Here is a 72089-nt window from a genome sequence, read left to right on the forward strand (position 1 = left end):
TCTGTTGGTGTCTGCTACCCTCAGCCTGCTGCCCCAGCACACAACAGCAAACATGATAGCACTGGCCACCACAGAATCGTAGAACATCCTCAGCATTGTCTGGCAGATGTTAAAGGACCTCAGTCTCCTCAGGAAATAGAGACGACTCTGACCCTTCTTGTAGACAGCCTCAGTGTTCTTTGACCAGTCCAGTTTATTGTCAATTCGTATCCCTAGATATTTGTAATCCTCCACCATGTCCACATTGACCCCCCTGAATGGAGACAGGGGTCACCGGTGCCTTAGCTCTCCTCAGGTCTACCATCAGCTCCTTAGTCTTTTTCACATTAAGCTGCAGATAATTCTGCTCTCACCATGTGACAAAGTTTCCTACCATAGCCCTGTACTCAGCCTCATCTCCCTTGCTGATGCATCCAACTATGGCAGAGTCATCAGAAAACTTCTGAAGATGACAAGACTCTGTGCAGTAGTTGAAGTCCGAGGTGTAAATGGTGAAGAGAAAGGAAGACAAGACAGTCCCCTGTGGAGCCCCAGTGCTGCTGATCACTCTGTCGGACACACAGTGTTGCAAGCACACATACTGTGGTCTGCCAGTCAGGTAATCAAGAATCCATGACACCAGGGAAGCACCCACCTGCATCGCTGTCAGCTTCTCCCCCAGCAGAGCAGGGCGGATGGTGTTGAACGCACTGGAGAAGTCAAAACACATGACCCTCACAGTGCTCGCTGGCTTGTCCAGGTGGGCGTAGACACGGTTCAGCAGGTAGACAATGACATCCTCAACTCCTAGTCGGGGCTGGTAGGCGAGCTGGAGGGGATCTAAGTGTGGCCTAACTATAGGCTGAAGCAGCTCCAGAGCAAGTCTCTCCAGGGTCTTCATGATGTGGGAGGTCAATGCCACTGGTCTGTAGTCATTGAGGCCACCGGGGCGCAGCGTCGTCAGCACAGGGATGAGGCAGGACACCTTCCACAGCACAGGAACCCTCTGGAGACTCAGGCTCGGGTTGAAGACATGGCGAAGTACTCCATATAACTGAGGGGCACAGGCTTTGAGCACCCTGGTACTGTCACCATCCGGTCCTGCAGCCTTGCTTGGATTAGAAACCATAGAAGAACTACAGCACAGAAACAGACCTTTTGGCCCTTCTTGGCTGTGCCGAACCATTTTCTGTCTAGTCCCACTGACCTGCACATGGGCCATATCCCTCCATACAACTTCCATCCATGTATCTGTCCAATTTATTCTTAATTGTTAAAAAAGAACCCGCATTTACCATCTTGTCTGGTAGCTTATTCCATACTCCCACCACTCTCTGTGTGAAGAAGCCCCCCTAATGTTCCCTTTAAACTTTTCCCCCTCACCCTTAACCCATGTCCTCTGGTTTTCTTCTCCCCTTGCCTCAGCGGGAAAAGCCTGCTTGCATTCACTCTATCTATACCCATCATAATTTTATATACCTCTATCAAATCTCCCCTCATTCTTCTATGCTCCAGGGAATAAAGTCCTAACCTATTCAACCTTTCTCTGTAACTGAGTTTCTCAAGTCCCGGCAACATCCTTGTAAACCTTCTCTGCACTCTTTCAACCTTATTAATATCCTTTCTGTAATTTGGTGACCAAAACTGAAAACAATACTCCAGATTCGGCCTCACCAATGCCTTATACAACCTCATCATAACATTCCAGTCCATATACTCAATACCTTGATTAATAAAGGCCAATGTACCAAAAGCTCTCTTTACAACCCTATCTACCTGTGACACCACTTCGAGGGAATTTTGTATCTGTATTCCCAGATCCCTCTGTTCTACTGCACTCCTCAGTGCCTTACCATTTACCCTGTATGTTCTACCTTGGTTTGTCCTTCCAAAGTGCAATACCTCACACTTGTCTGTATTAAACTCCACCTGCCATTTTTCAGCCCATTTTTCCAGCTGGTCCAAGTCCCTCTGCAGGCTCTGAAAACCTTCCTCACTGTCTACTACACCTCCAATCTTTGCATCATCAGCAAATTTGCTGAACCAATTTACCACATTATCATCCAGATCATTGATATAGATGACAAATAACAATGGACCCAGCACTGATCCCTATGGCATACCACTAGTCACAGGCCTCCACTCAGAGAAGCAATTCTCTGCTACCACTCTTTGGCTTCTTTCATTGAGCCAATGTCTAATCCAATTTACCACCTCTCCATATATACCTAGTGACTGAATTTTCCTAATTAACCTCCCATGCGGGACCTTGTCAAAGGCCTTACTGAAGTCCATGTAGACAATATCCACTGCCTTCCCTTCATTCACTTTCCTGGTAACCTCCTCGAAAAACTTCAATAGATTGGTCAAACATGACCTACCACGCATAAAGCCATGTTGACTTTCCCTAATAAGTCCCTGTCTCTCCAAATGCTTGTAGATACTGTCTCTTAGTACTTCCTCCAATAACTTACCCACTACCGACGTCAAATTTACCGGCCTATAATTTCCTGGATTACCTTTTGATCCTTTTTTAAACAATGGAAAAACATGAGCCACTCTCCAATCCTCCGGCACCTCACCTGTAGACAGTGACATTTTAAATATTTCTGCCAGGGCCCTTGCAATTTCAACACTAGTCTTCTTCAAGGTCCGAGGGAACACCTTGTCTGGTCCTGGGGATTTATCCACTTTAATTTTCCTCAAGATAGCAAGCACCTCCTCCTTTTCAATCTGTAGGGTTTCCATGATCTCAGTACTTGTTTCCCTTAATTCCATAGACTTCATGCCTGTTTCCTTAGTAACTACAGATGCAAAAAACCCATTTAAGATCTCCCCCATTTCTTTTGGTTCCGCGCATAGCTGACCACTCTGATCTTCAATAGGACCAATTTTATCTCTTACAATCCTTTTACTCTTAATATACCTGTAAGAGCTCTTTGGATTATCCTTCACTTTGACTGCCAATGCAACCTCATGTCTTCTTTTAGCCCTCCTGATTTCCTCTTAAGTAATTTGTTGCACTTTTTATACTCCTCAAGCACCTTATTTACTCCCTTTTTCCTATACATGTCATACAACTCTCTCTTCTTCTTTATCAGAGTTGCAATATCCCTTGAGAACCAAGGTTCCTTATTCCTATTCACTTTGCCTTTAATCCTGACAGGAACATACAAGCTCTGCACTCTCAAAATTTCTCCTTTGAAGGCTTCCCACTTACTGATCACATCCTTGCCAGAGAGCAACCTGTCCCAATCCATGCTTTTTAGATCCTTTCTCATTTCTTCAAATTTGGCCTTCTTCCAGTTCAGAACCTTAACCCTAGGACCAGATCTATCCTTGTCCATAATCAAGTTGAAACTAACGGTGTTATGATCACTGGAACCAAAGTGTTCCCCTACACAGACTTCCGTCTCTTGTCCTAACTCGTTTCCCAACAGGAGATCCAATATTGCATCCCCTCTAGTTGGTCCCCCTATATATTGATTTAGAAAACTTTCTCGAACACATTTTACAAACTCTAAACCATCTCGACCCCTAACAGTATGGGATTCCCAATCAATATATGGAAAATTAAAATCCCCTACCACCACAACTTTATGTTTCCTGCAGTTGCCTGCTATCTCTCTGCAGATTTGCTCTTCCAATTCTTGCTGACTATTGGGTGGTCTATAATACAACCCCACTAATGTGGCCATACCTTTCCTGTTTCTCAGCTCCACCCATAAGGACTCAGTAGACAAGCCCTCTAATCTGTCCTGCCTGAGCACTGCTGTAACATTTTCCCTGACGAGCAATGCTAACCCCCCACCCCCCGACCTTTCATTCCTCTGCCTCGATCACATCTGAAACATCGGAACCCTGGAATATTTAGCTGCCAGTCCTGCCCCTCCTGTAGCCAAGTTTCACTAATTGCTATAACGTCATAATTCCACATGTTAATCCACGCCCTGACTAGTCCGCCTTCCCCGCAATACTCCTAGCATTGAAATATATACACCTCAGTAGATTTTTACCACCACTCACAACCTTTCTATTTGCTGTTTTGCTTGAACTTTTAACATAATTTATTTTCACTCCAGCCACACTGTCAGCTATGGCACTCTGGTTCCCATCCACCTGCAAATCTAGTTTAAAGCCTCCCCAACAGCACTAACAAACCTCCCTGAAAGGATATTGGTTCCCCTGTAGTTCAAGTGTAACCCGTCTCTCTTGTACAGGTCCCACCTGCTCCAGAAGAGATGTTTCAGCTGTTTTCTCACCTGTTCAGCTGTGAAGCCCACCATGGTGGTTTCGTGTGGGGAAGGGGTATTAGTCATGAGAGCAAGGTGGGGGACTGTGAGGAGGGGTAGGAGGGGAGACCTTAAGAAGAGAGAAATTCATAAAAGAACGAACCATTGAACAACCCTGATTAATAATAGTTAGATTTTAAAATTAAACATATTCATGTCCAGAAATGACTTGAGAAAACTGAATTCAAAGTAAAGAAAACAATGCTGCCTTAATCGGCGAAGCTACATGGAATATCGAGGTACCCATTGTCAACTTCCATAACCTGGCAGGTCAGACTACCTAGCCAATTTTCATCTCAGAAACCCATGTGATATGTTATTGAAGTACCTAATAAATATGGCAGTTTGGTTATCAGCATTTTTAAACGGTAACGATCTTCATCGCATTAAATTCAGCGTCTGACTCCGATATATCAACCATAATTCTTTCGCCTTTCAAACCAATGACGCACACTTGATAGATCTTTCATATTTTGGTCTCAGCAACTTCAATTGCTGCTGCATTACTCGTGAAGGTCTGTGAAAATGAACTGAATTTAGTTTCACTTCCTTTACGTAACTCCAGCTGAAGGGCTGGGCTGTTTGATGTTTTGTGAACCGACTAGGGGAACGAGGTTAGCAAGTCAATGTCAGAAGGGGGCATAACGTTGGGATATCTCTGGGAGAGAAGGGCATAAAACAGGGCAAACTTTCCTGGGGGCCGTATTTTTAACAGAACAACAAGAAGTCTCCGCATAAAATGATAAACACGAGGAAAAGTGATAATTCGGAGACAAATTGCACCCGGAAAGAAGTTAACAGAATAAACCGCGTCCTTTTCGAGGAAGTGGGCGGAGGGTTTACATTTCACTGCACTTGTTTGGCGTAACCTACAATCGTAATTTCTGATCGACAGAAACTCCCCTGTTGTGCAGGTGCATCGGATAGGAACAACTGCGGAGGAATGAGCCGCGATTACGTTTACAACGGATTGAAATTTGTTAAGCGACCGGACAGGATCACAGGTAAATATACATCGCACCATGAGTAAAATAAGGACTGACCCCCAACGCCGAGTTTGGGTGGGCAAACTCACTCTAGTGCTTGTGCACAAATTGTAGCCGTCACAGATTTACGGTGCCGCTGGGGCTGAAAGCGTACGGGCGATTCTACGTGGGTCTTCGGCTGGTCGAGGTCCCAGAATGGAAATAGATCTCCAGGTTAGGCCGGACCTGGTTAGGTAGGCATGGATAATACTCCGAAGTGTTTGAGAGACATTTGAACAAATTTTTTGTTTGCCACGCAAAAAAAATTACTACAATTCCCCATTCCCATCTACAGACGGTAATCTTTCCACCATTTGTTTGTTAAGAACCTATTGAAATTTGCCTTAAAATATTCAAAAGATTTTGATGCCACTACGCTTCTGTGAAGAGAATTCCAACGACTATGAGGGGAAAAAAGTACATTTTTTTTCTGTCTTTAGCGGGGAGCACTTATTTTTCAGCGGTACACCCCACCCTACGCCCACACCCGTTCTCGAATCTCCCACAACAGAATACTTTTTACATCCTGTCAAGATCTTTCAGGATTTTTTATGTTTAAATAAAGTCCCTCTCACATGCTCCTCTAAACTCAGTTCATACCAGCCATAGTCTGTTCAACGTGTCTTCAAAAGACTATCTGCTAGTTCCGGGTATTAGTTCAGTATACATTCCTTGAGCTACTTCCAATGCATATTGTCCTCTGAGTTTTGTTCCCCCTTTTAAATCAGAATCAGTTTATGATCATTGTCTTATGTGAAGTGAAAAATGATGCTTTCGCCAATCATGTTGTCCATGATCTTTAAAACACCATTGTAACTTAGCGCTTATCGCGAGTTATTACATCTTGGGGCGTTGAGGTTCCGAGTTCATTTTGGGCGCCGCCTGTCAAGAGGTTGTACATTCTCCCCGTGACCGCGTGGGTAGCCTATTGGTTAGTAGCCTAACTGTCATTGTAATTTTCATGGAAAGGAATATAAATGGTTTTTGCAAACGTTTCATGGTATGTGGCTGAAGATTGCTTGGTTTTATTTTAGTTTTCATCTATGTAATTAAAATCATTCCATTGAAAAAAAAGACCTTGGGAGCTGGACGTCCAAGGATATCCGGTATACTGTATCGGAAAGATAGGTTAGTGGGCAGAGGGGGGGTGGTGTGGCCCTGTGTATAAGAAATAATATTAAATCATTGGATAGGGATGACATAGGATCGGAAGGTGTAGAGTCTCTGTGGGTTGAATTAAGAAAGGGCAAGGGTAAAAGGACCCAAATGGCAGTTGCTTACTGGCCTCCAAACAGCAGCTGGAATGTGGATTACAAATTACAAAGGGACACTGACAGGAAGAAGAGCAGAGCTACAATGGCTGGAGTTTCTGCGAAATATGAGGGAAGTGCAAAACAGATATATTCAAAATAAGGAGAAATTTTCAAAGGGAAGAAGGACACTACCCTGGCTGACAAGTGAAGCCAGAGTCAAAGTAAAAGCAAAAGAGAGGGTATACAAGGAAGCCAGAGCTAGTGGGAAGATACTACTACTACTACTACGTTGACTCAGGCCTAGGGGACCGGCGTTGGGCACGATGATGGACTCTCCACTTCTCCCTCTCCCTCATCAGTGTGTTCAGTTCATCTACATTAGCTGCGCCACTGTCTTCTAGGAGCGTGTTGACCATAGTCTTGGGAGGGCGCCCAGGGTTCATCCTCCCATGTTTGGGCTCCTATATGATGACTAGGCTGGCAGATAGCTCGGGGTGGCGTAGACAGTGCCCCGCTAGTTACAGTCTTCTCACCTCGATTTTAGTAGTGAGCATCAGTAGGTCGTCATAGAGCTCGACATTCATCATGTGCTGTTGCCAATTCACATCGAGACCCATCCGGAGCATTTGTGTATAGCAATCATCCAGAGACTTTCGCATAGTCTTGGTGAGTGTCCACGTCACGCATCCGTACGTGATGACGATCCTATAAAGATCCTCTTTTTAAGCCCTCTGGTCAGGTTCGATTTCCAGATTTCCTTCATGTCATTCATAGCCCTCCACACCAGTGCCTTCCGTATCTTTATGTCCTTTTCCAAACTCACCATTCTTGACCCGAGGTACCTGAGGTCAAAGACTTTCTTAATGGTATCATTCTTTACGGTCTTGAGAGAAACTTCATTGCAGTTAAACGCCATGTACTCTGTCTTTTTAGCGTTTAGGTGAAGTCCAACTTTATTGCACACAATTTTCACTTTTGTCAGTAGCTGCTGTGCTTCCTCCATCTGGTCAGAGAGCAGGACTATGTCATCTGCAAAATCGAGATCTGTGAGTGTAACTAGTCTGACCCTTTTGGTTCATCCTAGTTTTATGGTAAAAACAAGCTTGTCATGATTTTTGGTAGCTTGACGTAGAGCGTAATCAAGGACGATTATAAAGGTGTAGAGTGCCAGAGTCTCTCCTTGCAGCACATCAGCAAGGAGCTCGAACACTGCTGTTTCTCCGTCTGGTGAAACAACTTTCGCCATAGTTTTGGTATAGCTGGACTCCATTGCTCTCAGTAGATGGTCTGGCACTCCGTAAGCTTTCAGGATCTTCAGCATTTTACCTCGGTGAATGGAGTCAAAAGCGTTGCAAAAATCGATGAAAGTAAGCATGGCTGGTAGGTTGTTCTTGACTTCCTTGATTGGGAACTTGCAGTAGGAAACTAAGAAGTTCATTCAGAAGGAAAAGATGGATTATGAAAGGAAGGTAGAGACTAATATCAAAGAAGATACTAAAAGATTTTTAAGTATATGAAGGGTAAAAGAGAATTGAGGGTAGATATAGGACCAATAGAAAATGACGCTGGAGATATTGTAATAAGAGATGCAGAGATGGCAGAGGAACTGAATGCGTCCTTTGCATCAGTCTTTACAGTGGAAGATACCTGCAGTATACTGGACATTCAAGAGTGTCAAGGAAATGAAGTACATGCAGTGAAAATTATGACTGAGAAGGTGCTCAGGAAGCTTCGTGGTCAAAGGATAAATGGTCATGGTCCAGGATAAATCTCCTGGACCTGATGAAATGCAACCTCAGGTTCTGAAGGAAGTAGCTGGAGAGATTGCCAAGGCATTAACAATGATATTTCAAGAATCTATAGATTCTGGCATTCTACTGGATGACTGGAAAATTGCAAATGTTACTCCTCTATTTAAGAATATTTTGGGAGGAAGCAGAAAGGAAACTATAGATCTGTTAGCCTGACATCAGTGGTTGGGAAGTTGTTGGAATTGATTGATAGGGATGAGATTATGGAGTACCTGGTGGCACATGGCAAAATAGGCCAAAGCCAGCATGGTTTCCTGAAGGGAAAATCCTGTCTGACTAACCTACTGCAATTTTTTGAGGAAATTACAAGCAGGGTAGACAAAAGAGATGTGGTGTGTTTGGATTTTCAGAAGGCCTTTGACAAGGTGCTGCACATGAGGCTGCTTAGCAAGATAAGATTCCCATGTAATTACAGGGAAGTTACTTGCGTAGGTGGAGCATTAGCTGGTTGGCAGAAAACAGAGAGTGGAAATAAAGGGATCCTATTCTGGTTAGTTGCCAGTTACCAGTGGAGTTCCACAGAGGCTGGTGTTGGGACCGCTGCTTTTTATGATGTATATCAATGATTTGGATTGCAGTATTAATGGATTTGTGGCAAAATTTGCTGATGATACAAAGATATTTGGAGGAGCGTGTAGTGTTGAGGAAACAGAGAGCCTGCAGAGAGACTTAGATAGTTTATGGGAATGGACAAAGAAGTGGCAAATGAAATAAAATGTTGGACAGTGTATGTCGTGCACTTTGGTGGAAGAAATAAACAGGCAGACTATCATTTAGATGGAGAGAGATTCAAAATGCGGAGATGCAAAGGGACTTGGGAGTCCTTGTGCAGGATACCCTAAAGGTTAACCTCCAGGTTGAGTCAGTGGTGAAGAAGGCAAATGCAATGTTGTCACTCATTTCTGGAGATATAGAATATAAGAGCAGGGATGTGATCTTGAGTCTCTTAAGGCATTTGTGAGACCAAATTTGGAGTATTGTGTGCTGTTTTGAGCTCGTCAGTTTAGAAAGGATATACTGACTTTGGAGAGGGTTCAGAGAAGATTCACGAGAATGATTCCAGGAATGAAAGGGTTACCATATGAGGAATGTCTGGCAGCTCTTGGGCTGTATTCCCTGGAGTTCAGGAGAATGAGGGGGGATCTCTTAGAAACATTTCGTATGTAAAATGGCCGGAACAGATTAGATATGGCAAGGTTATTTCCGATGGTAGGGGATTCTAGGACAAGAGGACCCGACTTCAGGATTGAAGGACGTCCTTTTAGAGCAGTGATGCAGAGAAATTACTTTAGTCAGAAGATGGTAAATCTGTGGAATTTGTTGCTACAAGCAACTGTGTAGGCTGAGTCATTGGGTGCATTTAAGGCAGACGTAGATAGGTTCTTGATTAACCAAGGCATCAAAGGGTATGGGGAGAAGGCAGGGGAATTGGGATGACTGGAAGAATTGGATCAGCTATGATCAAATGGTGGAGCACACTTGATGGGCCGAATGGCCTACTTTCTGCTCCTATAGCATATGGTCTTACATTCTTTCATTCAAACAAAATTACTTTTCACTTTAAACCCATAAATGGTTTATGTACTCGATCAAGTATTAGGCTAACTATTCTTTACTGTTATAATCATTTATAATTTATCTTTTTGTTACTTGTGCTTGTCATTCTGTGGATTAGCAATCAAACATTGTTGATTTATGCCGAGTTACTCTTCCCTCTTGTGTCTGTGGTATCCTGATGTGCTACATCTTGAGTTCTTTTTCTCTGACTGTAAAATTGAAAGCCTGTTGGGCTTGAGCTGTCAGTTATAGTTTGCAACAAAGTTCAAAAGTCTGTCCCTTTGAGTAGGGTGTGGCTTCCTAGCTATATGCCTCAGGAAAAGCCCAGTCCCGTATCCTACATCACGGACCTACAACACAGGATTTCCCAGGAAAGTCTGCCATATTTGATGGGGATTGTGGGGAATGGGGAATGTCTCCCATCCACTACATAATGTACTGGGTGGGCACAGGAATACTTTCAGCCAGAGATTCATTCCTCCAATATGCAGCACAGAGCGTCATAAGAAGTCATTCCTGCCTGTGGCCATCAAACTTTACAACTCCTCCCTTGGAGGGTCAGACACCCTGAGCCAATAGGCTGGTCCTGGACTTATTTCATAATTTACTGGCATAATTTACATATTACTATTTAACTATTTATGGTTCTATTACTATTTATAGTGCATACTATTTATGGTGCAACTGTAACAAAAACTAATTTCCCCCGGGATCAATAAAGTATGACTATGACTATGACTATGGATTCAGCTATGTTGCCAAAATTTCAGTGTTCTACAAATATTAATTTCAGGTAGGAGTACATCATATAACAGCTCTGACATTGCAAACTCATGCCCCAGCCAACAATAGGGAATGGCCATTTTCAGTGATGCAGACACGACCTGCAGGGTTTTGGTGCACTGAATGGGAAGAGGACACAAACCAAGTGAGACCCTGGAAGGAAAGAGGGTCTCTAGGTTATTATCAGGGGAGTTGTGTTCGGGTGAGGAGTGGGATGTTGAGATCTAGTCAGCAGATATAAACAAAGATATTGTGTTTCCTTTCCCTAATTTTGGAAGAAATAATTTTACATGCCAGCCACTATTAATAATTTGAAAGAATTTTCAAATCATAATAACCTTAATCAAATGGTTCTTGCTTCTAATGTTTTCAGAAATATAAACACTATATTTAAGGTCTTTCTCTTTGTTTAAAACCCTTGGCTACTTTAGCGAGAACACAGAAATTAGCAGATGTTTGGAGTGTGCTGCTGTGGAGGTGATAGAAAGAGATATGCAGCAGCATTGAAGAAGAATTTAAACAGACACATGAACTGAAAGAGTTTGACAGAACACAGACCCTATGTAAGCAGATGGGATTAGTTTAATTTGGCTTCATGGTTGGTGCAGACATAATGTACTAATGAGCCTTTTCCTGTTCTGTACTTTTCTATGTTCTATAACAGAAAACAACCCAGAGCTCCTTCAAATCACACCAGGATACACTCCAGTTAAAATGAAAATATGTGTTTTGTATCCATTGGAAAATCTGTTCCTTTGTTCAGTCACATTTCCAGTAGTCTCTTTACCAATCAGATCAAATTTATTGAACCATTTTATTTTGTTTTATCTAAGCAAACACTTTTAATGAAAGCACTGTTCAAGAATTTGTTGTTGCTGTATACTTAACACCTTAAACAAATTCTGTAGTAATTCCAACAAAATGTTCTATTGCAGGAGATGATGACCCAAACGTTTACAGAGTGGAAATGTCCTGTGGACATGCTGTAGATCCCATTTCACTCACGGAATGGTGTCGGACCCGTACAAGTCAGGTGGATATCACAAACAATCCTTTCTGTTATATCTCATGCTCAATCCACTTTTTAAATGGGAACGTTTTACAATATTTTTCAATGTCTTTTCCAGGGTTATTTCAAATTCCACTGCCCTGCAATAATAGGTAAGAGAAATGAAGGATGTGGAAAGGAATGGTCCTACATGGAGGTGTGCAGACACGCATTGCTCTCTGTTGAGGAACGGCAGATTTTTGAAGAGAGGCTTGTCACTCTCGCTGCTTCAAGTTACTGTGAATACAAACAGGTAAAGCAGGACTGGCATCTAACTAACTGCTAATAAATAGGGGTCATTACTGGATTTGAGAAAGCTGTGAAGCTTGTGATGGTGTGAGAGTCTGAAGAATGAGGTAATATTCAGGGAGGTTGACAGGCAATGTTTTAAAAAGGACCACAACACAACAGAAGTTTCAACATAATAAGCCAGGGTTCTCATAAGGGTTTCCCAAAACTATAACAATGAATAGGTTAACTGACCATTTTTCTGCAAAAGAGAACTGAGAGATTACCTGATCAAAGTGTTTAAAATTATAAGAAGATTTGAAATGATCAATGTAGAGAAGAATTTTTCACTTGTGAAAGAATACGATTTTAGATACCTTAATACAGAGCTTTCAAGAAGAAATTCCATCGGGATTTTGGGAGAAACTAGAGAACTAGTAACTGAGATCAATTGCAAAGCAGGTGAGGAAGGTGGATGAGTACATGAAGAAATGAAGATACACTGAGGGGCTGACATGAAATAAACTGACAAGCTTTATATGTGGAAGTGAAAAAAATAGTCCGTGTTTCAGGCTGAGGCCCTTCTGTAGGATTGGAAAGGAAGGGTGAAGACACCAGAATAAGAACATGTGGGGGGCGGGGAGGTGTGGAAAGAGGACTTGCTAGAAGATGAGAGATGAACTCAGATGGGTGGTAAAGGTATAGAGTTGGAGAAGAAGGACTTTCCCATCAGACCCACAGACAGATGGTTTTTGGACTGTTGAGTAGCAGATGCCTTTGCTGAAACACGCCTTTGGAACATCTATTGATGGTGTCTACCTCCACACCAGATCGGATGGGAGGCTGTTCAGTCTGTCCCAGCTGAGGGCAAAAACCAAGGTTCGTGAAGTACTTGTCAGGGACGTGTTGTTTGCAGATGATGCGGCACTGGCAACACACTCTGAAGAGCAACTGCAACGCCTCATGGACAGCTTCTAAAGAGCCTGCCAGGACTTCAGCTTGACCATCAGCCTGAAGAAAACCAACGTGTTGGCTTTGAGGCGTTGAGCACCCCCCTGCCATTACCATCAACAACAACGAGCTGGAGGTAGTTCTCGAGTTTACATACCTTGGCTCCACCATCACGGATAGTCTCTCCCTAAACCCTGAGATCAACAGACGGATCGGACGAGCAGCCTCAACATTTGCCAGGCTGATGCAGAGAGTCTGGGAGAACAGAAAGCTGACGACGCACACCAAGCTTGCAGTCTATAGGGCTTGTGTCCTCAGCACACTGCCTTACGGCAGCGAGACCTGGAGCCTCTACCACAGACAAGAGCGGCGTCTCAACGCCTTCCACCTTTGCAGCCTGAGGTGCATCCTGGACATCAAGTGGATTGACCGAGTCACCAACAATGAGGTCCTGGCTCCTGTCCTGATACCCAGCCTCTTCACCATGCTCCAAAAACACTGTGTCCGCTGGCTGGGCCACGTACACTGCATGTCAGATGGGAGGATCCTGAAAGACCTGCTGTACAGGGAACTGGTCTCTGGCAAGAGAGCACAAGGGTGGCCCCATCTTCACTTCAAAGATGTCTGCAAGAGAGATATGAAGTCACTGAACATGAACGTCGAGAGGTGGGAGGATATTGCAAGCGATCGCTCTCGCTGGAGGCTGGAACTACGCAGAGGTCTAAAAAGAGAAGAAGAGAAGCTGAGGCTTGCTGCTGAAGAAAAGTGCACTCGCCGAGAAAACAGCACCAAGACAACACCGGAGGACAGCGCCTTCAAGTACAGTCGCTGCAGCCAAGACTGTCACTCCCGTGTGGGCCTCTACAGCAACAACAGACGCTGCTCTACCAACACAGACTGAAGCAAGACTTTCCAGGCACAGATCCATGGTCTCACAAGACTAATGGATGCCACCACCACAAGTGTAGTGGATTGACCTCTACCTTGCAGAGGCCAGGAGGCACAACCCCACTTCAGTCCATCAAAGAATTGTATCCAACCCCATCACTAACCTCATCAACTCTGGAAAACTCCAACTTCCCTGACCCTGCACTGCTCATCTCATTTCTAGCTCCCACCCAAAATCCACAAATCCGAGTGTCTGAATAATCCTATTGTCTCTACCTGCTTCAGCCCTACAGAACTCATGTCTGCATACCTCGACTCCATTCTATCCCACTTGGTTCAGTCCCATCCCAGCTACGTCCACAACACCTCACATGCTCTTACCCTCTTCAACAACTTAAGTTCCCTGACCCCAACCACCTTATTTTCATCATGGACGTCTATACACTCTACCACTCCCCCCATCAAGAAGGCCTTAAATCTTTCTGCAAAAGACCCAACCATTTGCCTCCACCACCGCCCTCACCCTAAACAATTTCTTCTTTGGCTCCCCTCAATCTCCCCAAACTCAAGGAGTAGCTATGGGCAACTGCATGGGTCCCAGCTATGCCTGCCTTTTCAATGGCTATGTGGAATAGTCCATGTTCCCAGAATTCCCTTGTAATGCTCCCCAACTCTTCCTGTGATACTTTGGTGACTGCATTGGTGCTGCTTCTGACACCCTTGCTGAATTGGTCAATCTCATCAACTTTGCCTCCAGCTTCCAGCCTGCCCTTAAACTCACTTGGTCCATTGCTGACAACTTTCTCCTTTCTCGATCTCCTTTTCTCCATCCCTGGATACATGCTATCTACCAACAACTTTTATAAACCTACCAATTCCCACAGCTCTCTTGACTATCTCTCTTCTCACCCTGTCTCCTGTAAAAATGCTGTTCTCTTTTCTCAATTCCTTTATTTCCACTGTATTTGTTCCAGGATGAGGCTTTCCTTTCCAGGACATCAGAGATGTCCTCCTTCTTCAAAGAATGGGATTTCCCTTCCTCTACCATTGATGCTGGCCTCACCTGCATCTCTTCCTCTTCCAGACACCCACTTCTGAACAGGGGTAGGATTCCTCTTGGCCTCACCTATTATTCTCCACAATTTCCACCATCTTCAATACTACCCCAGCACATCTTTACCTCTAACCCCACTCTCTGCTTTCCACAGGGATCACTCCCTCTTTGATTCCCATGGCCATTCTAACCTCACCCCGACCTCACTCCTGGCACATATCCTGGCACACGACAAAAGTGTGACGCATCCTCCTCCTCATTCACGTCTCTTACCTCCATTCAGGGCCCCAAGCAGTCTGACTAGGTGTGGAAACTTCACCTGTGTCTATTGTCCTCAGTGATCCCATGTGGCCTTCTCTATATTGGTGAGACCCAATAAAAATAGGGGGACCACTTTGTTGTGCACCTCTTCTCCACAGTCAAAAGCAGAATTTCCCCTTGGCCAAACACTTTAATTCCTATCCCTATTCCTGTTCTGACATGTGGTCCATGGCCTCCTCTTTTGTCATGATGAGGCTATAGTCAGGGAGGAGGAGCAACATCTGATGTTCCGTCAGGGTAGCCTCCAACCTGATGAACATCGGTTTCTCCTTCCGGTAATTTTTTCCCTCACACTTGCCTCTCAGACCAAGGGCCATAAGATATAGGAGCAGAATTAGGCCCTTCAGCCCATTGAGTCTGCTCTGCCATTCCATCATGTCTGAACCCGGATCCTACTCAACCCCATCCACCTGCCTCCTCGCCATATCCTTTGATCCCCTGACAGATCAGAAGATGATCAACTTCTACCTTAAATATACGCACAGACTTGGCTTCCACCAGTCTGTGGCAGAGCATTCCACATACAGCTGAAGTCAGAAGTTGACATACACCTTAGCCAAATACATTTAAACTCAGTTTTTCACAGTTCCTGGCATTTCATCCTGGAAAACATTCCCTGTCTTAAGTCAGTTAGGATCACTACTTTATTTTCAGAATGTGAGGTGTCAGAATAATAATAGAGAGAATGATTTATTTCTGCTTTTATTTCTGTCATCACTTTCCCAGGGGGTCAGAAGTTTACATATACTTTGTTAGTATTTGGTAGCATTGCCTTTACATTGTTTAAAGTCGGTCAAACATATTGGATAGCCTTCCACAAGCTTCTCACAATAAGTTGCTGGAATTTTGTTGCATTCCTCCAGACAGAACTGGTGTAACTGAGTCAGATTTGTAGGCCTCCTTGCTCACACACACTTTTTCAGTTCTGCCCACAAATTTTCTATCGGATTGAGGTCAGGGCTTTGTGATGGCCACTCCAATACCTTGACCTTGTTGTCCTTAAGCAATTTTGCCACAACTTTGGAGGTATGCTTGGGGTCATTGTCCATTTGGAGGACCCATTTGCAACTGAGCTTTAACTTCCTGGCTGATGTCTTGAGATGTTGCTTCAATATATCCACATAATTTTCCTTCCTCATGATGCCATCTATTTTCTGAAGTGCACCAGTCCCTCCTGCAGCAAAGCACCCCCACAACACGATGCTGCCACCCCCATGCTTCATGGTTGGGATGGTGTTCTTCAACTTGCAAACCTCACCCTTTTTCCTCCAAACATAACAATGGTCATTATGGCCAAACAGTTCAATTTTTGTTTCATCACATCAGAGAACATTTCTCCAAAAAGTAAGATCTTTGTCCCCATGTGCATTTGCAAACTGCAGTCTGGCTTTTTTATGGTGGTTTTGGAGCAGTGGCTTCTTCCTTGCTGAGCAGCCTTTCAGGTTATGTCGATATAGGACTCGTTTTACTGTGGATATAGATACTTGTCTACCTGTTTCCTCCAGCATCTTCACAAGGTCCTTTGCTGTTGTTCTGGGATTGATTTGCACTTTTCGCACCAAAGTACATTCATCTCTAGGAGACAGAATGTGTCTCCTTCCTGAGCAGTATGACAGCTGCGTGGTCCCATGGTCTTTATACTTGTGTACTATTGTTTATACAGATGAACGTGGTACCTTCAGGCGTTTGGAAATTGCTCCCAAGGTTGAACCAAACTTGACATCATTTTCTGACCTCAATCCGATAGAAAATTTGTGAGCAGAACTGAACAAGCGCATGCAAGCAAGAAGGCCTCCAAACCTGACTCAGTTACACCAGTTCTGTCTGGAGGAATGGAACACAATTCCAGCAACTTACTGTGAGAAGTTTGTGGAAGGCTACCCAAAATGTTTGACCCAAGTTAAAGAATTTAAAGGCAATGCTACCAAATACTAACAAAGTGTATGTAAACTTCTGACCCACTGGGAAAGTGATGAAAGAAATAAAAGCTGAAATAAATCATTCTAATCATTCTCTCTACTAATACTCTGACATTTCACATTCTTAAAATGAAGTAGTGATCCTAACTGACCTAAGACAGGGAATGTTTTCTGGATGTCAGGAATTGTGAAAAACTGAGTTTAAATGTATTTGGCTAAGGTGTATGTAAACTTCTGACTACTACTGTATTTACTATTCTCTGGCTTAAGAAATTCCTCCTTAACTCTATCCCAAAGGGTTGCTCCTCGATTTTGAGGCCCCCTAGTTCTGGATACCTCCACCCTAAGAAACATCCTCTCTACATCCTCCCTATCTAGTCCTTTCAATACTTGGTAGGTTTCAATGAGATTCCCCCACATTCTTCTAAATTCCAGTGAGTACAGGCCCAAAGATGCCAAACGCTCCTCTTCTTTTATTCCCCACTCTGACCTCTTCTCGCCTGCCTATCACTTCCTCCTGGTGCCCACTTCTACTTCCCTTTCTCCTGGCCCACTCTCCTCTGCTATTAGATCCCTTTTTCTCCAGCCCTTTACCTTTGCCACCCACCTGACTTCACCTGTCACCTTCTAGCTAGTCCTCCTTCCCTTTCCCTCACCTTTTTATTCTGGCGTCTTTCCCTTTCTTTCCAGTCTTGAAGAAGAGTCTCAACCGGAAATGTTGATTATTTTCTCATTTCCATAGCTACCTGACCTGCTAAGTTCCTCCAGCATTTTGTGTGTGTTGATCTGGAATTCCAGCATCTGCAGAATCTCTTGTGTTTAAGCTTCATATGTGGATTATACACATCCAGGTATTGTATCACTTCTAGACTGTTAATTCTGTAGCATGATTCTCGCCAATAGCTCTACACAGATTTGTCAACATTTTTTTTGTTGGTGCTTGTGAATGTGAAAGTCCCAGAATTATTGATTGTCAATCCCTCAGTCATGTTCCAACAATGGATTCTGAATGAATTCTGTCAGAAGGAGCTAATATGAAGGTTAGAAAAATAGTTCTCTGACCCTGCATCAGATTATACAAGATACAGGATCCATGAACTTTTCAGTGCCAACTAGTGGAGTGGTGTCGCAGCAACAACCTTGCACCCAATGCCAATAAGACGAAAGAGCTGATTGTGGCCTTCAGGAAGGGTAAGACAAGGGAACATGAACCAATCATCATAGAGAGATCAGAAGTGAAGAGAGTGAGAATTTTCAAGTTCCTGGGTGTCAGGATCTCTGAGAACCTAACCTGGTCCCAACATATTGATGCAGCTATAAACAAGGCAAGATAACAACTATACTTGATCAGGAGTTTGAAGAGATTTGGTATGTCAACAGAAACACTCAAAAACTTCTGTAGATGTACCGTGGAGAGCATTCTGATAGGCTGCATTACTGTCTGGTAATGGGGGGGCGTGGCAGTTACTGCACAGGAGCAAAAAAAAACTACAGAGGCTCTCAAATTTAGTCAGCTCCATCTTGGGTACTAGACTACAGAGTACCTAGGACACCTTAAAGAAGTGGCGTCTCAGAAAGGCAGCGTCCATTATTAAGGGCCTCCAGCACCCAGGGCATGTCCTTTTCTCTGTTACCATCAAGTAAGAGGTACACACTCAGTAATTCAGGAACAGTGTCTTCGCCTCTGTCATCCGATTCCTAAATGGACATTGAAACCATGAACACTACCTCACTTTTTTAGTATATATTATTTCTGTTTATGCATGATTTTTGTTCTATTCAACATAAGTATACTGTGATTGATTTCCTTATTTATTATAATTTTTGCTGCTTCTATATATGTATTGCATTGAACTGCTGCTGCTAAGTTAACAAATTTCATGACACATGCTGGAGATAATGAACCTGATTCTGATTCTGAAATTGTTGGTAGAATAAAAATATTACTTACCTTCCATTATTTGAATTTTACCCTCACTGGCCTGTGGCACAGACAGTAATCCACAGATTACTATCCTGGAGGTCCTGCTTTTCATCTTTCTACCTAGCTCCCTAAATTCTCTCTTCAGGACCTCCTCCCTTTTCTTATCAATGTTATTGGTTGCCAATATGGATCAAGACTGCTTCCCCTCCCCCTTTAGAATGCCATGGACCCGATCTGAAATGGCCTGACCCTGGCACCCGGGATGCATTATACCATCTAGGTGTCTCTATGGTGTCCACAGGATCTCCTGTCTAATGGAATCCCCAGTCAATACTGCATTCCTCTTCTCCTCCATTCTCTTCTGAGCCACAGCACCAGACTCTCCTTTCATAGGTTGTTGGAAATAAGATATATACCATTCCTTACTTTATATTGTGGAGATCAGCAAACACGATGAACCAGGAACAGGAAGGATTTAAGAGACATATGTATCAAACACAAGCAAATGAGCTTCTCCGTCTGGTATGGTGGGGTGCTACTGCACAGGACCAAAAGAAACTACAAGAAGTTGTGAACTTAGTCAGCTCCATTGTGAGCACTAGCCTCTGTGGCATCCAGGACATCTTAAAGGAGAAATGCCTCAAAAAGGCAGCATCCATCATTCAGGATCTCCATCACCCAGAACATACCCCATCTCATTGCTACCATCATGCAGGTACATGAGCCAGAAGGCACACACTCAATGGTTCAGGAACAGCTTCCCCTCTGACATCCAGTTTCTGAATGGACATTGAATCCATGATCTCTACCTCACTACTTCTTATTTTAATTTTTTCCCAACTTATTTAATTTAACTATTTTATATATATATATGTTTGTTGTTCGTCCATCATTGACGTCGATGAGGACCTCGACACCATAATGATGGTGTCGAGACTAGCACGTAATTTGAGGGTTTGAGACCCATCGGCTACCCTCACCTGGTTTAGCCGGCTTGTCGAAGCCGTTGCCCGGGGTGTGGCCGCTGTTGCATGCAAACAGCTACAGGGAGCCACAGGTGAGAGCTGAGTGCCAGGTGGGGACCAAAGGTGGACTAACCGCCCTGAAAAGGATGCGACATGTTCCCCCACCAGAGGTGCTACCCCTCCCTGACACCCCATATATATATGCAGTATTTACCATAATTCATGGATTTTGCTGTTATTTATTGCATGATACTGCTGCTGCAGAGACTACAAATTTCATGACACATGCCAGTGATATTAAACGCGATTCAGATTCTGAAATGCGATCAGTTCAGACGGATGGATTGGTTTGCACGGAGCAGTTGGACAAAAGGGCCAGTTTATGTGCTGTATCAATCCATAACTCTGTGACTCAAAGATGTGATTTCGCTGTAAATCAATGTCAGGGGAAACACAGTCTCATTCCATGACTGTGGTTTAAACCCATTTGACCAAGGAATTAATCATTTAGTACTTCGCCAGCTGATTAGGTATAACACTTCCGGGGGGGGGGGGGGGGTGGCGGGTGGGTACTGCAATAACGATTTCATGTCTAAGTTACAACAAACTTTTAATTTGTGTGGAACATCAAAAAATATCAATGCAGGACATGCCATAACATTTAAAAGCTAAGATTACATTATTATATACAGTGGATTATCAGAAGTGTATGTCCTTAATTACTAATTTCATCATCTGTCTTTGCTTAGTGTCCGAAATGTGGGAGTTATGTGGAACGGAAAGATGAGACGAACATATCAGTGACTTGTTCAATCTGCATGGCCAACGATGGAATTCCTTTTGAATTTTGCTGGCAATGTATGAAGGAGTGGAAAGGCCCAGCTCCACGCTCTGATAAATGTGATAATGAAGGATGCATTAATATCCAGCTGGAAGCCTTGAAGAACTGTGACACAAAAACTTTACCTGACAGCAATATTCAAAATTGTCCAAGAATCCGTGCTTGTCCCACTTGTGGGTTGCTGATAGGACATAAAGTTAAGTGCAAATATGTCGTGTGCATCAGATGCCATGTGGAATTTTGCTTTGCCTGCCTTAACACAAAGGCAATTTGCAGTGAATCATCTGAGTATTCTCTTCATTGTGCTGTACCTGTAGCCCCAAGGCAAACAAGTTTTCCAGTGTGGAATCGTACTCAAGATCAGACCTGCAATCCCACTTCAGATTCCGATTCATTCGGTGGTCCAAGACTCGCTCCAAGTCCCGCTCAAAGTCCCTCTCCAAGTTACGCTCCAATTTACATTCCATACATTCCAAGTCCCCCTCGAAATCCCGCTCCAAGTCCCCCTCCAATGTACACTCCAGTTTACACTCCAAGTTACATTCCATACATTCCAAGCCCTGCTCCACCACCCGCTCCAATTCCCGCTCCAAAACCGCAGCCCGCTCCAATACCACGTCCCGCTCCAAGTCCTGCTCCAAATTGTATTCCGATTGCTAAACAAATTCCCACTCAAAAACCTGTTCAGAATCCTATAAATTCTAAATTTAATTGTACAATTCTATAAGTAAACAATCTAGATCAGAGATTGCAGAAGGTACAAAAACGCAGAATAGTCATTTAAACATTGTAATATGCCTGACCCTTTGTTCTCTTGTGCCGGATTGTTTCATTCATTGTTCCAATGGTGATGTGATCTGAGAATCCATAAGTAGAATAAATAATTGTCATTTCATCTTCCATAAAACACCCAGCCCTGGTTTAAGTGGACTAATGCATTATGTGTATATACAGTTTAAGTGCATAATAATCATGTCTCTATATTTTTCTGCAACATTCTCTGTATAATGTGAGGAAATCATAATTGATTGTCTTTGTGTTTAGTGTGTTCTTCTGCAAGCACTTCCCGGGCAATATTCTTGCTTTATTAAGTTTAAAAGTATTAACTTGTGAAGTGCGCCAGTATTCAAATATCCAAAAATAGGCTGGTGCATTAAGTAGTATATCATCTGGAGTGGTAATGTTATTAAAATATATTCAACTATTTTATAATCTTTTGTAAAATAAAATTTATATTGAACAGAGTTACGCAAAAAGGAATGTGGCACAAGTCTATTCAAATGAATAAATGGAAACAGAAACAAAAATAAGTTGTTCAAATCACAAAATGTAGACAAAAACCTCTGACATGTTACCCACTCACATCCATCAGATGTTTAATCCATTATAAGTACTTGCGAGGAGACTTTATAATTTAAATTATGCAAAGTTTTGAAAAATGTTGGTTACTCCCTGAGAAACACAGCATCACAGGAGATGGAGAGCTTATCCTTCAGTGATGTATACAGTCGTGAGACATAGGTTGAAGACATGAAGGGAAAAATCTAAGACACCTGAAGGGCAACTTCTTCATGCAGAAGGAGGTGAGTGTATGAAACCTGTTGCCAGAGAAATTACTTGACGAATGAGTTGGGTGAAAGGGCCTGTTCCTGTGCTGAATTACTCTATCAGTCCGTGATTGTTGCCCTTCACAGTGGTTTAAATATGTACTGTATGCATTTAAGTGTGCTGTCAATATATTTAGTAATTCCATAGACTAAAATCATCTCACAATAATACAAGTAACAGATAATGATATTAGAAGATAGTTCATAGTTAAAATATTGCTCAAGCCCACATCTCTGCTAAGATACACATTTCTAAGATCTGTAGCTAATATTTACAACATTTTAATCAGTGGTGAACCTAATGTTAACCTGCTACCAATATAGTTGTATGATTAACATTTGTAATGATAGAATTGCCCACTTCCTTCTGCTGTACTGCTCACATCAACTTGCTTTCATCTCTGTCTCCAGTCACTGTATCAGAGCTTTTGCTGGCCATCTGACATGTACACCAGCAGTGCTCTGCAGAGATTTCAAGGCTGGCAGTCTGGCTTACAAGATGTATCTGTAAAATCCCTGAGAAACTTTGGGTGAGATGCATTGCCAATTTTTGATCTTGACTTCTCCTCTTCACAGCTTACTCTTGTTGTAGCTTCATTGGGTAGGATGACATCTAATGTACAGACATCAGACAGGGTGAATGGGGGACCCCAGGGAGACAGGGAACATGAGCTCGACAAACCCAGACAGAACCTTATATCCAACAGTTGTGGTAAGCTGTCTTTGCTCCTGTACTCATATCTTTTCTCAATAAAATCCAACATTTATCTTTCTAATTACTTGCTTCACCTGCATGTTGGCTTTGATTGACTTCAGTGTGAAATCACCTGGGATCCTTTACACATCAACATTATTCAATCTCTCAACATTTCAGAATCACTCTACTTTTCTGTATTGTGCCACATTCCTGTGCCCTCAGTCAGCTTCCCTTTATCCCACTGAAACCCCTTTTCATCCTCCTTCAGATTCTGAATGCAACCCATATATGTCTTGTCAGCAAACCAAGAAATACAACATTTCACCCTCTCCATCAAAATGTTGCTGTGGTTCCTGATTAGTTGAATGTCAAGTGCTGACCCCTGCTTTAACCGATCAGACACAGCCTGGTGACCTGAGTTTGATATTCATTCCTACTGTTAGGCTTCTGTCCAATTACCAGTTCCCAATTCATGTCAGAACATTACACCCAACTCCAACCGTCTTGACAAGATCTTCATTGGGACTTTATTGAAAGCCTCCAAAAAGTCAGAACATGATGCCTGCTGGATCTCTATCATCTATTCTCTAGTCATATACTCAAAAAATCTAATAAAATCATCAAATATGACACCTTATTCATAAATCTTTACATTCCTATTATATTGTTCTGTTATTGCATATTTCATTATAGGTCCCAGCATTTTCCTTGTTCGTCAGGCTGCCAGATTGGTATCGAGTGTGTTCCTGAGTTGATTCATGTTTGACCACAGGAGCAATGCTGTAATATACTAGGATTGCTTAAGGGCATTTTATACCAGATAACATCATCTGCATATGATATGTTCCAGATACCATTGCTAGGTTGAAATAATTTGTACAGATGGTCTCAAATCTTCTGAGGACAACGGTGCAAATAAATTAGCTACAATTTTGTTGGAATTTTAACTTTGTGAGAAACAACTTCAACCCTTTGAAAAAGTCATGCTGCTGTACTAGAAAACTGAGGTTGGCAATATGCTTTTTAGACCTTAGAAAGTGAATATCCATCACACCTTCACTCATAGAAGTTTGGGGCTCAGTAGTTTTACATTGGAGAGTTTTAATGTCTTGTGTTCGGCCAATGCAGGGATGAAGTCTCATGAGCAACTCACTTTGCAAACCGTATCCTTTAGTAACCAACCCAGGAGCCTTTCTAACTTAAAACAGATTCTGCTTGCAATTTACATCAAGAATGGTAAACTGGTTCTTGTTCACAACAAGAAGTTGAGCAAGGAATGTTTGTTATCAGTTGAATTAACTTTGTCAGAAACAACTCTGACTCTTTGGGAAAGTCATGCTGCTGAATAAGAAAGCTGAGGTTAGCAATAAGCCTCTCATGGCCTAGCAGTAAATATCCATCACACAGTCATGCATTATTTAACAATTCTGCTCTCCAGCTGCAGGGACCTGAGCTGCATCCAAACATCAGGAGCTGTCTGCTCTCTCTGTGATGTGTGGGCTTCCCACTGTTGCTCTGGCTTCCTCCCACATCTTCACTCTGGGCAAGAACCACAGACCGGAGCCTCCAACTTAGATTCTGTCTGCTGCCATGATCTGACTGTACGCTGCCATCAGGCAGGAGGTACAGGAGCCTGAAGACTCCAGCCTAATCCCAAGTCTAACTCTATCTCAAGTCTCGAATCTCGAGTGATGAGATCAAGAAACACAAAAGGGATGATTTTCCCACTGCCCACACAATCACAATCGAACATTAACCCGGTTAAACAATAGCTTCTTCCACACTGCCACTGGGTTTCTGAGCTGACCTGAAGAACCCTATATTAGACTAGATATTTTTCTTTCTCAGTCTTGACATTTACTAAATGTTACTGATGTATCATAGAAAGGATTCTATTTGGATGCAAAGCCGCCTCGTTTGGTAACCGCTTTATACATGAACACAAGTATCTGCAGAGTTGTCAACACAGCTCAGCATATCATGGAGACCAATGTTTCCTCTGTGGACTCTGTTTACAATTCTCGCTGTCTCAATAAAGTAGGCAGAATAATCAAAGGGCCCACCCACCCTGGACATTCTCTCTTCTCCCCTCCCCCATCAGGCAAAACTTACAAAAGCTTGAAGGTACGTATCACCAGTCTCATGGGCAGCTTCTACCCCACTGTTATCAGACTCTTTCATGTACCAATTTTACAAGATAGAATCTTGGCCACACAACCCATGTTCTTATGATCTTGCAATTTATCATTTCCCTATTCTGCACTTTCTCTGTAGATTTTATAATTTATTCTGCATTGTTAATCTTGTCCCTTGTTCTACCTCAATTCACCGTGTAATGATTTGATCTGTGTGAACAGTATTCAAGACCAGCTATTCACTGTGTCTTGGTACATGTGACAATAAAAAACCATGGGGACAAACAGCCGGGTGGAAAATGCCACATTATCTGATCAATGAAGAGCAGCTTACCAGAGAACAGCGAGCAAAGGACCAGCTTACAATGGAACTTGTCTTCTCTCCAGGCAAGAACCACAGTCTGGAGCCTCCATCTTGTCTGTCTGAGGTCCAAGCAGAATGATGATGGTCTAGGGGTGTGAGCAGATTACTCAGCCAAAACACTCCTGAGTTCAGAAGGGATATCGGACTGACTCCGTGTGGATCATCCACTCATGAGGGTGAAACTCAGAGCAGCTGAGGGAGCCAATTGTTGGATTAACTGACTCTGACTGATGTGGCCAAGTGCGTCACCCTGTTGTTCGAGCACCAATGGGAAGCGGTGTGTCGAGAGATAGAAAGACCCAGGAGAGGCGCCCTGTATTTCCTGCAGATGTCCAGACTCTGGACATACTGTCTGTCTGAAGACACACTGATTTAACTCAGCCCCAAGTCTGGAATTGGATAATGTCCATTGTTCCTTCACTCTTCGTGCCTATGGAAATCCCAGCTGAACACATCCATGTCCATTGGCCTTGAAGCCCACTGGTCCTCAGGGTGGTCCCCACCCAGGTGGCAAAGCATCTGAAGGGCCTGAGAGCAACTGCACCAAGCCGGGAGAAGGCTGGGCTCCTGAGACTCCGGCTCATTCAGATGCTGCAACACAGGAGATCCATGGACACATTCCTGGTGAGGAGGGGCATCACGAGGATTCAGGATTACTCTCGCTGGATGTGAATAGTCAGAGACCATAACATCACATGCTGGGATGTCCACCAGTAGAGGATCACACTTAGGGACAAACCAACCCACATTGTAGCAACATGAGAATATGCTCTCTTCAACACACTGCTCTGTCCATCCTTTCCTGATGTGGAAATGCAGTTCAGGAAGAGTAGAAGCCAATGTTCAAGTCCAAGTTTATTTTCTTTTCAATCGTATAGGTGCATGTCGCCAAGCGAAACAATGTTCCTCCACACCATGAACGTATAGCTCAATCACAACGCAAAAACTAATATTACGACAGATAGACTAAGAAATAATAAGGTGCATTTATGACAGAAGTTAAAGAGTAAACAGTGTAACAATACTTGTGCTTCATACATGGCACCACAAGGGTGGTGGCAGGGAGATAAAAGGCATTCAACCCATCAGAGTTTTCAGCACAGGGTGGTCTTGAAGTCCATTATGGTCTGAATGCCCAGTCACATACACCTTGTGTCTCTGATGTTACAGAAATGTCTGTATATCCTCTGTGAATAATCATGTTTTGCATTCCTGATGGCGTGGAAAGTACAGTTCTTACTGTCCTGAGTGCCATCTTATCGTCTGAACTGAAGGCAGTATCCTGATGTCTCAACAGTGCCCAAACCTCGACTGTCAACTATGGCTTCTGACTTGCCCTCACAGAGATATGTTTAATAACGTTGACATCCTCAGTACAATTCTCTATATTGCCAGTCACAGATACACATACTCATCAATGTTAATGTGATGGTCATAGGTAGCCGCCTCCCTGAACATGTTCCAGTCCGTGTTTTCAAACGAGTCCTGCAAGTAGAGGCCACAATGAAATCCTACAAGGAAAGAAGAATTGTGAAGTCCAAGAGGAGACCTTTCTGCTCGCTGTGATGCTGTTAGGTTGCAGGTTCGAATTTTCCAGGTACTGATCCGATCAGTGCCACTCCCTTGAAAACGCTGGTGAGCAGGAAGATCCAGGACCAAATTTGTCAGTTGTTGCCCAAGCAAATCTCATCATCGCCATCCGAGAGTCAAGGAAATCTGAAGGCCAGAACAAGGCATTTTCGAGCATTGCATCTGCACCAGCCTCCAGAGCAGCAAACAGTGTATCTGCCTCTGGTCTCCAAGTGACCAGAGTTTGAAACCTTTCAAGATGCTACATTGTGATGTGTCCCACTGGTGTCACAGTAACCTTGTGATGTCAGGGTTTGACTTCTACCTGAGTGGGCACACCTCGGCATCTCCATGTTTAGTAAAGGCCCTGTTCATTGGCTGCGTTACAATGACATGATGAGAGTGAAAGGCACAACTGGTTTCTATGGTGACATGGGTCTGTGAACTCAGGAATGGTAGAGGTGGGATTGTTCATTTATCTTGCCCCCTTGTCCAATAGACTGAAATATTGCATATGAATACATATGAATCATGAAAATGTCACTCCCTGCAGTCCCCTAGAAAACACAGTGATGTTACTTCTGAACTCCTGTGAACACTACCCCTCTCCCTGCTGACTCCTATCATGTATTCTCACATTTCAGAGAGCATCCTTCAAACACTGTCCCACTCCTGCTATCTTGCCTTGAACACTCCCACTGTTCCACTAACCTCGTAAAGGTCATACCAGTCCTGGTGATGACTTGTTAACTTTGACCTTGCCATTGGCACTGCCTCGAAATGGTGTACCAGGCCATAGTCGTACATACCACACCTATCCATGTACCTATCCAAACTGCTCTTCAACGCTACAATTGAACCGATATCTATCATTATGACTGGCAGTGGTGCCAACCAGTGCCAACATAGTGTGCCCTCAATGTTCAGCAGAACTCCAGTAACAACACAACAGCAACAAAACAAAACAACATCAGAACAAGTCCCTTTTCTCCTTCCCACCCACCACACACAGACAGGACTCAAACCACAAGACAAGCCATCTCTCGTTCACCATCCTCCAGCCAGGACTCACGGACATTGGGACTCTGACTTCTAGACCTGTAGAAGCAGGTACCTCAACTTCGGGACTCACCGATTTCTGTTCTCAACGTTCAAGCCTCAACTTTCTGTATTGATCCCAGGACACAGCAATCCTGAGACTTGAACAAGGAAGCTAAAGCTAGTGGGAAGATAGAGGATTGGGAAGCTTTTAAAAACTTGCAGAAGGAAAATAAGAAGGTTATTCAGAAGAAAAAGATGAATTATGGCAGGAAGATGGCGACTAATATCAAAGAAAATATTAAAAGCTTTTTAAGTATATAAAGAGTAAAAGAGAGTTGAAGGTAGATATAGGACCAATACAAAATGACGCTGAAGATATTGTAATGAGAGATGCAGAGATGACAGAGGAACTGAATGTGTATTTTGCATCAGTCTTCACAGTGGAAGACATCTGCAGTATACCGGACATTCAAGAGTGTCAGGGAAATGAAATATGCGCAGTGAAAATTACAACTGAGAAGGTGCTCAGGAAGCTTAATGGTCTGAGGGTGGATAAATCTGCTGGACCTGATGGAATGCACCCTCATATTCTGAAGGAAGGAGCTGGAGAAATTGCAGAGGCAATAACAATGATCTTTCAAGAATCGATAGATTCTGGCATTGTACCAGATGACTGGAAAGTTACAAATGTTACTCCGCTGTCTAAGAAGGCTGGGAGGCTGCTGAAAGGAAACTATAGACCTGTTAACCTGACATCAATAGTTGGGAAGTTGTTGGAATCGATTGTCAGGGATGAGATTACAGACTACCTGGAGGCACATGACAAGATAGAGCAAAGCCAGTATAGTTTCCTGAAAGGAAAGTCCTGCCTGAATAACCGTCTACAATTTTTTGAGGAAATTACAACCAGGGTAGACAAAGGAGATGTAGTAGATGTGGTGTATTTGGATTTTCAAAAGGCCTTTGACAAGGTGCCGCACATGAGGCTGCTTAGCAAGATAAGAGCTCATGGAATTACAGGGAAGTTACTAGCATGGGTGGAGCATAGGCTGATTGGCAAAAACAGAGTGGGAATTAAGGAATCCTATTCTGGCTGGCTGCCGGTTACCAGTAGAGTTCCACAGGGGTCGGTGTTGGGACTGCTGCTTTTTACAATGTATGTCAATGATTTGGACTATGGGATTAATGGATTTGTAACCAAATTTGCCGATGATACAAAGATAGGTGGAGGAGTGGGTAGTGTTAAGGAAACAGACAGCCTGCAGAGAGACTTAGGTAGTTTATGGGAATGGACAAAGAAGTGGCAAATGGAATACAATGTTGGAAAGTGTATGGTCATGCACTTTGGTGGAAGAAATAAACAGGCAGACTATTATTTAGATGGGGAGATAATTCAAAATACAGAGATGCAAAGGGCCTTGGGAGTCTTGTGCAGGATCCCCTAAAGGTTAACTTCCAGTTTGAGTCGGTGGTGAAGAAGGCAAATGCAATGTTGGCATTCATTTCTGGAGGTATAGAATATAAGAGCAGGGATATGACATAGAGGCTCTTTAGGGCATTCATGAGACCAAACATAGAGTACTGTGTGCAGTTTAAGGTTCCTTATTTTGGAAAGGATATACTGACATTGGAGAGGGTTCAGAGAAGATACACGAGAATGATTCCCGACATGAAAGGGTTACCGTATGAGAACTGTCTGGCAGCTCTTGGGCTGTATTCCCTGGCGTTCAGGAGAATGAGAGGGGAACTCATTGAAACATTCTGAATGTTAAAAGGCCTGAACAGGTTAGATATGGCAAAGTTATTTCCCATGGTAGGGGAGTCTAGGACAAGAGGGCATAACTTCAGGATTGAAGGACATCCATTTAGAACAGAGATGCAGGGAAATTACTTTAGTCAGAGGGTGGTAAATCTGTGGAATTTCTTGCGACGAGTGTCTGTCGAGGCAGAGATAGATAGGTTCTTGATCAGACAGGGCATCAAAGGGTATGGGTGAAAGCAGGGGAGTGGGGATGACTGAAAGAATTGGATCAGCTCATGATTGAATGGCGGAGCAGACTCGATGGGCTGAATGGCCTACTTCTGCTCCTATACCTTATGGACTTATGGTCTTTTGGCATAGTTTAGAACGTTGTTGAAGGAAAAGATAGTGCTGCCAAATTGTTGTTGTCATTCCTTTCTTGCACCTTGTGGTGCATTGGGTGGTAGTTTTGCTGTTTCCATAGCATATGACTGTTTTTTTCACAAGGTCAAGTTGCTAGCTGACCGCTCAACCTAGCTCAGGTGGAAAGTGTTGAAAGAGCTGTCCAGATTTGAACTCAGGATCATTCGCCTTGAAGTCCAGTGCTGATGTAACTACACCATTGGCCCAGCGATGCAACAGTTAAGTTTGTTGCCTCACAACTGAAGGGACCTGGCTTTGATCCCGACATCAGGTTACTGTGTGGCTGGATGCTCTTCCTGTGAACACATTGCACCATCTGATTGCTCCAATTTGTCTCACGTTCCAATGGACAATCTCACATTCTGACAGGTGAATGAGAAAATAGAACATAGAATGGTACAGCACAGCAACAGGCCCTTCGGCCCACAATGCTGTGCTAAACTAATTAAATCAGTAATAAAATGTCCAACAAAACTAGTGCTTTCTGCCTTCACAATGTCCATGATCTTCCATTTCCTGCACATTCATGTGTCTATCTAACACCTGTTGTGTTTGCCTCCACCACCACCCTCGACAGCGCATTCCAGGCATCCACCAATCTTGTACTGCACGTGTCCTTTGAAATTACCCCCCCTCACCTTAAATACATGTCCTCTGCTATTAAACATTTCAATCCTGGTAAATGTTACTGACTGTCTATTCTGCCTATGTCTCTCATAATATTATGAGCATCTATCAGGTCTCCCCTCAGCATCCATCGTTCCAGAGAAAAGAGTCCAAGTTTGTCCAACCTCTCCTGAGAGCACATACTCTCTAATCTAGACGGCATCATGATAAATCTCTTCTGCACCCTTTTCAAAATATTGACATCCTTCCTATAAAGGGGCAATTGGAACTGAATGAAATATTCCAGATGTGGAGTTTTTATAAGGCTGCAGCAAGACCCTGCAGCGGATAGTGAGGTCAGCTGAGAAGATCATCGGGGTCTCTCTTCCCGCCATTACAGACATTTACACCATATGCTGCGTCTGCAAAGTCAACAGTATTATGAAGGACCCCACACACCCCTCATACAAACTTTTCTCCCTCCTGCCATCTGGCAAAAGGCACCGAAGCATTCGGGCTCTCATGACCAGACTATGTAACAGTTTCTTCCCCCAAGCCATCAGACTCCTCAATACCCAGAGCCTGGACTGACACCAACCTACTGCCCTCTATTGTGCCTATTGTCTTGTTTATTATTTATTGTAATGACTGCACTGTTTTGTGCAGTTTATGCAGTCCTGGATAGGTCTGTAGTCTAGTGTAGTTTTTGTGTTGATTTATGTAGTTCAGTGTAGTTTTTGTGTTGTTTCATGTAGGACCATGGTCCTGAAAAATGTTGTCTCGTTTTTACTGTGTACTGTACCAGCAGTTGTGGTCGAAATGAAAATAAAAAGTGACTTGACTTGAATTGACTTGATAACCTCTTGCCACTTGAACTCAGGTCCTGAACTAATAAAGGCAAGATGCCATAGACCTCTTTGCCCTGTCAACATGCATCCCCATTTTCAGGGATTTACGGACTTGAATCTCAAGATCCATCTGCAGATCAACACTGGGAAGCGTCTTGCAATAAACAGTCCACTGTCCCTTTACGTTCATTCTGCCAAACCGCAACCCCTCACATTTGGCTGGGTTATACTCTGTCTACCATTTCTTTGCCCATATCTGCAACTGATCCATATGCTGCTGTATCCGTGGGTAGTCTTCTACGTTGTTTACAACACCAACATCCATATCATCTTACTAACACACCCATCTATATTTCAATGCAGGTAGTTTATTGATATGTTGTCACAAACAGCAGAGGCCCAAGTCCAGATCACTATGGAAATCAACTAGTCACAGACATCCAGCCGGAATAAGTCCCTTCAAACACCACCCTCTGTCCTCTACAGGCAAGCAAATTCTGCATACAAACAGCCAATTAACCATGGATGTCATGCATCTTACTCTTGGGACTTGGGAGTCCTCGTGCAGGATTCCCTAAATGTTAATTTGCAGATTGAGTTGGTAATGAGGGAGGCAAATGCAATGTTAGCATCCATTTTGAGAGGACTAGAATATAAAAGCAAGGATGTAATGTTGAGGCTTTATAAAGCACTGGTGAGGCCTCACTTGGAGTATTGTGAGCATTTCTGGGCTCCTTATCTCAGAAAAGATGTGTGGACGTTGGAGAGATTTCAAGGAAGTTCACGAAAATGATTCTGGGATTAAAAGGTTTGTCATATGAGGAGTGTTTGATGGCACTGGGCTTCTGCTCACTGGAATTCAGAAGAATGAGGGGTGTAGTCGTTGAAACCTCTCACGTGTTTAAAGGTTTTGATACAGTGGATGTGGAGAGGATGTTTCCAATGGTGAGAGAGTCTAAGACCAGAGGACACAGCCTCAGAATAGAGAGGTGTCCTTTTAGAATGGAGCAGAAGGAACTTCTTCAATCAGAGAGTGGTGAATCTGTGAAATTCATTGCCACAGGTGTGAAGGTCAAGTCATTGGGTATACATAAGACAGAGGTTGACAGATTCTTGATTAGTCAGGGCCTGACGGGATGTGGGGAGAAGGATAGTGGATAATCCATGCTGAAATAGCGGAGCAGACTTAATGGACCAAGTGTCAACGACATACTGGGTAGGTTAATTGGACTTTGTAAAAAATTGTCCCAATGAGGGTTCAATTGGGGTGTTTGTTGGTTGGTGGGCACCACAGATCGATAGACACAAAGGAGGGACAGCTGGAAGACCCAGAGTCCTGAGTACACGGACCAGACCATGAACTGGAATGCGGACTTCACGGACCAGACCATGACAGCAGCCTCTTATGCGGCACCTTATTGAAGGCCTTTTGAAAATTCAAATAGACAACATCCACGTCCTCTCCCTTGTCAATCTTATTTGAGATTACCTCAAAAAATTCCAGTAGGTTGGTGAGGCAGGATCTACCCTTCATGAAACCATGCTGGCTTGGGCCTATCTTGTCCTGCACCTCGAGGTATTTCATAACTTCGTCCTTGAGGATCGACTCCAATAACTTTCTAACTACCAATGTTAGACTAATAGGTCTGTAATTATCTTTCTGCTGCCTCCCTCCTTTCTTAATCAGCGGAACTACACTTGCAACTTTCCAGTCCTGCTGGAAGATCATTTCCAATGCCTCCACAATCTCCAAAGTCACCTCCTTCAGAACCCATGGGTGCACCTCATCCGGTCTGGGAGACTTATCTGTTCTTAGTCCATTTAGCTTCCCAAGCACTTTCTCGCTAGTAATCTTGACTGTACCTAATTCTATTCCCTGAGACCTCTGGCTTTCAGGTATGTTGCTCTTGTCTTCCACTGTGAAGACTGATGCAAAATACTCATTTAGTTCCTCTGCCATCTCTTTGTTACCCATTATAATTTCTTCGCATCATTTTCAATTGGTCCTATATCTACCCATGTCACACTTTTACTCTTCATACGTTTAAAAATCTCTTAGTATCCTTTTTTATGTTGATTGGCAACTTCCTTTCATATTTCACCTTTTCTTTCCTAACGACCTTCTTAGGACCTTCTGTAAGTTTTTAAAAGTCATCCAGTCCTCAGTTTTCCCACTAATTTTTGTTTCCTTGCATGTCGTCTCTTTTGCTTTTATTTTAGCCTTAACCTGGCTTGTTAGCTACATTTGTGCCATTTTTCCATTCATGATTTTCTTTTTTCTTAGAATATATTTTTCCCGCACTTTCCTTATTTCTTGTAGGAATTTCATCCAATCCTGTTCTACCGTCCCTCCGTCTAGCTTACTTTTCCAATCGACTTGGGCTAGTTCCTCTCTCATACCACTGTAATTTCCTTTGTTCCACTGAAATATTGATACACCTGACACCAGCTTCTCCTTTTCAAATTTGAAACTGAACTCAATCATCTTATGATCACTACTTCCAAGGGGTTCCATTATTTCCAGCTCCCTAATCGCATCAGGCTCATTACACAGCACCCAATCCAAAACAGCCGATCCCCTGGTGGGCTTCTGGACAAGCTGCTCCAAAAAGCCATCCCATAGGCATTCTATAAACTCCCTCTCCTGAGATCCAGTACCTTCCTCACTTTCCCAATCCATTTTCATATTAAAATCCCCCATAATTATCTTGACATTTTCCTTTTGACATGCTTTTTCTATTTCCAGCTGTAACTTGTAGTCCACATCCCGGCTGCTGTTTGGAGGCCTGTATATAGCTGCTATTAGTGTCTGTTTACCCTTGCCATTTCTTAACTCGACCCATAAGGATTCTACCTCTTCTAATCCTATGACCCTTCTTCCTAGTGATTTGATATTGTTACTTACCATCAGGGCCACGCCACCCCCTTTACCTACCTTCCTATCTTTCCTATACACTGTGTATCCTTGGACATTCAGCTCTCAATCACAACCATCATTTAGCCGTGACTTGGTGATGGCCACAATGTCATATCTTTTAACCTGCAGCTGTACAACAAGATCATCCACTTTATTTCTAATGCTGCATGCATTTAACTACAATACATTTAGATCAGTATCTGTTACCAATTTTGCTATATTTCTATCACACGGCAAATTATCCTGTCTAATCTCCTGCCTGTCCTTCTTGCCACCTTTGCTGCACAATATCTTTGACTCATTTCTATTTTCCTCTTCCTCGACCTTAACACCCTGGTTTCTTTCCCCCGCCAACTTAGTTTAAACCTTCCCTAACAGCTATATTAAACAATCCCGCCAGGATATTAGTACCCTTTGAGTTCAGGTGTAACCCATCATTTTTGTATAAGTCATACCTCCCCCAAAATAGATCCCAATGATCCAAGTTTTTTGAAGCCCTGCCCCCTGCACCAGTTACTTAGCCACACATCTATCTGCTTAATTCTGCTATTCTTACCTTCATTAGAGCGTGGCTCAGGCAGTAATCCTGAGATTATTACTCTGGAGGTCCAGCTTTTCAATTTTCTTCCTCGCTCCCAGTAATCTTCCTTCAGGACCCCCTCTCTTTTTCTTTCTATGTCATTGGTACCAACGTACACCAAGACTTCTGGCTGCTCACCCTCTCTCCTCAGAATACTCTGGAACCGATGAGACATCCCATAACCTGGCACTAGGGAGGCAACACACCATATCTTGCACAAGGACTCCCAAGTCCCTTTGCTCCTCTGCATTTTGAATTCTCTCCCCATCTAAATAATAGACTGCCTGTTTATTTCTTCCACCAAAGTGCATGACCATACACTTTCTAGCATTGTATTTCATTTTCCACTTCTTTGCCCATTCCCCTAAACTATCTAAGCCTCTCTGCAGGCTCTCTGTTTCCTCAATCTACCCACTCCTCCACCTATCTTTGTATCATCGGCAAATTTATCCAAAAATCTATTAATACCATAGTCCAAATCGTTGACATACATAGTAAAAAGCAATGGTCCCAACACCGACCCCTGTGGAACTCCACTTGTAACTTGCAGCCAGCCAGAATAGGATCCCTTTATCCCCACTCTCTGTTTTTTGCCAACCAGCCAATGCTCCACCCACGCAAGTAACTTCCCTGTAATTCCATGGGCTCTTATCTTGCGAAGCAGCATCATCTGTGGCACCTTGTCAAAGGCCTTCTGAAAATCCAAGTTCACCACGTCTACTGCATCTCCTTGTAATTTCCCTGCAATCTCCTTGTAAATTACCCTGCTTGTAATTTCTTCAAAGGGTTGCAGTAGATTAGTCAGGAAGAATTTTCATTTCAGGAGACCATGCTGGCGTTGGCCCATCTTGTCATGTGCCTCCAGGTACTCCGTAATCTCATCTCTAACAATTAATTCCAACAAAGTCTCAACCACTGATGTCAGGCTTACAGATCTATAGTTTCCTTTCTGCTGCCTCCCACCCTTCTTAAGTAGTGAAGTAACATTTGCAATTTTCCTGTCATCCGGTACAATGCCAGAATTTATCGATTCTTGAAAGGTCTTCCTTAATGCCTCTGCAATCTCTCCAGCTACTTCCTTCAGAACCCAAGGGTGCATTCCATCAGGTCCAGGAGATTTATCCACCCTCAGACCATTAAGCTTCCTGAGCACCTTCTCAGTTGTAATTTTCACTGCACAAACTTCACTTCCCTGACACTCTTGAATGTCTGGTATACTGCAGACATCTTCCACCATGAAGACTGGTGCAAAGTACATATTCAGTTTCTCTGCCACCTCTGCGTCTCTCATTACAATATCTCCAGCGTCATTTTGTATTGGTCCTATATCTACCCTCAACTTGCTTTTACCCTTTAATCTTTTCCTTCTGAATGACCACCTTAAATTGTTTCTGCAAGTTTTTAAAAGCTCCCCAATCCTCTATCTTCCCACTAGCTCTGGCTTCCTTGTATGTCCTCTCTTTTGCTTTTACTTTTGCTCTGACTTCACTTGTCAGCCACCGTAGTGTCCTGCTTCCCTTTGAAAATCTGGTATGCATTTTCTATCTCCCATTGTAATTTGTAAGCCACATCGTTACAACCGTTTCGGCTTTCTCTACAACTCACATTAGGGTCTTTTTACACTCGCACTTCCTTAAGAACCCCCTTTTCACTGGGCATCTCGAGAGACACGACTTGTTCGCCGCTCGCTGACAACCACTGGACTCGGTGAGAAAATCACCTTTTTTTTCAAACTCCGTGCATCTCGGGTCAGTATGACTTGGGTCCCACTAAAACCGGGAATGTGGGATGTCTCAACCACCTGAACCCCGATCTGTGTGAATACTGTGTAAATACTGTCCCATGCAATTAGCAGTTGGCAGGAAATTACAGATCGCACACTGCATACAATTGTAAAGAAAATATATTTACAAATTTCAATGTTATCAAACAGTAGAAAAATAAAATAAAACGTCCATTACAGTTAACCCAGTCCAAATGTTCACGTGTTGGAGCTCAACTTGAGGTTGTCTTTAGCTCACACTGTGGACCCACGGTCAGCTTGAAAGTACACACCACCTTCCGAATGTCGCTCGAACAGACGGGCTCCCCCACGGGAGCATTGGTCCTTCCTGCTTGAAGCCATTCATCTGCATAAAGCAACTTGTGCAACAGGGACAGCATCCTCAGTCGTCGTCCTCCTCCTCCTCTTCCTCCTCCTCATCCTCATCCTCATCCTCATCCTCCTCCTCCTCCTTTTTTCGAGCTGTTTAGACACATCTAGGCGTATTACAGCCCTCCGCAGGATGGATAATTAATTATAGAACCTCAAGGAACTCAAATTCTCAAATACAACCTAGTCTCACGTATAAACTGAATGATAGACTCTTCAATAAGATGTTGATTCTCTTGATGGCCAAACAAAGATTGAATAGAAAACCAAAATAAATTTAAGCCAGATAGCCTCTCGAACAGCATGCTTCTTTCAATTTTGTATCGATTACAGCTCAGCAAAACATGCTGGACTGTCTCTGGACTACCACAGTCACATAATCCAGTAGGATATTTTCCTATTATCTTTAAATAATAGTTTAACCCACAATGCCCCAACCCAAGTCTTGTAAATTTCACCATATCTCTATGACTTAAAAGGTAACAGTCTGAGACCTTTTTAACTAGTGGGTGACTGGAAAAATAATGCCTGCCCCTTAATTCATTTTTCCAATCCTCCTGCCACTTCTTCTCTATACCTTTTTTTTAATCCTACTTTTCAATTCTGCTCTGCCTAGGGGAACTCTAATTTCTACCTGCCTGCTCTGTAAGGAAGACTTTGCAATGCCATCCACAATTTCATTTCCCTCCACCCCAGCATGCCCAGGTATCCATGAAAATCTAACTGCACAACCCATCTTCCCTACTCTAAACAACACTAAGAGAATCTTAATAACTATGTCAGGATGAGCTTTTGATTTATTCCCTTTTATAGACTCTAAGGCAGCAGCAGAATCCGAACAGATGATAACCCTACGTGGTCGAGAGTCTTCTATCCACCATAAGGCCCAGAGGATTGCTAATAATTCTGTTGCAAAGACAGAAACACCATCTGAAACCCGGTGACCAATCTTAACTCCAAGTTGAGACACATACATCCCAACTCCTGCCCTACTGCTCTCTGGGTCCACTGAGCCATCAGTAAAAATCTTCGGATAAGTTCCCCATTTATTATTTAAATATTCATTTGTGATCAATGCTGATGAAATTGTACTGCTTCCTTGAAGCTGAAAAAGGAGGACTAGGTCTACTCCTGGTTTTGGAAAGAGCCAAAAAGGGACGGGTGGCAGGCAAATTTGGTCAACTATGTCTTCCTCAGTCAGTTTCAATTTCACAGCCTAGTTATTAACCAAATCTAAAAATGGGTATTTTTTAATTTTACTTTGGCGCTCCGACTTCCCCTGCAAAAGACACTTTGATGGACAGCTGTGATTGAATCCATTTAGTTTTACCCAATACTGCAGGCCCAACTGAATTCGAATTAATTGCAGAGGCACTTCTCCCATCTCCATACATACTGCCGGGACTGATGTTGTTCTAAAAGCTCCACAACAGAGTCTAAGTGCTTTGGACTGCACAATGTCTAGTTTTCCAAGCACTGCCGCAGCAGCGGAACCATGAGCAATACAACCATAATCTATAACTGATCTAATCATAGCTAGATATATTAAGTACATAGTTTCCCACCCTGCTCCCCAGTCGCATCCAGCAATACTTCTCATAACATTTAAAACTTTCTCACACTTTCCAATTGCTTTATCTATATGCAGCCTCCAAGTAAGTCTTTCATCAAACCAGACACCTAAAAACTTGTATACCTTGACTCTTTCTAGTGGAGAATCATATAGACACAATTCACAATCAGGAATCTTTCTTCTAAAGCCAAAAATCATGTATTTGGACTTAGAAGCAGAAATCCTGAAACCCCATCTATTAACCCAGTTTTCAACTGACCTTAAAGCCTTTTGCACCTGCCTTAATATATACTTGATGTTTCTTCCTCTTTTCCAGATTGCAGCATCGTCTGCAAACAATGATTTGCCAAATCCTGTCCCTACCTGATCAAAGATATCATTTATCATGACATTAAAAAGAACTGGACCTTGTCTTCTCCCAGCTTCCACCAAAAACACCTCGACCCACACCAGTGACCATCAAAAGACTTCTCCACCCAGTTTTCTCTAGAACCTTCTCCCATTTCCACCATCCAGATTGGCTGACATGACATTCCTAAGTTCAACAACATAACCCCTTATCGTTAGCTCAAATCTAAACATGCTGAAAGCAGAGCAGACTGCTCGTACAGAACTGCTAAAATGAAATACCGACAGCTGCAGTAAAAATCTTATCCAGCGTGTTACACTTAGCTCTATTCACAGTGACTTAACACCTTCCGACCCTATGTCACCTCTTTCTAATGATTTGATTTCATTTTTTTACCAACACAGCAAATCCTCCCCCTCAGCCCTCCTGCCTATCCTTTCGATACAAAGTGTGTCATTGGACATTGAGTTCCCAGCGTTAATCTTTCAGCCATGATTCACTGATACCTACAACATCATACCTGCCAATCCGTAGCTGTGCTGCAAGTTCATCTACTTTATTTGGTATACTGCACAGATTCAGATATAACTTCAGTCCTGTATTCACCCTTTTTGATTTTGTTGCACCATGTTCAATATTTTGATTCCTAACTTCATCAGCAGTCTTACCAACATCCGCCTCCACAACCTGTCCACGATCTGTTCTGGCACTCTGGTTCTCCTGCAACTCTAGTTTAAACCCTTCTGTACAGCATTAACAAACCTTCCCACCAGGATATTAGTCCCCTCCAGTTCAGGTGCAAACCATCCCTTCTGTACAAGTCCCACCTTCCCTGGAACAGAGACCAATGATCCAAAAATCTTATGCCCTCTCTCCTTCACCAACTCCTTAGCCATATATTAAACTGAATAATCTTGCTAGTTCTAACCTCACTGGCATGTGACACAGGTAGCAATCCTGAGATCACAACCCTGGAGATCCTGCCCTTTAATGTAGCACCAAGCTCCCTGAACTCCCTTTGCAGAATCTCGTCCCTTGTCCAGCCCATGTCATTGGTACCTACATGGACCACGATTTCTGGCAGTTCATCCTCCCACATAAGAATACTGAGGACTCAATCTGAGATCTCTTGGACCCTGGCACCCGGGAGGCAACGTACTATCCAGGAATCCGATTCGACTGTACAGTAAAGCGTTGTGCTAACTACTGCTACCGTGCCGCCCTGACTATATATTGGGAAGACTGAAATTAACCCTCCAGTTTTCTGAACACCGCTCTTCACAGAATCTGTCTGAAAATAAACCAGATGATAATACATCACTTGATTCTTCGTTCACTTCAAAATGAGCTTCTGGTATATTCTCATCAGCTCTTAAAAAGACAAAAGAGACTGCAAGTACTGGAATCTGGAACATCCAAACAGAATGCTGTCAGAAAACAGCGAATCAAACCACATATGTGGAGGCAAATGGTAAAAGTCAATATCTTGGGTCAAGATCAGGTATCAACACTGAGCAGGAAGAGGAAGATTGCTGGTATATGGTAGTAAAGGGAGGGTCAGAGGGATAGGTTAAGAGGTGGAAACAGATGAGAAGGGGTGAAGGGCAGATGCAACTGGGTGAGGGAAGGGAAGGGAGGAGGGATCTGGAAATGGGATCAATGCAAGAAGAAAACTGGGTGGAGAAGTGAGCGGGTGTGAGGGAAGAGCACTGGAGTGTGGATACCTGAGGTAGGAAACTTTAACACTCATCATTGTTCTAGATTCCATAATCTGCTCATCACCTAAACAGAATATGAGATGATGTTCTTCCAATTTGACATTCTTCCTCTCTATGACGATGGAGGAGGCTGAGGACAGAGAGAATAGTGTGAGAGTGGGAAGGAGAATTAAAATGATAAGCAAATAGGAGCTGAAGATGGCTCTTGCAGTCTCCTAGTCTATGCTTGGTTTCTCCAGAGTAGAGCAGGCCACATGACAAGCACTGACTGCAGTAGACAGGCTGGAAAAGGTGCAGTCAAAGTGACTTCCGGGAAGGTGGCAGAGTGTTCCAATAGAGCGGCCTCCCGGGGCCAACCAAAGATGCACTTTTCTATTTAAAATGTGTTTTTTTATGAACATAAGTCTATACTGTACTCCAAGAACAATGAGTACAACAGACCCACCACATCCATGATCTGTTCATTTTTCAGAACCGTCGGCGGAGTGTCAAAGAATTCAATGGGCGATTCAGAGTACGGGGAAGCCAGTACTCAACTGGGAGAAGTGGAAGCCGGCGCTCATCCGGGTGCGGGGGAACCGGCGCTCGGACGGGTGAGGGGAAGGCAGCGCTCGGCCGGGTGAAGGGGAAGGCAGCGCCAGGCCGGGTGAAGGGGAAGGCAGCCCTCGTCCGGGTGAAGGGGAAGGCAGCGCTCGGCCAGGTGAAGGGGAAGGCAGCGCTCGGCCAGGTGAAGGAGAAGACAGAGCTCGGCCGGGTCAAGGGGAAGGCAGCGCTCGGCCGGGTGAAGGGGAAGGCAGCGTTCGGCTGGGTGCAGGGGAACCGGTGCTCGGCCGGGTGAAGGGGAAGCTGGGACTCGGCCAGGTGACAGAGATGCTGGAGATACCCAGGGTCGTAGGGAAGAAAGACAGAGCACGTCCGGGTGCAGGGAAACCCGGAGCTCGTCCGGGTGGAGGGGGACCCTGCGCTCAACCGGGTGACGGGGAGCCCTGTGTTCGTCCAGGTGACAGGGAGCCCTGCGCTGATCCGGGTGACGGGGAGCCCTGCGCTCGTCCGGGTGACGGAATGCCCTGCGCTCGTCCGGATGGAGGGGAGCCCTGTGCTGGTCCGGGTGACGGGGTGCCCTGCGCTGGTCCGGGTGATGGGGTGCCCAGCTTCCGGGTGACGGGGTGCCCAGCGCTCGTCCGGATGACAGGGAGCCCTGCGCTCGTCCGGGTGACAGGGAGCCCTGCGCTGATCCGGGTGACGGGGAGCTCTGCGCTGATCCGGGTGACGGGGAGCCCAGCGCTCGTCCGGGTGACAGGGAGCCCTGCGCTCGTCCGGGTGACGGGGAGCCCTGCGCTCGTCCGGGTGACGGGGAGCCCTGTGCTCGTCCGGGTGACGGAATGCCCTGCGCTCGTCCGGATGGAGGGGAGCCCTGCGCTGATCCGGGTGACGGGGAGCCCTGCGCTCGTCCGGGTGACGGAATGCCCTGCGCTGATCCGGGTGACGGGGAGCCCTGCGCTGGTCCGGGTGACGGGGAGCCCTGCGCTGGTCCGGGTGACGGGGTGCCCTGCGCTGGTCCGGGTGACGGGGAGCCCAGCGCTCGTCCGGGTGACAGGGAGCCCTGCGCTCGTCCGGGTGGAGGGGATCCCGGCACTCGTCCGGGTGACGGGGAGCCCTGCGCTCGTCCGGGTGACGGGGAGCCCTGCGCTCGTCCGGGTGGAGGGGATCCCAGCGCTCGTCCGGGTGACGGGGAGCCCTGCGCTCATCCGGGTGACGGAATGCCCTGCGCTCGTCCAGATGGAGGGGAGCCTCTGCTGGTCCGGGTGACAGGGAGCCCTGCGCTGATCCGGGTGACGGGGAGCACTGTGCTCATCCGGGTGTCGGGGAACCCGGCGCTCGTCCGGATGGAGGGAAAGTTGGAGCTACGCTATGTCTTAGGAAAGACTGCGCTTGGCCTGCTGATGTGGAAGCCGGCACTTATCCGGCCAAAGGGGAGGCCGGCTGAACAATGTGTGTGTTTCTTTTCTCTCTCTCGTTATTTTGAATGTATGTTATGCACTTGCGTCCCAGAGGAAAGCTGTCTCATTCAACTGTATCTATGTGTGGTCTGAATGATAATTAAACTTGATTTGATTTGAGATGAACCTCTTGCTCACCGGAAAGGGCTGTTGTGGCCCTGGGGCATTGGTGAGGGAGGAGAAGGTAAAGGGAGATGTTACACCTCTGCCAGGTAAAGGGAAACGTGCCAGTGGACTCAGAAGACTGGGTGGGAAGGGATGGGATAGGTAGATGAGGGAGTCATAAAGAGCAGAAACTTGTGATCCCTTTCAATAACCACATAGCTGAAAGTGTAGCAAGTGAGCTCACAGGAACACATGCAAACATTTTGGCCCCTGTGGTGGGAGAGGGGGAAATCATTGCCTTGCTGTTGCTTGTGTGTGGGAGGGAGAAGCTGGGGGCAGTTTGAGGTTCTAAGTTTTAACTCATTCATTCTTTGGGACTCTTTCTGTTTTTATGTGTGTTTGCGAAGAAAAAGAATTGCAGGATGAATATTGTATACATTTCTCTGACATTAAATGTACCTATTGAACCCTATATGTTAAGACAAGTGTTAATTGCTCCAAAAGGCAGGTGGAAAGATTAAAATAATGTGCAAGGCCCTTTGAAAGTGTAGCAGATGAAGGCACAATGTGTAGTAGATGGGCACAATGTGGAGTGATCACTGGTGAAAATTAGCAGAGGGACATGTTTATTGAGATCAGTGTATCTCACACTTTATGATTTGTTAAAAAGGCAATGATTTATGACAAGTGTTACTGCTTTCTCTAATACTCATCTCCATTCAGCTCAATACTTAATTATCCGTCCTGTAGATTAACTTGAACGTGAGTGAATTTTGGCCAGTAAGATGGCAGCAAGTCAAAAAGACACAAGTGCATCATCTGCATTCAGGTAATCACCCCATATCACCGATATCCTGGAGAGAAGAATTAGATCATTGTAATGGCCATTATTTCACCAATAGGGAAGGCCCTGGTGGGTTTGGTAACAGAGAGGAATTTTAAAATTGAGTGCTAGCTGTTCATGAACCAATGCACATCAGTGAGCAGAGGGGTATCACTGAACCTGGACAATGTGAGTTATAACTGGTGCAGCAGAGCTTTGACGGGCAGGGTTGTCTGGCTGATACAGGCAGATCCTGGATATAAAATTCCTGATAAGTAACTGAAAGGGATAGATAGAAACATAGAAAACCTACAGCACAATACAGGCCCTTCAGCCCACAAAGCTGTGCCGAACATGTCTTTACCTTAGAACTACCTAGGCTTACCCATAGCCCTCTATTTTTCTAAGCTTCATGTACCTATCCAGGTGTCTCTTAAAAGACCCTATCATTTCCACCACCACCACCATCGCCGGCAGCCCATTCCACGCACTCACCGCTCCCTGCGTAAAAAAACTTAGCATTCACATCTCCTCTGTACCTCCTTCCAAGCAGCTTAAAACTATGCCCTCTCATGCTAGCCATTTCAGCCCTGGGGAAAAGCCTCTGACTATCCACATGATCAATGTTTCTCATTATCTTATACAACTCTATCAGGTCACCTCCCGTCCTCCATCACTCCAAGGAGAAAAGGCTGAGTTCACTCAACCTATTCTCATGAGGCATGCTCCTCAATCCAGGCAACATCCTTGTAAATCTCCTCTGCACCCTTTCTATGATTTCCATGTCCTTCCTGTAGTGAGGTGACCAGAATTCAGCACAGTACTCCAAGTGGAGTCTGACCAGGGTCCTATGTAGCTGCAACATTACCTCTCAGCTCTTAAACTCAATTCCACGGTTGATGAAAGCCAATGCACCACATGCCTTCTTAACCACAGAGTCAACCTGTGCAGCAGGTTTGAGTATCTCATGGACTCGGATCCCAAGATCCCTCTGATCCTCCACACTTCCAAGAGTCATGCCATTAATACTTTATTGTGCCATCATAATTGACTCACCAAAATGAACCACCTCACACTTATCTGGGATGAACTCCATCTGCCACTTCTCAGCCCAGTTTTGCATCTTATCAATGTCCCACTGTAACCTCTGACAGCCCTCCACACTATCCACAACACCCCCAATCTTTGTGTCATCAGAAAATTTAGTAACCCATCCCTCCACTTCCTCATCCAGGTCATTTATAAAAATAATGAAGAATAGGGGTCCCAGAACAGATCCCTGAGGCACACCACTGGTGACCGACCTCCATGCAGAATATGACCCATCTACAACTACTCTTTGACTTCTGTGGGCAAGCTAGTTCTGGATCCACAAAGCAACGTCCCCTTGGATCGCATGCCTCCTTACTTTCTCAATAAGCCTTGCATGGGGCACCTCATCAAATGCCTTGCTGAAATCTATATACACTACATCTATGGCTCTACCTTCATCAATGTGTTTCGTCACATCCTCAAGAAATTCAATCAGGCTCATAAGGCACGACATACCTTTGACAAAACCATGCTGACTATTCCTAAACATATTATGCCTCTCCAAATGTTCATAAAACCTGCCTTTCAGGATCTTCTCCGTCAACATACCAACCACTGAGGTAATCCTGACATAAGATAGAGGCAGGAAGGTTGTTTTCACTGGTAGGTGAGACTAGGACTCAGGGTCATGGCCTCGAGATTTGGGGAAATAGATTTTGGATGGAGATGAAGAGGAACTGTTTCTCCCAGAGAATGGTGAATCTGTGGAATCCTCTGCCCAATGAAGCAGTGGAGGCTACCTCTGTAAATATATTTAAGACAAAGTTGTATAGATTTTTGCATAATAGTGGAAGTTAGGGTTATGGGGAAAAGGCAGGTAGGCGGAGATGAGTCCATGGTCAGATCAGCCGTGATATTGAATGGTGGAGCAGGCTCGACGGGCCAGATGGCCTGCTCCTGCTCCTGTTCCTCATGTTCTTATGCAGGTTTATTTGGAGCTATCAAACTTCAAAGCAAACTATATGCCTTTAAACCTAATACACTTTGCAAAATAGGCACTCCCTTCTTACTGGTTATTTCATTTGTTTCAAAATATTGTTCAATTAGCTCAGTATACATGAGCCAATTAATCGTTGTATAATCAAACTTGTCAATCTTTTCAACGTAGCCAGCCATTTCTTAAAATGATTATGGTCACCTAGTACTCACTTCTTTATGGATCCCCAATTCTTCCATTTTCTGGCTTTTCTTTAAAAAAAAGCTTGGTCATATCTTCCCTTCTGAAGAACATGTACAGGCTGCTTCTGTTTTAAACCGTGAGTCTCTCCCCGTGCTGGGGTGTCATTTTTACTTGCCATTCATCACAGCATTTTATTTTAGTTCGAACATTTTGCACCGCTTTAATATGTCAGTAGCCATGTAGGGTTCATTTTCAAAATCCCTTGTTGCCAATATAATGTCTAGTAGTTTCAAATCATTAAGCTAATTCAAAGAAAATACGGGAGTCCAGGAAATCAGGTCTGGCTTTGGGATTACTCTCTACATATCATGTAGAATCATGGTGCATGCAATTTTAGTATTTTTACAGTAAACTATAACTAATTATTTAAATGAAAAAGAATGCTTAATCAAATTATATATATATATATATATATATATACACATACACAAGGTTATTTAAATATTATTGGAACATTAAATACACAATGATTATGTGCAAATGCTTTCCCATCATTGGTACTATCTACAGGAGGTGCTGCCTCAAGAAGGCGACATCCATTATCAGAGATCCCCACCGTCTGACATGCCATCTTCTTGTAGCTGCCATTGGGCAGGAGGTCCAGAAACTTGGAGTCCCACGCCACCAGGTTCAAGAGGAACTACTTCTCTTTAGCTCTTCGGTCTTGATCCAACTGGAGCAAGCTGAATCACTCCAGTTTAGGAGCACTAAGACCACCTCTATCACTTTACACTAAAATGAGTTTATTTTTGTTCTAATTTTTTTATTCTTGGTAGAATTGTGTATAGTTTATGTTTAATTTTCGTTTTCCTTTTGAATTGTGCTTACATTCTGTTAATTATTGAAGATTTATGAAGTTAACTCTCAGTAAAGATAAGTCTATAACTTTTCCATTAAACCAATATGGTTCAGTATCTGTACAGTTAGCACTGTTTCTACATTCGGGTTCCTGGGCATCATTATTTTGTAGCACCTCATGTGGGAGAAGCATAACTCCTTCGTTAACAAAAAAGGGTTCAGCAGAGGATGTATTTCCTCCAGTCATTGGTCAAATTCCATCTTCCCCAGATCATACTGGCGCAATTCTACACTGCCAGGAGAGAAAGCATCCTCGCATCAGCCATGACTGCCTGGTTTTGTGCAGCATTGTCTCACAATATATGAAAACTACAACAAGCTGTCAGGTCAGCAGAGAATGTCATTGGCTGCAGTCTACCATCACTGTGTCCAGAACAAAGAAAGAAAATATCCCTTCTGGAATGCACTATAGGGCTATTGAAACAAAAACTTCACATAAACTTAAAAGTTTCTTCTGCTAGGCAGTTAATCAAATCAGCAACTCTAGACCACCTCCTTCCATCTATTACCTCAGTCCTGCACTGCACTATAGACACTTTAAACCACTTTTTATTATGCTGTTGCCTTGTAACAACATGCTGATTATTATGTATTTAAACACATTTATTCCATACCGGTACTTCAATCAATAATATTTCATTCATTATTCTTTATAATTGTTGAATGCTGGTGTTTTTGTTGGATGTCACACCAACGCAACACAGCAAATTCTTCAAACAAGTAAATACATCGTGCCTATAAAAAGTCTTCAACCTCCTGGGAAGTTTTCATGTGTTATTATTTTACAACATTGAATCGCAGTGGATTTAATTTGACCTTTTTTTTGACACTGATCAACAGAAAAAGACTCTTTCATGTCAAAGTGAAAACAGATCTCTACAAAGTGATCTAAATTAATTACAAATGCAGCACCCTCCTCCACTCACCAAGCAAGCAATAGCAAAGCCCCAAAGAGAGACTATGATCTACAGTACAACAAAAACTAACAGTTCAGCCGACTATTCAACATACCTGAGGCTCTCTTTCTCCCTAATAAAGGGATAGTGAGGTGTCCCCTTTTTACAGCGAGAGGGGAGACCAACAAAGGCAAATAACTTGTTAATTTAGGGTGTTGGATGTCTGTTGTGTCACTGTTTTTTCTGAGTTATAGACTCGAGATTTGGCAACAAACTATCCCCCACCAACTAGAGAAGTGAGAGCACGCAAGCACAGAGCCCCCAGCAGTCGATCTGCTGTTCCATTTCCTCCCGCGAGACTTCAGCTGGTGGCACCAGCGTAGAACTGGCTCATCCCCAGTGCCACAGAACCCTGGAACCCCAAAACTGCGCTCACCGTCTAGACCATGTCTTTGGGATATCAGAAAACGGCCGGTCATGAGTCCCCGGCAGCGGGTCGCAATGCTACAAAGAACTGAAGTTTGAGTGTAGCTCCAGGTCAGGATCTTCGACAGAACCCCATCCACCTTGAAACGGTAAAAGAGAGATATTAAAGGTAGAAATTAAGCTATTTCCACAATTGAGCTCTAACGAGTTGCTGTTGAGCACCATCGAAGCTTGTGTTGCAAAAGTGACTGACTGAACTGTAGCATGAGAAGAAATACAGTACTAAATACACATTTCGCTTTCTCACTGAGCTTCAAGAACACCTATTGTTCTTGTATCTGTAGTTTTGCTGTTATTCTCTCTCCTCCCACCCAGAACAAACATAATACTACCAGTTCTCCACTGCTTCCCCACTGGTCTTCACATTCAAAGAATTATCCTGGGCAAATTTTGTCACATTGAATGTGATGTCATCACCAGGAATACTTTCCTGATGAAGGTTCTTGGTCTGAAACTTCCACTGTTCCTTTCCTTCCATTGATGCAGCCTGATCTCATCACAACCACAGATTCAGCTGTGCAGCAGATTCAGCAATCGCGCTTGTGAATATGCAAGCACCAGCTAATTATTATTTCATTACGGTGGTATTTAACTCCCTCCATTTCATTATAGTGATTGTCGAGATTTGAGCAAAGCACAGCAATGTTACACAGCCTGCTTGCATTCGGACTTGCCTGAGAAAGTGAACCATCCAGTGGACTGACGCTGAAGACTAGCGTTATTCATTTTGTATTCAGATATTGCTTTCATCTCCAGTGCTGGCATCCATTTTTCTGTTTGAGAATTTTATTAATGTCCCTGTTTGGCCTGGTGTTTTTGTTTTCCTTTCTCTTAAAACCCTGTTCATATTGAAGCCGGTGAACTATCAACCCACTTCAGTGTCTCTCCATACTTGGGCCATATCTGAATGTACGACAGCAAGTCTCAACCACACAAAGATCGACCCAGCAGCGATACAGCAGCTGACCTTGACCCCGAGAGTCATTGGTCAGGTAGGGGACAAGCTTCAGGCAATTGAGTCTGTTCTGGGTGAAATTACTGAAGCGATGAGGCAGATAACATCATGCCAGCAAGCCAAGTCTCACCTGAAGGACCAGGTATCATCCTTCACAGCAACTGTTCAGTTCACCTCTGTATGAATTTCATCTCTGGTCTTCCCCCATCTAATGGCAACACTACCATTTTGGTTGTGGATTGATTCTCCAAGGCTGCCCACTTCATTGCCCTCCCTAAACTGCCATCGGCTCTTCAGACTGCCACACTCATGTTTCAACATGTGTTCAGGCTCCACAGCTTCCCTCAAGACATGGTGTCTGATCGTGAACCACAGTTCACTTCCCACTTTTGGGAGGCATTCTGCTCTCTTGTAGGAGCCATGGCCAACCTCTCATCTGGTTTTCACCCCTGATCCAATGGCCAGACTGAGAGAGTGAATCAGGAGCTGGAGGCAGTCTTGCCTCTTCCAACCCCATGTCCTGGAGTTCCTAATTGGTTTGGGAAGAGATCACCCACAATAATCTCCAGTCATACTCCACTGGTATGTCTCCTTTGAATGCCCGAAAGGATTCCAAATGCTGTCCTTCCCTGATCAGGAGAGTGATGCAGGAGCTCCTGCTGCTGAACAGCTCATCCAGTGCTACAAGTGCACCTGGAGACAAGCCAGGGCTTCTCTGCCGCACGTCCTGAAACAACATGCCCGGCAGGCTGATCAGCGACATCGACAGGTGAGACCTTTCAAGCGAGGAGAAGAGGTCTGGCTGGTATCAAGGGATCTTCCCCTGAAAGTTGGGAGTGACAAATTGTCTCTGCACTACATGGGACCATCTGTAGTGGAAAAAGTCTTGTATAGATTACATCTACCAGCATCAATGAAGATCTGCCAGTGTTCCATGATTCCCAGCTCAAGTCAGTTACTATCTCTCCCCTGGCCCCAGTCACCCCACCTCCTCCTCCCCGCTCGGTAGATGATTCCCTGGTCTATTGTGTGCGGTGGTTCCCGGCATCTAGCTGGGTACATGGTAAGGTCCAGTACCTCGTGGATTGGGAGGATATGGTCCTGAAGAACATTCTTGGACAAGTTGCTTATCCAGGACTTCCAGTGGGCACAGCTCTGTGGGGCACCTCAGCAGCTGCAACTAGGGAAGGAGCCGGGTCACATCCACAGACTCAGCTGCCAGCAGATTCAGCAAATGTCCTCCTGAATATGTACGGGTCAGCTAATTATTATATCATTTTGGCAGCATTTATCTCCCTTCTTTTCATTGTAGTGCTTATTGAGACAAGCAAAGCACAGCAATGTTACGCTGCCTGCTTGCATTCGGCCTTGCCTGAGAAAGTGGACATTGAGTCCACTGACCCTGAAATCAGCCGTTTTCATTTTATATTTAGGTATTCCTTTAAGCTGCAGTGTTGGCATCTAGTTTTCCATTGGAATGTTTTAGTAAGCGGCCCTATTTGGCCAAACATTTATTGTTTTCCTTTACCTTAAAACCCTGTTCACATTAAAGTCTGTGAACTATCAAACCACTTCAGTCAGTCAGTCTCTCTCTCTCTCTCTCTCTCTCTCTCTCTCTCTCTCTCTCTTTCTCTCTCTCCCCCCCCACCCCCCCCACCCCCAGTTGGGCCATATCTGAATGTACGACAGACCTGTTGATTTCCTCCAGCAGTTTGTTTGCGTTGTATCTAAATTCTCCCTCGTCTCTCCAGCCGCACTTTGCCCTCTTCACCCCAAAGTTTTCCAAATGGGTCATTCCCTCCTTGACTCATCAGTTTACTTTTCTCCTTCTACCAGCACCCACTCGACTACTTGTGGCATCTTCCTGTGCAATCTCAAGGGCCAGAGCAAGAGCTGGCAGGTGATAGCTGGATTGAGGAAGTGTGTGGCAGATAGAGAAGGGATGAGTAGGTCATCTAATTCAGATGAAGGAGGGCATCAGCCTGACATGCATCTTTCATCTGCCTTGTTTTTCTCTCTACTGATATGTTGAGCTTTTCCAGTGTTGTTTGTTTTTCCCTCTCAGACTTTCAGGTATGGCAGTTATTTGCTTCTCCAATTTGTCTTTCACGTTGTCTGTCTTTCACATATCCAGTATTATTTTCTTTCCTTCTCCTTTGATTCTTTTTGTTTTCATTCATGGCCTTCTATTTATAATGCAGTGGACAGTTAGCTGCGCCACACCAAGGGGCTCCTTTATACCTGTTGAGAGCAGGTCATCATGTGACCTCACACTGGTGGGAAAATTACATCATGCGACCTCCACAAGACCATTACATCATACTCATAAGACAGTCAATTACATCATAGTCATAAGACAGTCACAAGATATCCACGAGGTATGTAACAAGGTGATGAGCAGATTATGAAATCTAGAACAGATACAAGCATTACATTTTCCTACTTCAGGTAACCACACTCCAGTGCTCTTCCCTCACACACACTCAATTTTCCACCCAGTTTTCTTCTTGCATTGATCCCATTTCCAGATCCCTCCTCCCTTCCCTTCCCTCACCCAATTGCATCTGCCCTTCACTCCTTCCCATATGTTTCCACATCTTACCTATCAGCCTCTGACCCTCCCCTTACTACCATATACCATCAATCTTCCTCTTCCCACTCAGTCTTGATACATGATCTTGACCCAAAATATTGACTTTCACCACTTGCCTCCACATATGTGGCTTGAATCGCTGTTTTCGGCCGGCATTCTGTTTGTATGTTCCAGATTCCAGTACTTGCAGTCTCTTTTGTCTTTTTTTAAAGAGATGATGAGAACATATCAGAAGCTCATTTTGAAGTGAACGAAGACCCAAATGATTTGTAATCATCTGGTTCATTTTTAGACAGATTCTGTGAAGAGCAGTGTTCAGAAAACTAGAGGGTTATGGAGCCTGAAGACAGTGGCTTCAGTCTTCCCAATATATACTCCGGACGGCACGGTAGTGCAGTAGTTAGCACAATGTTTTACCGTACAGGCGAGCCGGGTTCAATTCAGACAGGATAGTGGAATGCTCCACTTGCAGGATGTGGGAGGGCAGGGAGACCCTCAATATCCCAAACCACTACAACTGCGAGAAGCGCATCCAGCTGTAGCTTCTAACAAACCGCGTTAAGGAGTTGGAGCTGGAACTGGATGAACCTCAGATCATTCGGAGGGCTGTAGGGGTGTTAAGATGTATAGAGAGGTAGTTAGAACCAAAGTGCAGGACACAGGAAAATGGGTGACAGTCAGGATGAGGAAAGGTGTTAAGGAGCCAGTGCAGAGTACCCCTGTGGCCATCCCCCTCAACAACAGTATACTGTCGTGTGGGTAGGGGTGGGGGGGGATGGTGGGAATGACCAAACAGAGGAAAATCACAATGTTTGGGTCTCTGGCTGCCATCAGTCCTCTTCATCCATAACCAGTGGCTGCCTCCGAGAATCCTTTTATCGCTTGCCACTGGCCCTGGCCTCGGATTCCTAATCCCTTCAACAATCTGACCATGGAAATAGCCACAAATCTTCTGCAGCCAACCTCTGCTGGAAAAAACGCACCTTCCATCCACGCTGCTTAGCCTCTGTGGCCAGCTCGGTGTATCTCACACGTTCCCGCTCACATGCCTCACAGACTGCATCTTCCCAGGGCACTGAGCTTTGGCATTACTACAGCCTTCAGACTGCTGGATCACAAGACCAAGTCTGGTCTGTGGGTATTAGTAGCTATCTCCAGGGGAATATTAGCCTTTTGTCAAGGTCGACAGCCATGTTCCAGTCACAAGCAGGATCCACTATGATTGACACCAACTGTGTCACTGAGGGTGACAAAAGGGGTTCTTCCAGTCACATGGCGCATAGAGTTGTTATTCAGCCTATGCTTCTCCACAATGGATACTAAACATCTGAGGACCTTGTTCTGCCTCCATGTGTATCTTCCTTGAGTGAGGAAGCTGAGAGGATATGCTTGAGGTTTGCTGTTCTTCCAGAGTGGACTAGTTGGATCTTCACTGAGCCACTGGTTCAGATTTTTGGGAGGTGGGAGAACATAGGGTCTTTTAAGATACTCCTGGATGGATACATGGAGCTTAGGAAAATAGAAGGATATGTGTAAGCCTAGGTCGTTCTAAGGTAAGGACATGTTCGGCACAGTTTTGTGGGCTGAAGGGCCTGTATTATGCTGTAGGTTTTCTATGTTTCTATGTAACATCATAAACAGATCCTTATAAGGAAACTAATCTTTCTTCCTTCCTTTTCTCATAAGTATTTCCAGCTGAAGTTTCTTTTCTTGATGTTTTCCCACCTCGTCCACTGTCCCTGTTTTGCCTGAGACTCTGCTCTTGCATACCTCATCTGCTCCTCCTGTCGCTGTACTTCCTCCATCAACCCAGCCGACCTTTGCTTTTCTGTTGTTGCCTTTTGCCAAATGCCAAGGACCCCTCTTCCAGATTGTACCTGGCCCACCGTGACTGCAAACCTGAGTGCTGCTTTTACCAGTTTACTGACTCTGCTGGACACCACTTTCTCCCTGTAAGGCCCTGGGTGCAGTATCCTGGGCAACACTGTCACAGGATTCCGGGAGAGTGTAACAATACTTGTTAACTCTAAAATTTCTTGCACAATAGATTACGCATTAAATAAATTTGATCATTACCTTTGACGGATATCCTTTTCCTTAATGAAATGTCATGACGAATAAATATTCATCGACAACATGCAAAGAAAATCATCAAAATATCACTGTCTGTCAGGAAGTTATATGACACGAGGTCAAAACTAAAATTACTAATACAATGAATGTCATGGTTATTCAGAAATAATCAACAATAAATTCAGTGAAATAATGGCCAATCTCAGTTCTAAGGAAGCTTATCTGTCAGCTTTTCTCAATCCTATACATTCTTTATTAGAGGGAAAGACACTAAAATTGCCTATTTTTTATATTCCAAGTTGCACACTCTCTCAGACGAGATATATAATCATGTTTACATAATTTCTGGGTCTAATTCTGGGAACCCTTCACCTCACAGCATAGTAGGAACAGGAACACTTAGAGTGCAGAGATGAAGCAGGTGACTCAGCACTCTCTCAGGGGAAATGACAATGTCATTCTACAAATGAATAAAGATAAAGCCACTGTCTGGTAGCTCACATGGTCAGTCTGATGCATTTAATGTTAGTCCTGTCATATTATTAATGTTTACATTTCATCTCCAAAACAAGCTGGCGTGGAATTATCATGCAATACATTTCCAACTCAGCTCCTACAGTGATGTTGTACCATATGGCTGGGGTGATTAACCTCCAACAACATAATCATGTCTCTTTGTGTGAGGTATAGTGTTGCTTTTGAAGAAACTTAATTTCATTCCTTAACACAAACTGAGAAAATGCCATAGAACAGAAACACAGCAAGACCATGTGCTATCATCTCCTCGAACTGGAAAACTAACCCTCAATTAGTGATTTAGAAAACTTCTCATTGTGTTCTTATTTTTAGCTTTTTAACATCTTCATCATTAAAATTGTACCAGTCACCAGAGTCAGATTTGATTTCAGTATAATAGTGGCAACTTCCATAGCTTCTTATCTGGTGCCAAATTGCAAACAATTCATATTTTTTTCCCTAAAGCAGAGAAATGCAACAGAAAGGTATCATTAATATCACTTTTCTTTGCACTGGTCACACTTTTGCATTTACACCACTGACAAATAGAACAAACTGAGTTAATTTTGATGCTATCAAGCAGACAAGACATACTCAACATTTTCCAGTCAAGCAAGTGACTTCTTTACCACAATACAGGGCATAGCCAATATCTGTAAGCTTTTTGGAAAATGGGTTAGTTTTCCAAGCAGTAGTGGCCAAAATTCTGCTATAAGGTGAAATTGAATGCAGAAAATGTTGTGAATACTCAGCAGCTCAGGCAGCATCTGAAGAAAGAGAAAGAGAGTCAATGTTTCAGATCAAAACTTTTCATTGACCTGAAATGCTAACCCTATTTCTGTTCCCACAGCTGTCTCCTAACCTGACCAATATTTTCAGCTATTTCAATATTTATTTCAGACTTATGGTACTCAGTTTTAGGACATCTGCTGAAGAATACTCAAAAGAATGTTAAATTTTCATAACAGATGATGTCATTTACACAAGATTTTCCTAAATTTTGACTCGGAGTTCGGCATGATTTTTTAATGTATCTTTGACCTTATCCGTATACAAGACCATGTAATTGTCTTAGCCTGAACATATTTTTTCTTAAGTTAAAAGAATGAAGATATTATGCTTTGAAAGTAGAAGAACTCCTCAAGTTTGCGCAGATGGAATAACAGACGCCTGATTTCAGAATCAAAAGAAATCTCAAAGAGAAAGAGCAGTGCTGCAGCAGTAGTGCAGCTGTCTCACAGCTCCAGTGCATTGGTCACTGATTTAGATCTCTCATGCTGTCTGCATGGAATTTGCATTTACTCTGCATGGGATTCCACTGGGCACCCTGGTTAACTCCCATATCCCAAGGATACGCTGGCAGCTGGCTTCATAGGCTGTGGGGAAGTGGCTTTAGGGAGAGTCAGTGGTGGGGATGGGGAGGGTGGTTAGGATTTGTGTTCGTGTACAAGAACATAAAAGACATTTGAATTGTTAAATGTAAGGAAAAGCGAAATGTAGAGTCAAGTCGAGGCCGAACACCTGAAGAAAAATTCCTTGGATAAGGAGATCAATCTCCTCATCTTCCTCAAGTTTTATCTCCTGAAAAAAAAATTGTGGAATTCAAAGGAAAGCTTCATTGAAAACTTGGTTCCAGGCACAAGGCAATAATTGCCCAATGTCCTACGACATTAGTTGGTTCACGAACAAGAGAAAATGTACAGATGCTGAAAATTAAAGTAATACACACCAAATGCTGGAGGAACTCAGCAGACCAGACAGCATCTGTGGGATAGTCGAGGTTTCAGGACGAGACCCTTGACCAGAACTGGAAATAAAGAGATGAGAAGTCAGGCTAGGAAGTTGTGGGGAGAATGGGAAGAAGTACAAAGATTAGGTGATAGGGGAGACCAAGAAAGGGGGAGGGGTGAAGTAAAGATCTGAAAAGCTGAATAGTGAAAGGGATAAAGGGCTGGAGAAGGGAAAACCTGACAGGAAAGGACAGAAGGCCTTGAATGAAAGAGAAGGGGGAGGAGCAGTAGAGGGAGGTGATGAGGTCAGGATATAAGGTGAGAGAGGGAAATAGGAATGGGGAATGGTGAAGGGGAAAGGGTGGGGGAGGGGAATTACCAGATGTTGGAGAAATCAATGTTCATGCTCTCAAGTTGGAGTTACACAGATGAAATAAGGTGTTGCAATATTACTTGGTTGTTATTTTGAGAGGTATGGAAATTTTCTCATGTTATTTCACAAATTTGTTGTGGACTTTGAGGTAGTTATGTAGGGTCGCACTAACCGTTATGCCACAGTGGTGTTTCAATTCTAAAACACTTCGTCAGCTGTTGCATCGGCTTCAATGCATGCTGTAACTGGTAGTTACTGCACAAATAGACCCTCTACTCAATGCTAAAACCTAGTATATTAATATTCGTCATCATTGTGGTTATCCCTCAAGTTCGAGGATGCTGGTCTTCATTCCGTGGTACTGAGCGAAGATGCCTGTGCGTGTATTTGTTTAACGTGTACTTGATGTTGCACTCCAAGAAGCACAAGCTACTTCACAAATCAACCAACTGATTCCAATAGCATGGAAACCACGACGATTGGAGCTGATGGATTTGTTGCAGCCTTCATCCGCCTTCACAGCCATTGAGTTGAAGTGACTTCATCCGCTTGTTCCACCATTGAGGTCTTGATTGGATTGTACTTTGTCAGGGACCTCACCCTCGACCTTACCGCCATGGGTGACCCTACCAGGAGCATAGCTCTAGACAGCATGTCTGTCGGGATCTCAGGTCTACACAAGCTTCTCCACCACGACAAGGTGACAATCCACGGAGAAGTATATTCACCTGGCACTCAGTTCTCACCTGTGGCTCCCCGTAGCTGTTTGCATGCAACAGCGGCCACACCCCGGGCAACGGCTTCGACAAGCCGGCTAAACCAGGTGAGGGTAGCCGATGGGTCTCAAACCCTCGGTGAGATAGGAAGTTGTCTATCCCAGCATGTGAAGACAGACTCCGGCGGATTGAGCGGACGAGACCAATGGAAGGTCCAACGGTCAAGAAGGCGGTCTCTGCAAGCGTCGTGGAACGTGTAGAACAGGACAAGACACAGAAGACGTCCTGGTCATCCACTGCACCTAGTCTCATCTCCAGCCGTCTAGACTCTGTCTTGTCACTGGATCCAGATGGGAATTGGGAAGAGAGAGTGAGGCTGACGCTGCGCAACTCTCCCTCACTTGAATCCAAATCACGCTCTAGTCTCGACACCATCATTATGGTGTCGAGGTCCTCATCGACGTCAACGATGGATGAACAACACATATTAAAAATAGGCAATCAGCCAGTGGCAATACCACTGGATAGCAAGATGAGATGGTTGGCCTCCCTTCTTGGAGGTGACCAGTACAAGGCCCAGGTGAGAAACAATTTTTATCTGAAAACTTCGATGTACCAGGCAGCTAAATATGTGAAAATACATTGACTTTCGCCGACAGTTACAGTTAAAAAATATTAGTAAACATGAAATCCTATTATGAGAAGTAATTATTTTAGAAATTAATTCTAAATGATTAAAATAATTAAATGTTTCAAAATATTTAAATTGACAATTATTCATGCTTATACTAACTCTCAGAGATGTCTCTTTTCACTAAAATATAACTCAATATATTTAGGCTTGTCCCAAATCTAAACTGGTGCACATCAGTGATTAGATTTTCCATCATAACTACTGGGAAACTCCCATTCAGTCACTACTCTCCAGGAGAAGTTCTATGCTGGAGTGCAGTCAAGATGATACCATCAACTTGCCAGTTTGTTGACAGAACTAGCCAATTGATTTCTCAACACTTGGCCAAAAATGAATTTTAAAAAAGAATGAATATGCAAGATCTTTCTGAGGTAAAAAGAGTTACAGTGTCCTTAAATTAGCAAAATAAATTTACTCCCTTCCTTTAGGATTAATATTTTATGTTTTGAAGTAACAGAAATACAGGTGATTAGTCAGTTAGTTAGTTAGCACTACAGTGTGGAGTCGGCCCCCAGCAACTCCACAACCCCAATTAACCCTAACTTAATCACAGGACAATTTACAATGACCAAGTAACCTACTACCCCATAGATCTTTAGACTGTGGAAGCTAAAGGAGCAGCTGGGGAAACCCACACAATCCATGGGGAGAACGTATAAACTCTTACAGAACGGCACCAGAAATGAGAATGTCCTGGGCTGTATTAGCATCGCACAAACCGCTACGCTCTCATGGCATCCAAAGTTGCTCATGTTAACAATCCCATCCTTCTTGAATTTACAAAAATAGAAGTCGAAAGATTTGACACTATTTTAAACATCAATTATTGTGAATTATCATTGTGAAACAATGGAGAGTTAGTTTGTAAATTGTCCAGATTCCTCATCATGGAATCAAGAAAAAAAATGTGATGTTAAACTCACTGCAGGAAAGTAATCAATCACTCTAATTTTTGAGAAAAGTTTACCTTTTCTTCCTTGTACTTTTTAACTTACCATTAAATCAAACTTCATTACAGCATCAGCTGAGCAAACAGATAGAGGTGTATCTTCGGAAAAAAGTTTCTTTATCCATGGATTGTGTGCATTTTAAACACTTCAACGAGTTAACCATGGTGACCTGATGAATCTACAAGACATAACCCAATGAGAACTGAGCCTGTGATCCATCAGTTAGAATTTTATACAAGGAAACTGATCTAAATTGCTTTCAAAAATACAGATTCCTCATTTGTTTGATTAAGGTGTACAATAAATATTCTTTTTTTCAAATTTTATTTTTATTAAAGGAATGACACAATACAGAATAAGTAATGCATTACATTTTCCTCCATTTTGCTTTAATATCTTACCCCTGAACAAAACTCCCCTCACCCGCCCTCCCCAAATATACCACGGTAGCTAATATATTTACAATACAACACTTCACAAATACAAGTACGGACATTTCACAGCCATACCCTGACATTCCTTCAAGGCAAAGGCCCACACACATCCACAACATGTCAGATGATCCAGAATACATTCATATTACAATGCATCAAACACCCTATGAGGTAAATCATATGTGCGTTAAAAGGGGGCAAATCTCCAAGTACAATCAAATGCCCGCAGGGATGAACACCACGTGAATATGATAGCTTGGGAACAACACTGTATGGCTGCTCTTGTTCAGCTTCACATGGAGTGTGGCACAAGGAGGAAGTGACTGGCCATCGTTCTCCCTGTGCTCTCATGAATCAGAATCAGGTTTTAGTCACTGATACTTGTGAAAATTGTTGTTTCACAGCAGCAGTATAATGAAACACATAATAAATAAATATTGTGAAAAGAACTGAATTACCGTACATATATGTCCATTTAATAGTTACTTTAAAATAAGTCATGCAAAATACCAGAAATTAAAAAGTAGTGAGGTACTGTCCATGGGATCAATGTCCATCTAGAAATCAGATGGCAGAGGAGAAGAAGGTGTTCCTGAATCACTGAGTGTGTGCCTTCTGGGTTCTGTACCTCCTTCCCGATGGTAACAGTGTGAACAGGGCATGTCCTGGGTGTGGTGATCATTAAAGATGGACTCCAACTTCCTAAGGCACCACTCCTTGTATATGTCTTGGATACTATGAAGACTGGTACCCATGATGGAGCTGACTAATTTTCCAAGTTTATGCAACTTATTTTGATCTTGTGCAGAAGCCCACCATTTCCGCACCCCCATATAAGATGGTGATGCAGCCAATCAGAATGCTCTGCATGGTACATTTGTGGAGGTTTGAGTGTTTTAGTTGACAAACCAAATCTCCTCAAACTCTGAAGGGAATAGAGCCGCCGGCTATATAGCTATATTGATATGTTGTGTCCTGGTTAGGTCCTCAGAGATATTGACACCCAGGAACTTTAGAGTGCTAACTTTCTCAACTTCTAATCCCTCTTTGAGGATCAGCTTGTCTCGAAGGTGTGTCTAAAACTCTGAGTGGTTTTTAGGCTCTTGTACCTCCTCCCTGATGGTAGCGATGAGAAGAGGGAATGTCCCAGATGATGAGGGTCCCTGACGATGGATGCCGCCTTCGTGAAGCACCATCTTTTGAAGATGCCCACGATGGTGGGAGGCTTGTGCCCGTGATGCAGCTGGATGAGTTTACAACCCTCTGCAGCCCCTTTTCATCCTGCACATTGGAGCCTCCACACCAGGTGACAATGCAACCAGTCAGACTGCTTGCCGATGCAGCATCCTGGAAGCACTCGACACAGTCCGACTCTGAGTCGTCCGAAAACTTTGAGCCTCCGACCAGCCCTCCGACACCGAGCACCGAGCACCTTCTCTGCCGAGCGCTTCGACCCCAGCCCCAGCCGCCAGCAACAGGAAAATCAGAGGATTTGGGGCCTTCCCTCCGGAGATTCTCGACCGCACAGTAGCAGCGGCAGCGAACCGGGCATTTCAGAAGTTTCTCCAGATGTTCCTCCGTGCTTCTCACATCTGTCTTCATCAAATCAGAATTGTGCATGGCCCCTATTTAACAAATCTGACATCAATTCATCGGAGAGGTCGCGTGCGCTGCGTCGCGCCGCCATCTTCTCCTCCCGCTATAAGCTATAAGCTATTTATCTCCTCCATTAAAAACTCCTGCACGGTTACAATATTCACAATGCATGACAGCAAGTCGTCAAAGGGATTTGGAGGTACCTACCTCCTGTTTCATTGCTATGATGCAGAAGGACACGAACAGCAACAACCCTGGGCTGGTTTCCCTTCAGATCCTTCACGTACTCAATATTGTCATTCCTTTAATATCACAGGGTCCAAAAATTACCATTGGCCCATTTTGGGAGCACCTGCAACATCTATTGATGCCCATTCTTGATGTAATTAATGTCAAGCAAAGACGTGCATGTCACTAGCGTCACCCATGGAAGCAGAACTCATACATAAAATCATAACCCATCCCTGAACAGTGTGAAGAATTGGCTGTAAACATTATCATGTGGAAAGGAAAGTGTTAATGTATTCAGAGTTTCCTTTCCTGAAGGGGTGTGCCTTACATGCTGCAAATAAGCACGAGTTGATAAAGTGCAGTATCATGTGATTGATAGTGGTAGTTGTCTTCTTCCGGGATTGTTGGTGAAGGGACTTTCCAGAGAGGGTTCTATCATAGAAAGTTTCTGCTCTGCAGCTTGGAAGATGAACACTGTACCAGAAAAGAACGAGAAGGGTTATGACAAAAATGATCACTCTCTAAAATTTGTGCAAGGAAAAGATGAAATCACAAGTAAATATAAATACAATTTTTGTATCACTGGAAGTATTTTGGAAGATTGAAACTGTTGAATTTACTGATAGATTCAAATCATACATGAAGTTTTAATCTGGAATAAACAGGGTCATGGATTAAATCTGATCATTTTTGTTTCATGGTACACTAAGATTTTGGGGGTCACTCAACCTCTGGCTTTCAATATCTAAAGCCTGTCTAAATACTGTCAGCAGACCTCCATATGTACAAGTGAATGCAAGAGTGAAAGTGCATGTAGTGATAATAAGGGGCAGTATGTGTAGGGATCGAAATACTCTTCCTTTCAAGAATAAGCAGAAGTTCTAAAGAAGCCTCACTATAAACATAAAAATTCCTCAGTGTGACCCTGGAGTCGATTGGATGGCTCAGGTACTGAAGTGGGAGAAATAGATTCCAATTCATGGCGCCCTGGACACTGACATGGGGAAAAGTGAACTGTTCCATTCGGACAGCCAATACATGAACTGGGCTGGAGCTATGCATTTAGCAAATCAACAGTCCATTTACCTGTCTGCATTCTCATCTCTGACATGTTTTAACATTGAATGGTAGAGCTGACAGTTCCTTGGGAAGACCAGAATGAGGAGGGATTTGAACCTGAGAAAGCCAAATACCAAGGGCTGGAAGAACGGTGCCAGAGGCAGGGGTGAAGGGAACGATGTGAGCCTGTGGAGATGGGGTGTAGAGATTTTGCTGCCCATTCACTGGGCAGAACATACTCTCTCTTTGGAATTATGGGGGCTGCAAAGAAAAGAGCCACCAGGACCATCACAGAGGCTTCTGAACAACTCTCCAGGAGGCTTTGGATCAAGAGGTGTGAACAGTGGACTAGCACCACTGGGACACAAGTCAGGGCCTGATCAACTCTGGTTGGGTCACCTGGGTGAGAGTCTGATATCAAAAGACCCAAAGCACCCAAAGACCCCGGGTTACATCACTGTTGATGTGTCCCAGCATCAAGGAAATGAATAAAAGTGCTCAGATAATATTTCCATGATGCCTGCAGCATTGTTCTAGACCATTGACATTTAAATCCCTGTTTCTCCAGGACCACTGTGAAGGATATTCCAACCCTATTCAGTCAAGGCTATTTCAGGCATTTCATTCCAATTTACTCACAGCTGTCAGCCAATGTGTGAAATATATAGGTTGATGGAAATGAATATTCTGGGAAAAATATCTTAATTGAATGTTTTCCTTGAGAATATTTATAGTTACTCTACACAATTGGAAGGTACTACTGAATAGAATAGGAGCATTAGCAGAAACAATATTTAAGAGACCAAATCCATTGTGGCATTTGCTCCTCATGGCTATTTTCATATTTAGATTTCCAAGAAATATAGCAGTCTGTGGATTCAGTTATTTTTCATTTTCTGACTGATTTAAGATGTAAATACTCAGCGACTCACCATTTCGATAGGATAAAATAACTGCATTACTTGTTATTTCAGGAGAGTATGATCCCGATATTTTGCGGGCAGAAATGTCCTGTAAACACGCAGTAGATCCAAACTCACTGACTGCATGGTGTCGGAGCCTTCTGGATTGGGAAGAAATTGAGTTTTGTGAACTAAAAATGTTCCATAACTCTGTCAAAATATAGATATATCTACACTGCTACTTTTCATCAATTTCTTTGATTTACATTTTGTCAGGAGAATCTGTTCCAAAATGAATCACCTTCTTCCCTGATGTGTGAGAGAACGTAGTTTGCTTTAGTGCCTCCACCAAGGAGTACCTGACCACACTCTATCTGGTAAAAATATTGTGGGTGCAGGTGGTGTCAAATGTAACTTTTAAAAAGTTTACCTTCAACCAACTCAACCTGGTTGTGACTTAGATCCCTTCTCATTTTTCTCAGCTCTAGTAAATACAAACATAGTTAACTTAATCTCTCCGCATGAGGAATAAACAATGTGGTGAATCTTCCTTGCACTGGATTGGACATCAGTGTTCCACACTCCTGGGCTCAGACAGTGATTTGAGAGAGAGAACTTGGCAATGAGGAGTTGGGTAAAATGAGAAAGTTATTTCTGTCATTCTCATTATCTAGGAAGAAGGCAACTTAAACCATTCAATTTTAATCAAATTTGAAATTACAGGGTCAGTACAAATTCTACTACCCAGCATTGAAAGATGATGGACAGAAATGCGGACAGGAATGGCCCTACCATGAAGTTCGCAAGCTGGCAATACTGACCAGAGAGGAGCAGCTGCATTTTGAGGAAACAGTTGCTGTGCTGGCTGCAGCTGAGTACTGTGAGTTAAATCAGTAAGTCTGACAATCAAATGTCCCACAATCTGATCTCACAAATCAGTAAGTCTCACAAAGTGTGCATTTCAATGTTTGTGTCTGCACTACATTTGCTTCATAGAAAATACTTTGTTGTCAGCATATAATGCATATTTAATTGAGAGTTACCTCTTTGATTAGCATGTCCAAACTGACGCAATAGATTCAGGTATCAAACATATGTCCAACGTCTACATTCCGTGATTAGAAACTATATATGTGCAATTTAGAATCAATAAATTTCTATGAAGTAGCAAATTTATTTTGCTCCTATGCTCAATATTCTCATCACAATCAAATTTCTCTATTGTCTTCTAATTACCAAAAATGCATTTTTAATAACTAATCTACCCCTGAGCCCCACAGTTTAGCAGGATAGGGTGGAAAGGTTTAAGGTCTAATCCAGTAAGAATACAAATGCAAATTCTCAGAAAAGAACAGAATTTGTTTGATCATTTTGTGGTAAAGATAGTCACAGCAGCCTACGACATTTGAAACACATATATTTAGGTGATGCATTATAAGGGTTATCAGTGTGAAGTAATTTATTTCACCAATTTTTTTTTTTGCTTATCTTTTACCACAGTGTCCTGGATGTGGAACATACATTGAACGCACAGACTTTAGTAACTTGAGTGTCCACTGCACTATGTGTACTGCAAAAGAGGGGAGTGTTTACAAGTTCTGTTGGCAGTGCCTGAAACCATGGAAGGGACGAGGCCGACGTTCTGACCGATGTGATAATGCAGGGTGCTCCAATATGGAACTGGACATACTACGCAGTTGCCCATTAATCAACCTCTTAGATACTGTAGTGAGGAATTGCCCTTCCATTCGAGCCTGCCCAACATGTGGTAAGCTGCTCGAACACAATCAAAAGGGATGTAAAAATACGATCTGTTGCAGGTGCCAAGTTGAATTTTGCTTTGTCTGTCTAGATCTGACGAAAGTATGCCAGGTCTCTGTGCTGAAGGAATTGCACCAAGGCAAACTTCAATCCCAACATGGAAACAAAATGGTTCTCAAACAATACATTCCATAGTAAACACTGCACTAGATTCCACCTGTATATTGATATAATTCAGTTTTAACCTGCTATAATTCCTTCAACCTTTTTGTCCTCTTTAAATTGTTGGACCTTTCGTTTGACATTCTAATCTGAACTTTCAACCTCTGCTCAAATATTGAACCAAAAGTCTTCATCCACAGCAGAGACATCACTTCCTTTCCACGGACTCTAAGCTTCTCCCTAACAGTGTCTAAACTAGGTTATTTGTAACATTGCTGTCATGCCTAATTTGAGTTGATTTTCAGATCTCATATCTCAGTGCCACCATTTCGGTCACCTACTTTCTGTAACATGACACATTTCCGCTTCTGCCTATAATCCATGTCTTTGTGACATGTAAGATTCACTATTATAGTGAACACTTGATGGCAACTTTCTTTTCTCTGTAAATTTGTACTCAATGAAGTCTCTGATGCTTATGTCCAAATTTCCACCAGCATTATTCCCATCAGCTACATTGCAATTAAGAAGTTCCTTAACTTTGAAGCTTTCATCATTTTCAAATCCTTTCAATGATCTTGTCCTCTTTCTGTAACCTCCTCCTGCCTTACAAACCCCCAGGATATCTGACTTCACTTTAAAATGGGTCTCCTGAACATTGCCTACTTTCATCACTTCCTTACTGCCAGCTGCCAAGTCATTAAAATCTGTAGTCCATCTCATTCTTACGATATGCCAAGCAGTAACAGTGACTACACTTAACTAAATACACTTCTGGCATTATAATGACTTGCAATGTCACATCTGTTCCTATATAAATGAAAAGCATTTTTCTTTTTTATCTCGTATAGTTGGTTGCACATTAAGATCAGATTCAATGCAAATGTTATGAGAAACAATGCAAAGGAAAATATTGCTTATTTTGTAACTTCTACAGCCAAAAGAATTCACTGTAAATGATTTGTTTATAATTAATGAGATTATGTTTATTCAACAGCATATGAAGTATTGTTTTGATTATTTGATGTCAAATCTTTACATTATTTAAAGAACTTGCATCAACTGTGCATTTTTATTCATCACATGATCCTGCTGAACACTAAGAATTTAAAGTACCGCAGGTCTGCCACATCAGCGAGTTTCTCACTGGGGAGAAAGTGAAGGAGCTGTGCATTGTGCCGCTGCCTGAGTCGAAGGAGATGTGCAGTCTAATAGTGAGTGACCATCTTGGTCGCTTTGCTTGTGACTGCAAGACCTTTTGGCCATTGTTAATATGAAATGCTGCAAGTTCGATTCACTGATTTACTGGTGGGGGGGGGAATGGGAGGGGGGCTGCATGGGCTCCTTCACAGCAAGGACTAGGCCTCAAGCCACCGTGTCACCTGTTTACTACCACCAGGAGAGAGGCTTCAGAGCCAGTACGCTCCACCGGGGGTGGCATGGCGCAGCATCCAGGCTGGAGTCGCCCCCCAGTGTTCACTCAGCAGAAGACAAGCTCTCTTCTGGTTGACTGCAGATTTCTGCAGCTTTGACGGTTTGAGTTTGGGCTCCTTTATTGTGTGGCTGTATCCTACTGGTACCTTTATGCACTTGCTGTCTTATATGTGCTATGGGTGCTTTGTTGTGTGTGTGAGACTGTTGGTACTGTGTTTTGTACCTTGACCCCAGAGTAATGTTGCTTCATTTGGCTGTATTCATGTATGGTTGAATGGCAATTAAACTTGAATTGAATTGATTGATTTCCATTTTGAATTTTTAATTAGTTAAATTGAACAGAGTATAATATGGTTACTTTAATAAAAACTCCTCGCTTAAGATTGACAACCCTTCCTACTTTGTTTGCTTTCTAAAGATGGTCTATAATAAATTGACCAAAGTTCATTCATCCATGGAGGAACCACAATTAATTTTCCTTTCCAGAAAGTTTAATTTATACATGCAAATTGATGTTGCTTAAATTTCACTGGAGTTTATTAGTCTTTTTCTGGTTAGAACCGTATGAAAATTAACAACTTTGTTACCTAATAAAACACATTTAACGGTAAGAGTATCTTTTATGTAAATGAAGTTCAGTTATATCCAGATCCCTGTTTATAAACGATGTCCTTCCATCCCTGGTGGGTGACTGAGATCCTGAAAGGTGTTGGATTGATGTGTTTGTGTAACTGGCCAGGATGGTTCTTTGGCTACGTCCACACTAGACCGCATAAATCCGTAACCAAAGCTTTTTCTCTTCGTTTTGACCCTCTGTCCACACTGAGATAGCGTTTTCCTTCCCCGAAAAAGGAACTTTTCTAAAACACTCTCCAGAGTGTGTAAATCCGAAAATGCCGGTTGGGCAGTGTAGTGTGTACGGGGAAACCGGAGCTTTTTAAAAATGCTGTCATGATGTTTCAGAGAAGATGGTGGCAGCAGCACGGCATTTCATTGTTTACTTGAACACATATAACGTTCTTTATAGTGGTCGAGGATGTCGTTGTATTTGGTTTGGCACGACTCCCGGTCCACGTTCTCCACTGCTTTGCTGACTTTGTAGTCACTTGTAACTCGCAGAAGCAGCTCGACTTCATTGTCTGTCCAAACGCAAGTAGAGTCTACTTTTTCTCAGTGGAAGTTTTCTTTGTATTCCTCGAAGACATTGTTGAAAACTTTCTTTCACTGTTGTTTTAGGTACTCTAGTTTTTGACCAATGGAAATTGCACAATGCCGCCGTGGAAACAAAAATAGTATACCGTTTCCTCTTCACTTGTTTTCTGCAGATGTGTCCTGTGTATGCCCAGTAGGAAGAGATTTGCCCAAATACCCGTTTTAATGGGATAGAGATATTTTCAAAAATGACTGTTGTGGACGCCTATCGTTCTTACGCGAAACCGGCGTTTTCAAAATTATCTGGTCTGGTGTGGACGTAGCAGAAAGAAGCAGCCTGGCTCCATCATCTCAACTCAAACCATTCTCCATTGTTCTAAAGAAATATCCCTCACATTAACACTGTGATTCAAATCAATTAAAGTGCTGACATGACAAAGAGACAAGGTCAACAACAGTACCATTGGACAAAACTTTCCGTGGACAACTAACAATGACATGGTAACAGCATCACTGATTGAAATGGCTAAGGCCAAATGGCATATGCATCAGATTGGATTGATAGCAGATTGTGAGTAATGTGAACGCAAAACATACTTGGCCCCCATCCCTCTCAATCCAGCTCTTTCTCCTATATCTGTATATGACAGTATTGCTAGGAGTGATCACTTTGTCCTACTGGTGACAGAGTCCAATTTTCCAGCTAAGAACAAGCTTCCTTACATAGTCACATAACTGTTGCCATAAGCATACATCTGCCAACTCAACACAGGATACCCATGGGACTCCATAAAGAAATGCAAGATGTATATAAATATAATCAGCAACTTCATAACAAAACATATACATGAATCTAACATTAATGTCAAGCCAGTGAAACCACCCTGATTCCAAGAGGAATATAGAGGGAGTATGATGTACCTGAATGTGAGACATAGATATAGCTGCAGTATTGACTGTGCCTGAAATGCAAGCAGATGGACTTTCTCAACTCAAATTAATTTTATTGAGGAGTTCAAATGGAGTTGAGCATTATCCAATGATTAGCATACATTGTTGCTTCTGAAATCATATGAGGAGGAAAGTCATCGATAAGTCTATTAAAAATGATTGGGCCAAGGACAATGCCCTGTAGAAATCTGGCTCAGATCATTTGTTCAATATCTCCAATCCAGATTCCTCCCTGCCCCTAGATTCCTGTTCATTGTCTCAATTGCAATCCTCTCTCCCTCTCCCCCAAAACCTGTTTATCCTCTCCCACTCTGAACTCTTCCCTGCACTCTATTCTCCTGTTGATCTCCACCTTGCTCCCCTCGGTCATTCAGTTTTTATATCCTCATTCTAAACTCCTCTCATACTCTAGTATCCCTTTCGTGTATAACTTCACCCCACTTCCAATCTCCTTCTCCCTCTCCTCACCCTTTTCCCTGATTATGTCCCTACTTTGCCTTCTCTCTCTTGGGTTCTAAGTTCAAAGTACATTTATTATCAAAGCATCTATGCAGTATGCAACCCTGAAATTCGTCTTCCCCATGGACAGTCACGAATCAAAGAACCATGGAACCAACCTGTTAAAAAAAACATCAAACATCAAAGCCCCTCCCCTCCAACCTGCAAAAAAATCATGCAAAAGGCAAAAATACTATTTAAAAACTCAGAATATACTGTAAATCACAAAAGGCATATTTCAGTACAGTTCCACTCAGTGTTCATTATCTGCGGGCCACCAGATTCAAAAACTGCTCAATAGTAATAATAAAAGAAGAGAAACTAGAACTTGAGCTAGAAACAGAACACATCTTAAAAACTGATTTAGAGTCCAAATCTACAATCCACATTGACTATATCTTGTTCTGGCTACATCCACCAACGTCATTGAGGGAGAGAGATCACTCGAACACTACCTTCCCTCAGGAGAGGCAAGCAAAAGACTTGCACATGTAGGGACCTTCTCCGACAGCAGAGGGCGAGAGGCTGGTAGATGGCCCTGAACACTCGCTCGCCTTCTGCACCCACCTCCATGAGTTCAGTCTTACTCTGTGAGATCGACGAGAGATGGAGTCGATCATGGACCCGCGCCCCATCTCCATGCCGCACGCTCTGGTCGCAGTCTCCCAGAAGCCTCTCGGAGACAGCAAAGTATCAGATCACCTTTTTGACCCAAAGACACACCACCTGAGGATAAACTGCAGGCTCTAACAGTAGCAGAACCACATCTGATATAAAAAGAAGCCTTTAAAAGAAGTGAAAGGAATTGCTTCATGACCCGACTTAAGGATGTTGCCATTGGTAGCTTTGTTCGCTAGTACCATTATCTTCAGTACAGTATCCCATACTAAAGCTAATATACAATATTGAGCTGGGAAATTGGTAGAGGTTTATGTGTTTAAATGAGACTTTGGATGTCCCTCACAGCGTCTGTATAGAATGGCTTTTATCTGTTATGACTTGCTCAAACTTGCACCTAACCCTTTAAGGTCAAAGACGGGCTCATCCTGGTTCAGTACATCCTCATTCACTTCTCCCATTCTCCTCTCTCAAGTTTTCCCCTCCCCCTCCCTTTCCTCACTGTTTATCTTCAAGCCCTGATGGACCTTGACTTACAGTTTTCATACACTGATCACTTACCACAGCTCAGATCAACCTCCACACAAGGAGAGTTTGGGAAACTCCACCCAAGTTCCAGATGACAGGAGCTTTCAGGCAGCAGTTCATGGGTGTCATAGTGGCTCATCTCATGGAGCTTCTGCCTCAAAGTTCTAGTGACCTGGATCTTGGAAGATGTCTGTGAGGTTTTATCCCTGTGACTGGGCATTTCCTCCAGTTTTCCATTTGTCTCCAACATCCTAAAGATATGCAGGTTATTAGGTTAAAAAGCCACTGTAAATTGCCCCAATATTTGGGTGAATGGCAGCATCTGTTGGCAGGGGTGGGGAGAGGAATTGTGGGCAGAATGAAAAGAGATGAGAACAAGATTAGTGTTAACAGTTGTTTGATGGTTGACATGTTCCTGAAGGGTTAAAGGGCCTCCCTCCACACAATATGTATTTAAGATGCCATGATTTTACTGTGCTCATTTTATTTAAAAAAGGAAGATGTGAAGTAGAAAATGAGAGGAAAATGTTTGTCTTGCTGATCTAACTTGTCTCCTGGAGTGCAGTGAAAGGGTTAAGGAGTTGAACTGCGCAATTTTGCGTGCACAGCAAACCTAACCCGGTTCCTGTAATTCACCGGCAGTTCTTGGAAAACAAAACTGAAAGTAAATCCATATGATGGGTTCCGAGAAATGGAAAACAAGTTTAAGGAAACATTTTGTTTACATACTTGAAAAAGTGTATGAGAATTAAAAATTATTTCCAAGGTGGTTGGATTGGGCATCATTGTGCTAAATTTCCATGTGTGAACAATGGTGAAAAGCATCTAATTTGTTATCTATGGTTATTAGCTACAGTGAAATAAAGCAAAGTTAATCACTAAAGAGCTAGTAAGCTAAAGTGACCCAGTACCAGATGTGGTTATTGAAAGCTAAATAAAGCAACATCAGCTGCTAAATGTCAAAGAGGAATGAAGAAGCTTGTCCTACCTTGTCTGAAAATAAGGCCATCAGCAATCTGACCACATCAAACTTCCCAATTGTTGCTGCTTTTGCCATGAATTGCACCAGACAATTGGCTGAGCCCCTCATAGTAAAGCACTACCTGAAGAAAAGACTTTCTTCATGTCAAAGGCTTGATATTCATATGTGCATAAGCAATAAAGTAATCATCAGCACCATTGACTCCTGGGTGATAGGCCATTTATCCCTTTAATAGTGTTAGTGTGTGTCCAGTCAGTGACTGTGGTGCTCAGTGTGAGTACCTACCAATGTCAGCACAACCCTCCCCGCCACTGAAAGCATCCACATGAGATGCTGCCTCAAGAAGGAGACATCTATCATCAAGAACCCCACCATATGGAACATGCACTTTTCCAGCTGCTACCATTGCGAAGGGGTCACAGAAGCACAAAGTCTCACAACACCAGCTTCAAAGAATTTCCTACACCATTTGAATCTTGAAATAAATTGCACAATCCTAACCCTAGCTCAATAATGGTACAACATGAAATACCTCTTGTATCACCATGCGCTTTAAAGATCAAAGTTCAAAGTAAATTTATT

The 72089-nt window shown here is 43.3% G+C and overlaps 3 protein-coding genes across 3 annotated transcripts; all 3 read left to right on the top strand.

The window, feature by feature from the left end:
• Window positions 1-4913: 4913 nt before the first annotated feature.
• On the top strand, window positions 4914-22083 carry LOC140196404 (uncharacterized). Its single transcript, XM_072255546.1, has 4 exons — window positions 4914-5275; window positions 11636-11733; window positions 11828-12001; window positions 20748-22083. The coding sequence occupies exons 1-4, from the start codon at window positions 5215-5217 to the stop codon at window positions 21564-21566; spliced, it is 1152 nt and encodes a 383-aa protein (XP_072111647.1). The 5' UTR covers window positions 4914-5214; the 3' UTR covers window positions 21567-22083.
• Window positions 22084-36905: 14822 nt separating this feature from the next.
• On the top strand, window positions 36906-43393 carry LOC140195942 (uncharacterized). The gene is made up of 2 exons (XM_072254633.1): window positions 36906-37074; window positions 41632-43393. The coding sequence occupies exon 2, from the start codon at window positions 42030-42032 to the stop codon at window positions 42966-42968; it is 939 nt and encodes a 312-aa protein (XP_072110734.1). The 5' UTR covers window positions 36906-37074; window positions 41632-42029; the 3' UTR covers window positions 42969-43393.
• Window positions 43394-61873: 18480 nt separating this feature from the next.
• LOC140197033 (uncharacterized) lies at window positions 61874-65415 on the top strand. The gene is given in 5 exon segments (XM_072256966.1): window positions 61874-62015; window positions 63494-63588; window positions 64142-64318; window positions 64922-65288; window positions 65291-65415. Coding segments are annotated over 5 exon segments (852 nt in total). The 5' UTR covers window positions 61874-61927.
• The last annotated feature ends 6674 nt before the right edge of the window (window positions 65416-72089 follow it).

The sequence above is a fragment of the Mobula birostris genome, chromosome 4 (genome assembly GCF_030028105.1).
Source record: "Mobula birostris isolate sMobBir1 chromosome 4, sMobBir1.hap1, whole genome shotgun sequence".
Taxonomy (NCBI): Eukaryota; Metazoa; Chordata; class Chondrichthyes; order Myliobatiformes; family Myliobatidae; genus Mobula; species Mobula birostris.

Bases quoted from the DNA above. Each gene is read 5' to 3' on its own strand.
- LOC140195942 (XM_072254633.1), top strand. From the start codon at position 42,030: ATGCTGGAGATACCCAGGGTCGTAGGGAAGAAAGACAGAGCACGTCCG.
- LOC140196404 (XM_072255546.1), top strand. From the start codon at position 5,215: ATGAGCCGCGATTACGTTTACAACGGATTGAAATTTGTTAAGCGACCG. The intron at 11,734-11,827 runs GTGGATATCACA...TGTCTTTTCCAG, and splicing joins GTCGGACCCGTACAAGTCAG to GGTTATTTCAAATTCCACTG. The intron at 12,002-20,747 runs GTAAAGCAGGAC...GTCTTTGCTTAG, and splicing joins GTTACTGTGAATACAAACAG to TGTCCGAAATGTGGGAGTTA.